The sequence below is a fragment of the Bombina bombina genome, chromosome 6 (assembly GCF_027579735.1).
Source record: "Bombina bombina isolate aBomBom1 chromosome 6, aBomBom1.pri, whole genome shotgun sequence".
NCBI classification, from domain to species: domain Eukaryota; kingdom Metazoa; phylum Chordata; class Amphibia; order Anura; family Bombinatoridae; genus Bombina; species Bombina bombina.
Window position 1 is genome coordinate 456,184,011 of NC_069504.1, and position 72,089 is coordinate 456,256,099.

Below are 72,089 nucleotides of genomic sequence, written 5' to 3' on the forward strand. Positions count from 1 at the left end.
AAAACTGTATTAGGCTCACTCACAGCTTCTGTACAGCATTCCAAAGGACTTCCCTTCTTTCTCCCTCTTTGATATCAGTCAGCAGCGTTACAAGATTCCCCTCCTCCACAGCACCGACAACAGAGTCAGAGACCTCTGCAGCATCGGCAGAGAGAACTTTACACTGACAACTGATACTGAGCAGACATTTCTCAAATTTAACCCCATGCAGAGGGAACCAAGGAAGAGTGCTAATAATTTTAAAATGAGGCAATGGCACCCCAGGCAGTTGCCTAATTTGCCCACTGCTAAAAACAGCCCTGTTCCCAGCCCTGCCAACACAGGGCACACAATGCACTGCAGAAAAGCACAGAACACACTGCACTGCACTGCAGAGAAGCAGGAGCTTCTGTGGGACTTCTGCCTTCCTGCACAGCATGGGAAATACAGCTGCCATCTTGCTGTGCACACAAAGTGTGAAGGAAGCTGTTAATTTATGTATGAATGTGGGGGTAATATAGTTGATATTTGTGGACTGATTGGGGCCCTCTTATGCTACCTGGCCCCTGACAGAAGTAACCCCTGTCACCCCTATGGCGGCCCTGTGCCAGACAAAGAAAGTGCCTGCTGGTGCTGCTCTGTCCTTCCCCCACGCTCTCTGCTCTCCAGCACACAGCACCTGCTGGCTCCTCCCTCTTCCTTTCCAGTCTCCAGTGAGTCTCCAGTCATGTTCCTTGTGCTGAGCGAGCCTGTGAAGGAACGTTACATGACCTGGATGGGGAACTGGTTAGGAGGAGGAGCAAATGGCACCAGCATGAATGGGGTGTATTGGAGTGCTGAACATGTTGAACGAACTTGTGGTGGTTCAAACTTCCAATTGAACACAGGTCGGGAAAGCACGCTGCCGCTGCGCAATAACCTCAGACACAGACAGTCATTCTCCTCTCACTCAAAATAAAAAAAAAACTATCACCGACCTAGAGTAAAAAAAACAAACAACAATTTTAAAAAATACTCACACTCCTCCTCCAGCAATATGCAAGTGCCGGGGCTCAGGGGGCTGGCAGTGGGGGCTGGTGGGGGGCAAGCCCTCTATAGGGGGGGGGGGCAAATGCCCCCTTGCCCCCCTGTAGCGACGCCACTGTATGAGAGTATATAAACAGTGCTGTATACAGCAAATATAAACTAGAAATACACAATTTGTAGAAAAAAACACTTTATTTTACTGACAGATATAACATATACCTATTCACAAAGCAATAGTATTAAATGTTGCTATTGTATATAGTCCTAACACATAGGTTAAAAAAAACTATTTGCACAATGGAGGGCAAATTAAAGTTTTTGAGCTAAAATGGAGCACTATTGTCCCCACTTTCATACAATATACAAATTTACAACATACAAATATGCAGTATTAAAACACTAGGATAAAAACCTTTTAAAAAACTAAAAATCATATAATACTCTGATAAATGAAGAGCGAGAGAAACTGCAAACACTTGCCTGGCCAGACTCTGTGTATACTTTACCACTACTAGTTTCAGGGCCACACCACTTCTTCAGGTTTCCATTGTGAAAATAGCTTTTTAACCTATGTGTTAGGACTATATACAATAGCAACATTTAATACTATTGCTTTGTGAATAGGTATATGTTATATCTTTTTAAATGTTCTAAGACATGGTCTGTCAGTAAACAAAAGTGTTTTTTTCTACACATTGTGTATTTCTAGTTTATAATGTATATATTAAGCTGTGTGATACTGTGCACAACATTTAAACATTTAAAAATATAGGTGTGTGTGTGTGGCGGGGGGCGGGGGTAGGATAAACCAAAATCAAATAAAATACTATAGTAAACCTTGAACAAATAGCAAAATCAAAGTTAATTTAAAAAATGGCAATTAAAAAGGACTTTAATTCGCTAGAAATAAATTAAATAGCATAAACAAAAAAAACGGACAAATAAAGAAGTTCAACCAATAATGCTGTAATTAAGTAATTGTAAAGGGGATGCTACCTGGTGTTCACTATATTACCATACACTAAGAAAAAGAGAGAAAAGGCAGTACCAATATTAGGTGCAGCCCAAAAGACCAGGATAACAAGCAATCACCTAACAAAAAATAAATAAATGAATCAAATACCAATAAATATCAAAAAGTTGCAATTTAATCTAAATGAACAAAAATTTCATAAAGTGCAAAATACATTAATCAAAAAATGAAACACATAACACAAAGACACACATAGAAGACAAACAGACAAATCACATGGGCCCTCATACAGCTCCTAAACTGAAACCTAAGCCGGCAACACAGTCCAATGTCAGATTATTTTCCTTCACAATGATGGAACAATCCACATCTGCATGCAATGGAAATGAAATAGACACATGAAATGTATCAAATGAATGAATTTGATGATAGGTGGCTGAATGCAGTGTCACAGCAGTGATGGTAAGACAATAAACAAATGAAGGTGGTATATAGGATGAAAGATGACACCAATCACTTAGGCCAGTTTTAGGGCATTCAAACATTCACAGCAATCCTGTACGCCTAAAGGTCTAGATGCTCAGTGTGGGGGATTCACATGAGAAAGTTAGAATCGGGGGCGAGTTAACCCAATATTTGCAAATCCATATAGGATACAAGGCAGTTCATACCAAACTCAAAACCCCTAAATGCAGATCACACATGCGACCAATCCAGGATGTACTCACTACCCCTCCACACATCGGCTGTCTGACCGGCAGATATCATACAATTCCACAGGTGTTGCTGCTCCAGAAAACAAAGTGGGGGGATCCCACGGACAAAGCGCTGCTCACCAACACATCCTTTTGCGCGTTTCACTCCTAACTCGCAGCACGGAGCTTCTTCCGGGTTGTGACATAGTAAGTGCAGGCGTCTCATTTATTGGTGGTAGGTAAGTCATCTGACCATTTTGTTATGAATCCTTAAAGCGGCACTTCATTCATACTTAATGCAGCCATTCCTTAAAGGGGTAATGAATGTGCCAGGACAAAAAGGTATATTTTAAACCTACTGAACCTAATAAAAACAATCATGACTAGACAAAAACAAACGGAAGCACAAGGACAAGCAAATACAAAAAAAAAAATACAATATTTACATAATACATACTAATTACAAAGCCTACTTAACTAGAAATTAATCACGTTTTAAACCGTGAATTTAAAGTAACACTAGCTCAGTATATAAATGTATGCTAACATTCTATGTGTGTCAATGCAATAAAATATTTATTCTACATGTAATAGATGCCAAAGTTATACTGCAACAATATCATTAAGTCTTTGAATTCAAAATTGCGCATAAAGAGCTAGATTGGTGCACTGGGAGGATCTCAGCCACTGAGAACAGGGAAGATGAACAAGTGATTAATACATTGTATATGTATTCATTCTTTTCTTTAATTTCAACACTAATTGTTTGGAAGAAATGATGCAAACTCAAGTTTTTCATTTAATCCTATAGGCGACAGTGTTTTTAGGTGGTAAATCCACCTGGTTTCTTTTTGAAAAAGGATGGTATCAATATTTCCACCTCTTCTGTGTTGTTTTACCTTTTCAATTCCTATAAATTCCAAGCCATCCAGCTTGGAATTATGGTATTGGGCAAAATGTCTAGCAATTGGGCTGTCTACATTCACTTGTTTAATGTCATCACGATGTTCATAAATGCGTGTCCTAAATTCCCTATAGGTCTTCCCTATATAGAAACAAGGGCACGCACAGGATAACAAGTAGGTAATGCCCATACTGGAACAGTTTATAAAAGATTTTATGTGGTAACTTCTACCTGTGGTAGTTTCAAAAGTTTTTGTTTGTTTAACAAATGAACAAGCCACACAATGACCACAAGGAGAGCAGCCTACAATACTTTGTGAGTGGTTAGATAACCAATCCCTTTGAGTTACTTTCACAAATTCGCTTTTAACTAGTAAGTCCTTAAGATTGCTGGCTCTCCGTGCAGTCATTGATGGATATTCTTCTATACAACCAGAGAGATCCTCATCCTGAGTCAACAAATACCAATTATTTTTAAGGAACATTCTTAATTTTTGCCAATGTGAGTTATATTTAGTTATGAAGTGTACTTTGTTGTCAACAGTATGCTGATCTCTCTGACCATAGAGTAGATTAGATCTTTCCTGTTTTAATGCTCCATAATTAGCCTTCTTCAAGGCTCTTTTAGTGTATCCTCTTTGCAGAAATCTTTCTGTCATTTCCAAAGCTTGTTTATTAAATGTGTGTATGTCAGAACATTCCCTGTGTAGGCGAAGAAATTGGCCATAAGGAATAACTTTTTTCAAATTTTCAGGATGGTGGCTGGTGCCTAGCAGGATACTGTTAGAAGCAGTGGGTTTTCTATACACTTCTGTATGCAGGGCCGGATTTCCCATTAGGCACAGTAGGCATGTGCCTACAGGCGCCTTGCAGTGAGGGGCGCCTGCCTGTCAATAATAAAAAAAAAAAAAAAAAAAAAAATTTTTTTTTTTTTTTTTTTTTTTTTTATGAGGGCATTTATTTTAGTAAGAATTGTGCTGCCAGGTGCCTACAAAGTCGAGTGTTTCATTGGGAATATGTTACAGCAGTTGAGAGAGCCATGAAGGAGAGAGGGGCAAAGATTAAAACTAAACCCCTCCCATTGAATTTCTAAATTCTAATTTTAAACACATTTGTTGACCCCTGGATTACATATAATCTACAACATTCCATGTTTTCCTTTGAGAGCAACATCATATGATATTTATATTTCAGAACAAAATAAATGTAACATCTGTGTGTGTTTGTACCAAAAATATCAGAGTTTACAAGATTTTTTTCCCTACATTTTATATTTTCTTCCACTGGCTGCACAGGTTGTTGATGGTGATGAGCTTGCATGCTGCTAGTTTTAATATTGCTATTGTTTACACAAAACTGTGTTTGACTCCAACAAAATGTTAAGCACATAGTCAAAGTCATCTCCAGAAAAGCAATACACTAATGGCTTGTCAATAAACATGTCCTATGAGCCCATCTGGGTCTGCACAGATGTGTATTGCTGTCTCAGAACTGACATTGACTATGTGTTTAACTCTTTTGCAAGAGGCTAACACACTTCTCTGCAAGCACTAGTGCAATAATAAAATGCCCAGCAAACTGTCACATTTGATGTCCCTTTAAATAGGGTTTTCTTTAGAATATTTTGCATTAAAAGTTTAACATGATTTGTTTTTGTTATACATAATAGAAATTGTATGGCCATTTGAGTCAAGTGAATATTGATTTTTGGTGTAGCTTCCATTACAACAAATATTGCAATTGGTGTGTGTATTTGTGTATCTCCATAAAAGGGAAAATGTAATTTTACATCTAATATTTATTTTTAGTTGTCCTAAATAATAATAAAAAAAAGTCCTCATTTTTTCCACTTTTTTCTAGGGGGGGTGGGGGGGTGGGGGGGGCGCTTCAGGTTTTTGTGCCTACAGGCACCTGAGATGTAAATCCGGCCCTGTCTGTATGGATTAGATTACCTCTCTTGCTTATAAGCAAATCCAAAAAGCTGATACTTGAGGGGCTGCTTGTACATGTGAGAAAGATATTAAAGCTATTTTTATTTAGGATTGCTACAAATTCTTGTAGTTTGTCATTAGTACCTTCCCACAATATCAATATATCGTCCACATACCACATACTTTAATTAGCTAGAAATAACAACTTTTCTTTTTAAAGAATACAAATTATTAGCATACCCATCACAGATGGAAACTCCTAAATAACCTGTAGATAAAGTAGAGACTATTTAAAAATAAAGATCATAGAAATTTTCATACTTACATTATTTAGTTAATACAGTTTTAAAGTTATTGTTTTTAAAAGTGCTATTAGTACTCTGAATATAAAACTGCAGGAGCTGGTTATTGTATGCAGACTGAAACAATCAACAAAGTTCAAAGCACAGACTACAAAAGCCTGAGGCTCGGTGCTGTGTTGCAGACAAATTCTTCTATTAGTAGTTTTTAGTATCCAAATGAAAAAACAGACATATATTAAGGGCAACAACAGATGTAACTGGCCTGATACAAGTAATTTGTTGCCCCCACTAAAAACAGACATGGAATCCTGGAGCAAATGACGGCAACTTTGAGAATATTTTTCTTCTTTCATCAGGTAATCAATAGAGGAAGGGGGTTACCTTTTTATGAGTAAGCTACTGTGAGAACAATTTTTAGGGAAAATTTGACATTCAACACACCTCACTAAATTTTATAGACTAACGGCTAGATTTAGAGTTCTGCGGCCAAAGGGGTTCGTTAGCTACGCGTGTATTTTTTCCCCCGCACCTTTTAAATACCGCTGGTATTTAGAGTTCACAGAAGGGCTGCGTTAGGCTCCAAAAAGGGAGCGTAGAGCATAATTTACCACCACTGCAACTCTCAATACCAGCAGTGCTTACGGACGTGGCCAGCTTCAAAAACGTGCTCGTGCACGATTCCCCCATAGGAAACAATGGGGCTGTTTGAGCTGAAAAAAAACACCTGCAAAAAAGCAGCGTTCAGCTCCTAACGCAGCCCCATTGTTTCCTATGGGGAAACACTTCCTAAGTCTATACCTAACACCCTAACATGTACCACGAGTCTAAACACCCCTAACCTTACACTTATTAACCCCTAATCTGCCGCCCCCGCTATCGCTGACACCTGCATATTATTATTAACCCCTAATCTGCCGATCCGTACACCGCCGCAACCTACGTTATCCCTATGAACCCCTAATCTGCTGCCCCAACCCCCGCCGACCCCTATATTATATTTATTAACCCCTAATCTGCCCCCTAAATTAAATATCATTTTTATCTAACGAAATAAAATAAATCTTATTAAATAAATTATTCCTATTTAAAGCTAAATACTTACCTGTAAAATAAACCCTAATATAGCTAAAATATAAATAATAATTATATTGTAGCTATTTTAGGATTAATATTTATTTTACAGGCAACTGTATTTATTTTAACCGGGTACAATAGCTATTAAATAGTTAATAACTATTTAATAGCTACCTAGTTAAAATAATTACAAAATTACCTGTAAAATTAATACACTAACTAAAGTACAAAAAATAAAAAAAGTACTAAGTTACAAAAAAATAAAAAAATAATTTACAAACATTATAAAAATATTACAACAATTTTAAGCTAATTATACCTACTCTAAGACCCTTAATAAAATAACAAAACCCCCCAAAATAAAAAAAATGCCCTACCCTATTCTAAAATAAAAATTGCAAAGCTCTTTTACCTTACCAGCCCTTAAAAGGGCTTTTTGCGGGGCATGCCCCAAAGAATTCTGCTCTTTTGCCTGTAAAAAAAAACATACAATACCCCCCCAACATTACAACCCACCACCCACATACCCCTAATCTAACCCAAACCCCCCTTAAATAAACCTAAAACTAAGCCCCTGAAGATCTTCCTACCTTATCTTCACCACGCCGGGTATCACCGATCCGTCCAGAAGAGGGTCCGAAGTCTTCCTCCTATCCGGGCGATGTCTTCATCCAAGCGGGGGCTGAAGAGGTCCATCATCCAGCTGAAGTCTTCATTCAAGCGGGGGCTGAAGAGGTCCATCATCCGGCTGAAGTCTTCATCCAAGTGGGGGCTGAAGAGGTCCATCATCCGGCTTAAGTCTTCTATCAAGCGGCATCTTCAATCTTCTTTCTTCCGGCTCCATCTTCATCCCGCCGATGCGGAACATCCTTCCTCCACGACGAACTCCTGACGAATGAAGGTTCCTTTAAGGGACATCATCCAAGATGACGTCCCTCGAATTACGATTGGCTGATAGGATTCTATCAGCCAATCGGAATTAAGGTAGGAAAATTCTGATTGGCTGATTTGAATCAGCCAATCATATTCAAGTTCAATCCGATTGGCTGATTGGATCAACCAATCAGATTGAGCTCGCATTCTATTGGCTGATCGGAACAGCCAATAGAATGCAAGCTCAATCTGATTGGCTGATTGGATCAGCCAATCGGATTGAACTTGAATCTGATTGGCTGATTCCATCAGCCAATCAGAATTTTCCTACCTTAATTCTAATTGTCTGATAGAATCCTATTAGCCAATCGGAATTCGAGGGACGCCATCTTGGATGACATACCTTAAAGGAACCTTCATTCGTCGGGAGTTCGTCGTGGAGGAAGGATGTTCCGCGTTGGCGGGATGAAGATGGAGCCGGAAGAAAGAAGATTGAAGACTTCAGCCGGATGATGGACCTCTTCAGCCCCCGCTTGGATGAAGACATCGCCCGGATAGGAGGAAGACTTCGGACCCTCTTCTGGACGGATCGGTGATACCCGGCGTGGTGAAGATAAGGTAGGAAGATCTTCAGGGGCTTAGTGTTAGGTTTATTTAAGGGGGGTTTGGGTTAGATTAGGGTTATGTGGGTGGTGGGTTGTAATGTTGGTGGGGTATTGTATGTTTTTTTTTACAGGCAAAAGAGCAGAATTCTTTGGGGCATGCCCCGCAAAAGGCCCTTTTAAGGGCTGGTAAGGTATAAGAGCTTTTCAATTTTTATTTTAGAATAGGGTAGGGCATTTTTTTATTTTGGGGGGCTTTGTTATTTTATTAGGGGCTTAGAGTAGGTGTAATTAGCTTAAAATTGTTGTAATATTTTTATAATGTTTGTAAATTATTTTTTTATTTTTTGTAACAGTTCTTTTTTATTTTTTGTACTTTAGTTAGTGTATTTATTTGTATTTATTTGAAGGTATTTGTATTTAATTTATTTATTTATAGTGTAGTGTTAGGTTTAATTGTAACTTAGGTTAGGATTTATTTTACAGGTAATTTTGTAATTATTTTAACTAGGTAGCTATTAAATAGTTATTAACTATTTAATAGCTATTGTACCTGGTTAAAATAAATACAAAGTTGCCTGTAAAATAAATATTAATCCTAAAATAGCTACAATATAATTATTATTTATATTGTAGCTATATTACGGTTTATTTTACAGGTAAGTATTTAGCTTTAAATAGGAATAATTTATTTAATAAGATTTATTTTATTTAGTTAGATAAAAATTATATTTAACTTAGGGGGTGTTAGGATTAGGGTTAGACTTAGCTTTAGGGGTTAATACATTTATTAGAGTAGCGGTGAGGTCCGGTCGGCAGATTAGGGGTTAATAATTGTAGGTAAGGTAGCGGTGACATTGGGGGGGCAGATTAGGGGTTAATAAATATTATGTAGGTGTCGGCGGTGTTAGGGGCAGCAGATTAGGGGTTCATAGGGATAACGTAGGTGGCGGCGGTGTGCGGTCGGCAGATTAGGGGTTAAAAAAATTTAATAGAGTGGCGGCGATGTGGGGGGGCCTCGGTTTAGGGGTACATAGGTAGTTTATGGGTTTTAGTGTACTTTAGAGCACAGTAGTTAAGAGCTTTATGAACCGGCATTAGCCCATAAAGCTCTTAACTCCTGGCTTTTCTCTGCGACTGGAGTCTTGTCGTTAGATTTCTAATGCTGCCTTCAGCCAAGACTCTAAATACCGGCATTAGAAAGATCCCATTGAAAAGATAGGATACGCAATTGGCGTAGGGGGATCTGCGGTATGGAAAAGTGGCGGCTGGAAAGTGAGCGTTAGACCCTTTCCTGAATGACTCTAAATACCAGCGGGCGGTAAAAACCAGCGTTAGGACCCCCTAACGCTGGTTTTGACGGCTAATGCAGAACTCTAAATCTAGGCGTAAGAGACTTACTGGAACCATATATGAACAATATGGGGATATTTGTGGATATTTATACCAATAATATAATGATAGGAATTATGCAGCTATGTTGAGGACCTTGAATATCATAATAACTAAGGGCCTTATTATGAGTGGTGCATTATTGATAGCGTAAGGAACTTTAATTATTGCAGTGTTTTTTATGCTTGAATCCATATTAGAAGTGGTGTACTGTTTAAATTATCGCAAATTAGTTTGCACAAACAAGGTAATTTATGCTCATTAAATTTTTTTATGGGCGGCGTTGAGCGACATTGTCCGCTTGTAATACAAGTTTAAATTATATGCAATCGCTTAAAGGCAATCGCATTTAAACTTTTTTACGCAATCTGAAAGTTTGCATTAAGAGTTTGGCCAGAGAAAAAAAATTGCTCTAAACTACACTAATAACCCCTAAAATGCAACATAGCCCATCTCAAAGTACCCTTCTACAATATTAACCCCTAAACAAAACCCCCAGATCACAAAGTATCCCTCTACACTATTAACCCCTAAACCGCCACACCCCCACATCACAAAGTACCCGTTACACTATTAACACCTAAACCTCCACACCTCCACATCGTAAAGTACCCGCTACACTATTAACCCCTAACCACCACACCCCCACATTGCAAAGTATCAATTAGACATTGCAAATGACCTCTCTACGCAAGAGTCAAGTCTGGGAACTCACAAAGTCTTCCACACTCTCACAATTCATTTTGCTTTATGCACACACATACACACACACTTACATACACACACTGTATTTATATGTATATAATCTATATACTCTGGTTAATAAAGGAAATTAAAACCAATGAAGGGCTGAATGGTTGTTTTTGGGCCTGAGGATGGACACCCATGATTACATTTTTACATGGTAGGGGTGAATTTTTATTTGTAATTTAGGATTCAACTGATACAGAATACTGAGAAACCAGACACACTTTTTAGAACACATGAAGGGACATTTGTATATAGATGATAGCAATATAGATAGTGGGCATCCTTGATATACCAACAATCAATACAGTATAAAAGGAATTACGATACTAAAACTGAGATTAAGATACAATTGAAAGTATAACAGAAATTGAGATACAATTTGGTAATATAACATGGCAGGTAGCAGTTGCGTGTAGCGCAATATGATACAATATTTATAGTCCCATATAATAGTAAGTGGAACCCCAAAAAAGGATGATAGTCAGGTCCAGGCAGCTGTCTGTGATGGATCGAGGCCACAATCCAGGATCAATAATCTGTATATAAAAAGAGGAGACAGAAGTGCCACATGGCCTAGTACTGTATAGAAAATATGAAATTCACTATGTAAGGTATTACACTCACATTTAAGTGGGCACCCCTAGCGGTACTGGTAAAGCAAGCTGGAATCAGTCACCCAGCAGACTGATCTCCGGTGTGGTAGCAGCAATCTGTAGATCATGTAAAGAAAGCAAGCACATGTTCCAATATGGCCTAGTACTTAATTATTTTACTTAAGGTGCTTGTGCATAGTGCTTTACCTCAGCCTACATTGTTTGCTATAACTTTGCCTTCTATGGCCACAATTACTTATGTTTTTGGGAGTTTATCCTTTTGACATATGTGTTTAGAGCGGATTGCTCAGAGTGGATATCCTAACGCTGTGTGCTGGTCTCAGGATGTACAACCTGCTTCACGCTGTATGGACGACAACATTTCAACTCCAAAGCTAAGTACAAATCTAATCGTACCTTACCACTAACTAATCTTTCTTACTGTAAAGCTGGGACAGATTTAATATCAATACAAGTTACACTCACATATAGTGGAGCACCTCTCTTGGTGCATTAGAAGCAGGCTGGAATCTAACAGTCACCAAGCAGACTGACCTCTGGTGTGTAGTGTGAAGCTCCAATGGGTCAGGATACAAGAAGCAAATGATCCAAAAAAAGGGGTGTGCATCAAACAAGATGCAAATTGGAATAAAAAGTATGGCAGCAAGTAGGTAAGTAAAAACTTACTTTAATAAAAATCATAAGACAAGCAACGCGTTTGTCAGTGACTTATGGCTGTTTCATCAGGCTTAAATACAAAAGTATGTCCGCAGCAAATACATTATCTTGCACAGGTCAGCATTCTGCAGAGAATCTGGCCTGCTGATCATAAATTGATAGACATACAGACATCAACATAGATAAACAGACTGCACATACTATTGGTGTATAAAATAAAGTAGTTAAGCTTATCCTACTATAAGATATTTCACAAACATCTTTAATTGCAAGGACTATTTTCCCTTGTGCGTATACATGTATTTCCATTGCAACCCTCATCCCAGCTATCTCTGGAAGAACAAATCTGAGCACATTTTTTCTTTGGTGAAACACTGAACCATTTTTTAAAACAACTTTAAAATAACTAAACTAGACACACATTAACACCTGTTGTTTAATGTCAAGATCCAGAGTGTCCATACTTCGGTATTTAATCACATGGTGCATACCCAGCTTAGCTTCAGTTCCTCGCACCATCCTTCCTCCTCCCTCCTTCCTTTCTTGGGTGGGCTGAGACCTCCATGTCTGACAACAACTGCAGACTACTCCTCTGTAACATAGACTCACCCACTTAAGGTGCAATAGTCCTATTTCTGCTGAGGGGAGCTTAATATCCCCAGAGTAGGCCACACAGAAATGTAAGCACCATGTGTTCCACACAGTGCAGGGTGATCGCACAGCAGGACTTCTGACAGGCTTGCATTTAGTGTATTGTAGGAAGTGTTACTGTCCATTACTAGAGGATCTCACTATCCCTCTAACCATACTGTGCTCCAGCTCCTCCCACTAGCAGCAGCAGTGTTTATTGAAGTGTTTCTGTTCTCTGTCAAAGGGGAACTTAGTTCCACCTGCAAAATTAGCAGGCTTGACCCCTGCCTCTACACTATTAACTCCTAAACCACTGCATCCCAATTGCAAAGTACTCATTTACCTCTAAACCCCCTAACCAGCTAACACCCCTAACCAAACACCATCTAAGTTACCAAAAAAAACTAACATTACATTAAAAAAATAGTATTAATTTAAAAAAAATAACATTACAGAAAAAAAAACTACCATTATAGAAAAAGAAATCAAATTACCAAAAAAAAAAAAAAATTGCGTAAAGGGTAGGGGAAGAAAAAAGTTGCATAAAACACAACATAAATACATGTAAAAGTACAGTTACAATCATATAAACACTATCTCATAAAAATTACTAAAAAATATCAAAAAAGTTTGAAAAAGTTTAAACATATATGGTATAAGGGATGCAAAGGGCTTTAACATATATATGCATACATACACATCTAAATATGTGTATGTATATGCATATATATATATATATATATGTTTATATGTGTGTACAGATGAATTTATATGTGTATTTACATACATATATACATATATAAACATATAACTTTGAGTGGACTAGTAACCTTTTCCCATATATATATATATATATTTATATATATATACACACACACACACACACAACCATTGGAGCCCTTTCTACTCAAATACCTTTAAACTTAAAAATCCTTTTTATTAATTTTTTATATATTGTAATGTGTTTTACTGTGTTTTCTTTTTACTTTTAAATATATATTCTTAAAAATATATTACTTTTACTTTTAAATATGTATTACTATATATGTCTGTGTGTATATATATATATATATATATATATATATATATATATATATATATATATATATATATATATATATATATATATATATATAAAAAGCACCTGTATTTAGTCTTTTCAGTATAACCACTCATAAATATGTTATCTGTACATATATCCGTGACACACAACTCACTCTGAGTTCCACACTTTGCGGTTGTCACAGTGTTTCAAATATTATAACCCAAAAAGTAATTATGAACATAGTAAGTAGCACCTTGGCTTACCCCTCCTCTGTCATGACTTGCCTGTCCTGTGGCGGTTTTCGTGAGGATTCAACAAACCGTAATGTAATCCTCTGTGCAGTCACAAACACACCAGTCCGGGTTAGCGCTTGGCGCTTGTACTTGCAGAAGGGGGCGTGTAACCTCGATGCAGTGCCGACTCCGTATACCCGGCACAGGCTGCGATGCAGGAATCGCTGGGGCCCTCCACTCCACCCCTACACAAACAAGGTATCCAATATAGAAACAACAAAATAGCAGATTCCAAAGCATCAAACTGGAGATCAATAGAAGTTTAAAACGTCCACTTTATTGTGCAAAGTTTAAAAGAACAAAAGGGCACAGCACACAGTAACTGTAGCTGACGCGTTTCCTGCCTTTGCGGCACTTCCTCAGAGCTCTAATTGTTATTACCATGGAAAGTTACTTGGTGTTGTATTTAATGCAAAAAGCTCACTTTGTTGCATGACCTAATTTCACATGTAATTTCATTGAATGTTGTGTCCTTTTTGAACTTATAATATTTTTAAATAATACAGCCTGGGAGATGTGCTAAATGACATTTGCAGTATATTTTTAGACCTGTGTAATGAGATTTAACATATTGAAGTAAAAATCACTGCAAGTCTTTGTTGGAGTCACCTTGATACACCAATATAAAATTGCACAGATAGCCAGTGAAGTTAAGAACAGAGATAGGAAAATTAAGGCATAGCAGTTTTCTTGTCTTCTAACACATGTCATTAATAGGTTAACATTAAAATTAGTCTAGAGAAATATATAAATAGTTGCTCAGTTAAATATACATGAATATCAAATGTAACATGCATAGCAGCACTTAAAGGGGCATTCCAGACAAAATTGGAATCCATGTGGATGCATTTCAGTTTTGAAGAGAAGCATTTTTGTAACATACATGTATTGGCAAAAATACTTCTAATAAAGGCTATAGCTGTATCAAAAGTGTATTTAAGTATGCACAGTGCACCAGCATTTTAAACACAGCACTTACTCAGAGAGCCTAAGGTCCTTGGACCATCTGGTAATTACTAAATTTGTTAATTGCTGACAAGATACAAGCCCCACTGGTGCTCTGAGTAGCTGCACTGAGAATATCTAGCTATGCTTTACATGCACGTGCAGAGAAATATACTAAGACTAAAACTTTTCCTATAAGCATTTTTGCCAATACATATATATTGCAAATATATTTCTATTCAAAGATGTAATTCACCTATGTCCATTTAAATTTTGACTGGAATGTCCCTTTAATATATTGTCATTATTTTTTTCTATTTAATTGCTCATGCCACCAGGTGGTTAATAAGGACATTAAAACAACTAACTACAAAAACATCAACATAAATAAAAATGAATCAGTCTTCATTTCATCTTTAAAATGTTTCCTTTTTTAAAGATTAAAGGTACATTAAAGTCATAATCAGACATTCATTAAGACAGCGCAAACACTTTTAAACAACTTTCCAATTTACTTCTAATATTTAATTTGCTTCCTTCTCTTGTTATCCATTGCTGAAAGGTTTATCTAGGAAAGCTCAGGAGCAGCAAAGAACCTAGGTTCTAGCTGCTGATTGGTGGCTGCCAAGTGCACAATTGTCATTAGCTCACCCATGTGTTCAGTTAGAAACCAGTAGTGCATTGCTACTCCTTCAACAAATGAAACCAAGAGAATGAAGCAAATTTGATAATAGAAGTAAACTGGAAAGTTGTTTAAAGCTGTCAGCTAGATTCCGAGTTTGGCGTTATGAGTGAAAAAGCATTTTTATGCTTCATAACGCAGCTTTTTCCCTAACGCTGCTATTACAAGTCTTGTAGGTATAGGTGTAACGCACACTTTTTTGGCCGTCATGCAACGTCAGTACCGTACTTTTAAAAAAGTCCTTTTTCAATGGGACTCCCATAGCGCCGGTATTACGAGTTTTGCTGTGAGGCCAAAAAGTGAGAGGTACACTCTATAACCACAAGATCCGTACCGCCATCTAAAGTCAGTAGTTATGAGTTTTACTTTACAAAGCTGTAGCATAAAACTCATAACTAAACTGTCACAAAGTTCACTAACACCCATAAACTACCTATTAACCCCTAAACCGAGGCCCTCCTGCATCGCAAATAATAAAATAAAATTATTAACTCCTAATCTGTCGCTCTGGACATTGCCACCACTTAAAAAATGTATTAACCCCTATTCCACCGCTCCCCGACATCGTCGCCACTATAATAAAATTATTAACCCCTAAACCTCCGCCCTCCTGAATTGCAAACACTATTTAAATATTATTAACCCCTAATCTGCCGTCAGCCCACTCCACCGCTATAATAAACCTATTAACCCCTAAACCTAACCCTAACGTAACCCTAACCCTAAAACCCCCTAACTTAAATATAATTCAATTAAATCTAAATAAAACCTACTATTAATAACTAATTCATATTTAAAACTAAATACTTACTTACCTGTAAAAGCGGGCAGAAGTCCTCATCGAAGCTGGCAGAAGTCTTCATCCAAGTGGGCAGAAGTCTTTATCCATACGGCATCTTCTATCTTCATCCATCAGGCACGGAGCCTGTCCATCCATGAAGACTTCTGCTGCCTGGATGAGGATGGATGTCCGGTCTTCAAAAACTGTAAGTGGATTTCGGGGGTTAGTGTTAGGTTTTTTTAAGGGTTTATTGGGTGGGTTTAATTTTTAGCTTAGGGTTTGGGCAATGTAAAAGAGCTAAATGCCATTTTCAGGGCAATGCCCATCCAAATGCCCTTTTCAGGGCAATGGGGAGCTTAGGTTTATTTAGCTAGGATTTTATTTGGGGGGTTTGGTTGTGTGGGTGATGGGTTTTACTGTTGGGGGGTTGCTTGTAGTTTTTTCCAGGTAAAAGAGCTGATTTCTTTGGAGCAATGCCCCGCCAAAGGCCCTTTTAAGGGCCATTGGCAGTTTACTGTAGGCTAGGGTTTTTTTTTATTTTGGGGGGGCTTTTTTATTTTGATAAGGCTATTAGATTTGGAGTAATTCATTTTTATTTTTGATAATTTCTTTTTTATTTTGTTTAATTTAATGTTTATTTTTTTGTAATTTAGATAAATGTATTTTGTTAATTTATTTATTTAATTTTATTGTAATGTTAGGTGTTAGTGTATCTCAGGTAAGGTTTTATTTTTCAGGTAACTTTGTATTTATTTTAAGTAGGTAGTTAATAACTACCTAGTTAAAATAAATACAAACTTAGCTGTGAAATAAAAATAAGACCTAAGATAGCTACAATATAACTATTAGTTATATTGTAGCTACCTTAGGTTTTATTTTACAGTATTTAGTAATAAAAAGGAATTATTTAGTTATTAATTGTAAGATATATTTAGAATTACTTTAATTATATTAAAGTTAGGGGGTGTTATTGTTACATTAGGGTTAGGGTTAGATTTAGGGTTACGTAAGGTGTTAATATATTTATTTAGTGTTAGTGATGTGGGAGGCCAGAGGTTTAGGGGTTAATAACTTTAGTATAGTGGTGGCGGCAACGTTGGGGGAGGCAGTTTAGGGGTTAATAAATGTATGTAGGTGGCGGCGACATTGGGGGCGGCAGATTAGGAGTTAATAAGTGTAATGTAGGTGTCGGCGATGTCGAGGACGGCAGATTAGAGGTGTTTAGACTCTTAGTTTATGTTAGGGTGTTAGGTTTAAACATACATTTTATACCCCATAGACATCAATGGGGCTGCGTTATGGAGCTTTCTGCTCCGCGATTGCAGGTGTTAGGCATTTTTTTAGCCGCCTCTCCCCATTGATGTCTATGGGGAAATCGTGCACAAGCACGTCAAAACACCACTTGTATTTGGGTGTGGTATGGAGCTCAATGCAACCATATCGCCCGCACAAGCCAGGTTTTTGCAAAACTGTAATAGCAGCGCTATGAAAGGTGAGCGGTGAAAATAACTTGCAAGTTATTAGTGAGCCAGCCATAACGCAAAACTGTCTGTGTATGTTCTAACTAAGTCATGAACATTTTGGGTTTCATGTCCCATTAAGTATACTAGGATACAGAAAACTTTATCTCTCAGCCAAATTAATTGTTGCTAATAGAACAATATACTGACAAATGTGAAGCACCTTAGGATGCATATAAAGTAGTTATTTTATAATACAATTTATTTAATAATTTTTTTTTAAAATAATCACCAATTAAAATGCATATACGAAACAATTAAAATCAATATTTATTCCTAAGTTCTTTAAGATAAGTTAAAGAGACAGTCAATTTAAAAAAAAACTTTCATGATTCAGAAAGAGAATGTAATTTTAAACAACTTTTCAATTTATCACCAATTTTGATTTGTTCTCTTGGTATTCTTAGTTAAAAGCTAAACCTAGGAGGTTCATATGCTAATTTCTTAGACCTTGAAGGCTGCCTCTAACATAAATGCATTTTGAAAACATTTCACCATGTGTTTCATATAGATAACATTGAGCTCATGCAATGCAAGTCTGTCAAAGGAACTGAAATAAGGGGGCAGTCTGCTGAGGCTTAGATACAAGGTAATTACAGAGGTAAAACGTATATAATTAAAACTGTGTTGGTTATGCAAAACTGGGGAATTGGTAATTAAGGGATTATCTATCGTTTAAAACAACAAAAATGTTGGTGTTGACTGTCCCTTTAAAGTTATAGACACATTGAATTATATTTATAGAAACCAGATTATGAATCAAATGATACACACTTATTCTGTTATAATAGTTTTACAAAGATCATAAAAATATACCTTTACAATTGACCTTATTCACAATAATCGCATTAAAATACCACAATAAAATACTAGAATCTTCTGTTATTAACCAATAACTCTAGTTCAGTGCCCAATATGGATTACTAACTTACTATGCTCAATTAATAACTACCAGGGATTTAATCACAATAACCAGTTTATGACAGTTCTGAAAGAGTTCACTATAATGACTGACTTATAAATCTGGAGTGTAAAACCCTATCTAGCAAATAAATTATTTTTCTCTACAATAAGGCAAATTCTAAAATATATCTATATAGCTGCAATTATAAATTAATAGCACTAAATATGACTAGTTAAACTATACAGGACTATAAACATGAGCTTTTTTAAAATTACTAACTGCAATCTGGTTGTAGTTTCCAAATATCTTTGATTTAAATATTATATATATATATATATATATATATATATATATATATATATATATATATATATATATATATATATATATATATATATATATATATATATATATATATATATATATATATATATATATATCAATTGTGTATACTTTACCCAAATAACCATATCAATTCTTCAGCTTCAGTTTCTTGTGGGTCATCAATGGAGGGTTCACTCACAATGTGCAAAGGTATACACCTCAAGAATTGTTCATTTTTCTTTGTTCAAGAAAGTGTCCCCAAAATGGCAGAGAATATACTTGGCACCAAAGCCTATGTATTTTCCTCTCCAAAAGTTGATGCTTATTTTAGTCTGTCTGTATCCCCTCTTAGCCGTGAGTTGTATGGGCCTTTACTGCAAAAATCTTCTCCAACAGAATTTTGATAGGCCCTCAGAGCTTGTCTTTCCATTGGCCCTAACAGAGCTGTCTCTGATTGGCCCAAACGGAGCTGAGCATTGATTGGTTATTTGGATTTGCATGTGTTCTAATAGTCAATTCATTTGGCTGTCATACCATTTTTAATCCCCTAGGGGGGCAGCAGACAACCAGAAATGCAGTCTCATTTTCAATATTGCTAACAGCTTACTATATCATTTTAAAGTGTTTATTTAATATACTTTAATGTCTTGTATTAGTAAACTTCTCCAGTCAGCATATATATCCCATTTAATACAATTGAAAATATACAATTTGAGATCAAACACTAGTATTTTATCAATTCTATGTTAAAATAGAACATATTTATATAGACTTCCTATACATTCAGCTTATAATATTTTAAGAGATGTATTTAAAGTTACATAAGCATTTGGTGCATAACCATATGATATGACTTAGGTCACCCCATGCAGGCAATCCTGTATCAGCATCTATTAGCCCCATCTGGAAGATAGAAAAGCAAATAATAGGTTATATATTTTAAAATTGGATTATTACAATTGTTATTTAATCTATTACAAATCTGAATTTCATTTCCCCAGACCCATGTATACGTAGATATTTATACAGTCTGAGGTATATATTTAATGTTTGAAAACTATATATATGCTTTTCCAAACATCAAATCCTTAAGACTTCTATGTTTTTTTTTAAAAAAAAATACATAGGTTAAGACATGTTAAAATCTTAACTATCAGGCTTTCAACTTCCCATACTACCCTTCCTAGGCATAGATAATCTCCCAGAATTTTATGTTCAAATTTAATTTGTGTCTGAATATACATGTTCATTTGAGTATCTTAAACTTACATGAAAATTAGGCACAATTCCTTTATCTGAAATCTAGTTTCCCATGTCATACAGAGACTTAAAATGTCAGGTTTTCTGGGAGCTCGGCAGATGAGATACATCCTTTTTTTTAAAACTGTTTCTTTTACTGAATATATTTAAGCTTCAAAGGAAATCCAGTGAGCCATGGTGTTAAATTATCACATGTGTCTGTTAGTGAAGGTTGGCATATGCTTCTCCCAGATCAGAATGTATATTGAGAATTTTCAAAGGGCTGTTTGTGATTGAACAATTGTATAATTTAGCATATTGAGTGTGAGGAGAGGAAAGGTTCCAGATGAATCCTGATGAAATTAGCAAGATATCTCATGTCTGAACCTCAGATTTGCAATATACAGAATGCATTCAGCAAATGGCATTAAGCATGCTCAACCTTAATATTTGATCAATTGCATACCGATTATATTGTATTATATAGATATGTATTATCCACTTAAATTTACAGATACCTTGACATAATTCCCCCTTCCAATTGTCAATGGATGTAGGACACATGTATTGGAATTGGCTTACAGTCAGTGGTATTTGGTGAGTATGTTGACAGTATGCATTATAGACAGCCTTCTATGAAGAGAGTCCGTTATTTTTGAGCACTTATGCTCATTAGCTAGGCATCTTTAAACTACAATATTTCTTTAGTGAATTTGGGGATATGACACTTCATTCTCCCTCTATGACTTGTAGTTGGGATCTAGGATGGCACGCTTGCAACTGATTAATATGGACCCATTTATCCATAAAAGTATAATTTTTAGGTATACTAATTTTATAGGCAACTGGAGATATTTTTTCCGTAACGACAAAAGGACCCATCCACGATTTAAGAAATTTCTTCTCCTTACCCTGATCTCTTCCAAAGTTATAAAGATAAACTTTATCATTTATTTTATATTCCTTTTTGGACGTTTTGAGATCATAATAGGTTTTAGTGGCAGTTGCAGCTTTCTCTAAATTCCTTTGAGCAAATGCAAAGGCATATTGCAGGTGCTTCCTTAGGTTTTCCACATATCGATGCATATTGGCAGCGTTTATCAAGTTCTGGTCTGATGTACAGTACAGTAGATGCTGAGGTAGAACCATCCTTCTACCAGTCATCAACTCAAAAGGTGACATCTTATTAGCACTACTTGGGGTTGCTCTTAATGCCATTAGGACTAGAGGTAATTTTAAATCGAGTCTATACCTGTTTTACCCACAAGTTTTTGAGGATTTTCACAATGGACTGGTTGTAATGCTCTACACCACCACTTGAGGCAGCTCTATATGCAATATGGAGCTTTCTTTTAACCCCTAGTATTTTCCACATTTTGGTCATCACTTCGCTAGTGAAGTGGTTCCCAGATCGGATTCGATTCTCTGGGGTAAACCAAATCTGGAAAACACATGGTTGATGAGCAATGTTGCGCATGTTTCAGCACTATTGTTAGGTGCATTGATGCATTCTACCCATTTAGTGAACAAGCATGTCACTGTTAACATGTATTTGTTACCTCTTGATGACCTAGTTACTGGACCAATAAAATCAATTTGGATATCTGACCATGGCATTACCATCCCACTTTTCTGCAATCGCACTCTATGCGTGGGTTGGAATTGTGGACATTAAACAACCTTGACAGTAGGTTTAAACATCCTTCAACATATGCAGCCAAAATGTGTAGTCACGCAATATTTCATATGTTATGTTAGGTACCACCCATTGCCGGATGCCAGTTTTGGAGGTTCTAATTAACAAACCATCCTGTAACTTGAATTGTGATTTGGGTTTCATTAAGATTCTAAGATACCATCCTCTTTTGAGATGGGGTTGCTTTCAGGATCTTCTATGTGTTTATAGAAGATGCCTAAAATGGGGTTTTCTTTTTGACTAGTGATCAGGTCCTTACTGGGAGAATCCTGACTCCATTGTACCAGGTTAGGCACACTCTGTTGTTTAGCCTGGTTTCTGGTTATGGCTTCTACCTGAATTGCACCCATTAAGTGGTCAATATTAAGGATTTCTCCAGTTATGGCTCCTTGTTTGGCTAATGAATCTGTAAGATCATTGCCTTCCTTATCAGGACCTTGAACCCTGGAATGACCCTTGCTCTTTTTCTAGTGTATGGTTAAATCATTGGATACCACTAGATTATCAATCTCGCAGAACAACTTGCCATGTTTGACTGGTTTGTTGTTAGTTTTCTGCATGCCATTTCTTTTCCAAGTTGGCAGATATTCAACAAAACTTTCATGCACATAATTTGAGTCAGTAATGATCACAAATTCATGAATACCCTGTTCAATAGCCATTTCAGTGGTTTTAAGAATAGCAGTTAGTTCCACAACTTGGCTGGATCTTGGTCCAATCTTGAAATCTAAAGAAATATTTGGGAATCCATTTGCCCAGGTTATACCAATGCCGGCAACTAATCTGTGCTCATTATCAAAAGTGACATGGTAAGAACAACCATCAACATATACCCAAGGTAATGTTTGACAATGTTCCTCATTGTATATCTTATACGGGGAAAGCAATTGTTCTTCCAGGAAATCATTTTCTAATAACTCTTCCCCATGATCCTTAGCAGTACAGTCATGGAGCTCAGCAAGCTCCTGTGCGACTGGATTTTTTTTATTTTGCTTGTAGCAAATTTCTAAAAGCCAGCCTTGTAAGGAAAGAGTCCAAGCTGTTATGCGGCTATTAGACAAATTCCCATCTCTTATTCTCTCACTCTGCAGATATAGCAAAGGCTGGTGGGCCGTTTTTACAATATTTTTTTCACCCTGTATATAGCTGCAGAAATTTTGTAGAGCCCATACAGTAGATAAGAGGACTTTTTCACAATTGTTAATATTTATTTCTACTGGGAATAGAGCTTTGCTCGCATAAGCAATGACTTTGCTTAAAGGGATACTAAACCCAATTTTTTTCTTTCATGATTCAGATAGAGCATGAGATTTTAAGCACCTTTCTAATTTACTCCTATTATCAATTTATCTTTGTTCTCATGCTATCTTGATTTGAAAAAACAGTACTGTAAGCTTTAGAGCCAGACCATTTTTTGTTCAGCACATGGGTAGCACTTGCTGATTTGTGGCTAAATCTAGCAAACCATTCAGCAGCTCTACCAAGGTGCTGAACTAAAAAATGGGCCAGCTCCTAACCTTTTATTACTGCTTTTTCAAATCAAGATAACATGAGAACAAAGAAAAATTGATAATAGGAGTAAATTAGAAAGTTGCTGAAAATTGCATGCTCTATCTGAATCATGAAAGAAAAAACGTGGGGTTAGTATCCCTTTAAATTATCATGCTTGTGGTATAAAACAGCACTCATGCTTATATCTGTGTAACTTGTTTCTAAGTAGAAAGGTTTACCACCCTCAGGGTATGCTAAGCAAGGTGCTTGAGTGAGTTTTCTCTTTAGCTCTCTGATGGCTGTCTCTTGAGTCTTACTCCAGTGCCATTTCACGTCCTTCTTTACAAGAAGTAACAGTGGTTTAGCTAATTCTGCATAATTATCAATACATTTGCTAGAATAATTCGTCATACCCAGGAATGATCTCAATTCCTTTTAGTTGAGTTATTAGAATTTATTATAGCTTCCACTTTTTTTTCAGAGGATTTAACTCTTCAGAAGTAACTTCATGTCCCAAGAAGTTTACACGAGTGTGGCACCATTGTGTTTTTTGTAGGGATAATTTGACACCTGCCCTTTTAAGTTGGCTGAGGACGTGTTTAAGCTCTGTGATGTGTTTTTCAAAGTCTGTGCTTTTGATTAAAACAGCCTTATGCATGAATACAGCAAATTCATGTCCAGAATTAATGTATCCAAACAGGAGTCTTTGGAATGCATACTGGACCTTTTGGAATGAGAATGCAAGCTTATATTGGTCCCCTTCATGTACCTTTGTGGTCCAATAACCCTGTGCACAATCAATGGCAGTGAATATTTTGGATCCCTGAATCTGTGCTAGGCACTGGTCATTATATGGCACAGGCCAGCCAGACATGTACACTCGTTTGTTTAGCTGTCTTAAGTCAGCACACAAACGCCATTGTCCATTGGGCTTAAGAACACCTAGAATAGGATTTTTATAAGAGCTATGCACCTGTCTGATAATACCTCTTTCTTCCAAGTTCCTTATGATTTCTGTGAGAGAATCATATGAGGCTAAAGGAAGTCTGTATTGTTTAACAAAGACAGGTGGTGCATTGGGATCTGTTTGGATTCTTGCAATGTGCAAGTCTGTAGTCCCACAGTCATAAGAATCCATAGAAAAGATATCCTTGTACTCCATTCAGTTCTCATAGCTGTTGTCGTTCATCATCAATGGAACAGCCATTAGCTAAGGAGATTTGCTCTTCAACTATTTGCTGAAACCCTGGAAAGATTTCAGGCTGTCCTATTTCATAGGCTTCTTCCAACTTAGAGGTGAGATCCCCTTGATTATAATTTACATTGCCCTATGATTCTGGGTATTGGGGTATTCATGCAGTTTGATCGGCTGATCAAATACTAGAGAGGTTTCTTCAATTTTACAGATGCCTTCCTCTGAGCTGAAGGGATAAATAGACTGAACTGTAAAAGGTCCCTCTGGCATAGATGTAAAGGATTGCTCTATTGATTGTTCTTCAGTTAAGTATCCTTCAGGTATTAGCCCAATTACATTATTCTAGAATCCAAAAGTGTAATAACTTGATTCCAGCGCATATCCTATGGTAGTTCCCTTGGATAAGGTTATATCCTGTGGGGTCATGTTATGCACAAAAACATGTATTGGAATAGTTCCAATATTTACCATAGAAGTATGGGTCATTGTTATACCCAGATCTTGCATTCTATGGGAGATGCATATTAGTGGTTCAGAAGTTTTTTAATTTCTGACCTCTTTTACTTGTAAGGGTAAGAGGAATTTATCAGCCCCAGCAGGGATTACAACGTCGTTAGACACCTGCATGTTCACAGCATATGGCAATTGCTGGTTAGATTTCAGGGCTGCATTTTCATCCTGAAATTCTTCAGGTTTCCCCTTTAACCTGCTCCAGAGGCAAAGGTTAATAGAATCTATTTGTATGGCATATCTATGTAAGAGATCATTGCCAATGTATATTTAATTATGGGGAGTATTTAAACTAAAAACAGATGCTTTGCTGATTTATTACCCATAGAGATAGATAATAAACATTTAGCTGTGACATTATAGCTTTCAGACTTGTCATCCAGGCCATCAACACAGTGGTCTTGGTGAGAAAGATATTTAATCACCTTCGGTTCAGTGATCTGTGCTAATAATCCTTTGCTTATATAGCTAGCTTCCTGTTTTAAGTTCAATTGGCATACTTGGTTTTCCCAAGGTCATGCACTTGCATAGGGATAAATAGATCATCCTTAACTCTCTCAATTCCTGAGAGGTATTGAGCGTGGCCTCCCCCTTTAGGGAACTTTGCATCTCCCTTGTGGATAAATATGGTTAATACATCGCCGTCTAAGGAAATATTGGCTATCTTTCCAGGCGAAATTTTAAAAGTATTACCATCAGAGCCACTTAAAGGAGTCTGATCATCTATTTGTAAAATAGTGATTTCAGGTATAGAGTCATTCCTGAAAGGAATCTCCACAGCATCTTGTTTCTCTTCCACCATGTGACAGTTATGTCAGGTGCGAGATATACCGGACCGTTCATAATTAATAGGCCTTTTTACTTGTGGCCAAATTACATTATTTATGCAATCAATTATGGTGCTTAATCGCTTCAGGAGATCACTTCCAATAATTAAATGATCAGTTGGCAGATCCACTATAATGACCGGGTGTCTTATTACCCTGTTTCCCAGCCTTAGTTTTAACCATGTCATACCGTAGACTTTGATAAAGTCAACCCCAACACCTATTAGTGAACCATCAAATTCTTTTATCTTAGCTTTGTGGGGTGTCAGCTAATTTAGCTTTGTGTAGTACCTGTGGGATAAAATAGTTGCCTGAGATCCAGTATCAATTAATCCCATGATAGGGTTAGCACCTAAATCCTGGAGCTCAGCTAATATATAATATCTCCCTGAAGTTTCTACCATTTTACACATAAAATTTTACCTGAAACCGCCATGTTACCTGATGCAGAAGAACTCTCAGTCTTACGGGTCCCCTCCTCTATAATAGGGCTGGCCGGGTTCCTGTGTACTGCATCTGTTTAAATAAGGTTAAGAGAATACTGCAAAGGAACAGATTTGTTAGAGCTTCCAGGCTGAGGTTGTTCGTCATCACAGCTAAATCGCCCGTTTCGGGTCTGTAGAGAGAGAACATGATTAGTACCATTATTGACATTTATCATTTTATTTGGTATATCTCTCACCTCTCTTGCAGGTAATACTGCAGTATTTATGACAGTGCCTGTGGCCCACTGCTGACCCCTGGCTGTACCCCTAAAAAGGATTATTAGGGTGCTGAGCCGTAAAAGATTGGCTTATATTAGTAAATAGCGTACATAATTGATTTACTTGGGTACTGAGTTGGCCCACTTGAATGAACAAGCTATCTTTACCCATGGACCGATTTTTTGATGTCCCAGGTTGCTGATTCCTGGATCCTTGGGATCCCTCAGAATCATAGCTATTTTTCCTATTTTGACGCGGTTGTCTTTGGGGTTCAACTTGTTCAGCGTTAATATTTTGGGGAGCACTATTTACTTGGGGTATCTGATTGCCCTGAGCGTATTTTTGCCACTTTTGGTATTTACTTTTATGGGGATACCGATAACCTTGTGGGTTTTCATCTCTTTGGGGATAATTATTTACCTGGGTATGCCCCCCATTTTGAGTATATTCTCTCTGTGCCTCAGCCCCTGTTGAGGGAGTGGCAGAGTTAAAACTTTGTGGGGATGGCCTGTTTTCTTGAGCCACCTCCGCATAGGTTTTCTTGTTAGACTCCAAATTGAGGAGGCTAGGTGACACCCTAGTTTCTGCCACAATTTGGGGTTTGGGCCTTGGTTCCTTTATAACCCCCTGTTCCAACGGACTGCTGAATAGAGTATAAATTTTTACTCTATTTGATCAGCCAGTCCAATGAGCAGTTCTCATCAAAATCTCTAGCTAAGTTAAGTTTGATGTGTGTGGGCAATGCTTAGTAAAATAAATTTACAAATTCTGAGCTTTCAAATATGGGGTAGTCTTCGGCCATACTGTATGCACTTTTCAGTACAGAAAGGAATTCTATAGGGCTTTGATTGGCACTACATTTTACACCGTATACAGCTATTTCCACATCAGTTTTAGTGCGATATTGCCCAAATTCTTTTTTGCACTGAATTTGCATTTCACCCCAAGAATGAATATTCATATCCTATAGTGAAGCAAAGAATTTGTGATGTTTACCCTCAAATACCCAGCGCAGAAATTAAATTTTTGACTGCTCACTAGTAACATTCATTATGGATAAAGCATTTTCATAGTTCTCTAAGTGGTCAATTATAGAAATGGTTCAGTTTTTGGAAATTTTAGGTACTGCATCCTTTAAGAAAGTAATTATTTTAGGGGTGTCATATACCTTATTAGATGTATCTTGGGCTTTCCTAGGGACCTTATTTTTGGGGCTGGAGTGCCCCCTATCTGCCCTATATTTACTATGGGGGGGACCCCCTACGTACATTAGTACTACGTGGGCTATTTGGGTAGATGGCTCCGCCCTCTGACTCACTACAAAAGCTTCCCTCCCCCTCCTCTGAGGTATAGCAGTTCCCTGAATTTAAAACATGAGGTGACTGTCTATTCGGGAAGTGTATTTCTGACCCAATAGGGGTCCTTTGTTTAAATTCTTCCCTAAATTTCTGCAGTTCATTTCTGATGTATCTTTTAATGGATTTAGAATTATCTGCATTATCCTCATTGCTAATAGAGGGGTTTTCATTATGATGATACAGCCTTTTTAAACCACTTAACTTTCTTTGGCTTTGTGTGAGTTGCTTATGAAAAATACGCTTATAATTTTTGGTTATGTTTATCTAAGGTGGCCATGTCTTGTTTAAATGTAACAGTTTCATTTTTGGCTATATTTAAATTCTCTTCGCATCTGCGTGAGGAGCGAATATTATCTTCTAGCCCCTGTATTTGCAATTCCTTTTCTTTAAAAAGGGGAGAGACATTTTGTCAATAATGAATATTACAAGGGGCCTAGATTTTAGTATTAACTCATCTCGCTTGATAGAATTTTTGCATTTATTAATTTTGAATAAGTCTTGGAACAATTCACTTTTTTTCATTCCACTTTCCATCATCAATAGCAATATTTTTAGCCTTAATTGCAAGCATATCCATTTAATCATTTAAATCACCCGCAATCTTACACCACTTTTTAATGTGGCCTATAATGTCCTTTTCTTTAATCACTCCCACAGAATTTTAATAGGCCCTCGGAGCTTCCATTGGCCCTAACGGAGCTGTCTCTGATTGGCCTTAACGGAGCTGAGCATTGATTGGTTATTTGTATTTGCATGTGTTCTAATAGTCAATTCATTTGGCTGTCATACCATTTTTAATCCCCTAGGGGGCAGCAGACAACCATAAATGCAGTCTCATTTTCAATATTGCTAACAGCTTACTATATCATTTTAAAGTGTTTATTTAATATACTTTAATTTCTTGTATTAATAAACTTCTCCAGTCAGCATATATATCCTATTTAATACAATTGAAAATGTACAATTTGAGATCAAACACTAGTATTTTATCAATTCTATGTTAAAATAGAACATATTTATATAGACTTCCTATACATTCAGCTTATAATATTTTAAGAGATGTATTTAAAGTTACATAAACATTTAGTGCATAACCATATGATATGACTTAGGTCACCCCATGCAGGCAATCCTGTATCAGCATCTATTAGCCCCATCTGCAAGATAGAAAAACAAAAATATGTTATATATTTTAAAATGGGATTATTATAATTGTTATTTAATCTATTACAAATCTGAATTGCATTTCCCCAGATCCATATATAGATATCGATACAGTCTGAGGTATATATTTAATGTCTGAAATCTATATATATGCTTTTCCAAACTTCAAATCCTTAAGACTTCTATGTTTTTTAAAAAACATATATAGGTTAAGACATGTTAAAATCTTAACTCTCAGGCTTTCAACTTCCCATATTACCCTTCCTAGGCATAGATAATCTCCCAGATTTTTATGTTCATATTTAATATGTCACAGGAAAAGAAGAAGCGGTCTTGCTATAATAAAAAGTCCCTTTATTAAGACATCAAAGTTAAAAAAAAATGCAGGTTCAAAGTGCAAAGTGAGGGTGGAGGCACTAGACAGTTGACATGTTTTGGTCTGGGCTGTAATCATAACCTGTAGTGCTCCACCTTTCAGGTGAATATTAGGGGTAAGACTGGTTCTAATTGGTTAAAAATAATTGATTGAAACACCCTCAAATGCAATGCAGTTAAAGTAATTAACCCAAAATGCTGCATGAGCAAAATAAGCACAGGTAAGTACATATATATATATAACACATAAACAAAAGCACAACAGTTATTTTAAAATGTTACAAGAGGCAATATATAATATAGATAAATAATTGCAAACATCGTATTAAGCACTCTGTTATTAATGTAAAAAGACCAAAAACGGTATATATATATATATATATATATATATATATATATATATATATATATATATGCTGAAATATTATAAATAGTGCTAAAATACATATTGCATGATAGAAAAATAGTAGTACTATAATGTACTATATAAGAGAACAATTTTAATAATAACCATAGGTGCTCAAAGAAATAGGTAAAAAAGTAAAATACTAAACGTAGAATAGAATAGAATGATACAGGAGTATAAGAAGATGCAAGGCACTAAATACATAATAGTCTATCACTAAAGTAGTGTGGAACAATATGTGCACAGTAATCTAACATAATAGATAGCTTTATATGGCTAAATTTAATAATGTAGATTAATTCATTATAACATCATAAGGACAAACGTCCAAAAAGTACACAGCATAAGTGCCAAGTAGGAAAATATTAATATATGATTACTACCTGTATAGAAGAATACCTATGCAAAGAAAAGGAACTCCAATAAAGACAGGTAGCAAATATGACACCTGGCTATATAGGAAGGAAAAGAAATGCCAAGGGCCACACGAAGAAAGAACAGATGTAAAGTTATGTACAAGGGGGAACCAAGATGGTTACCACTATCAAAGACATATTTAAGTAATAGACATAGGCTATTACTCCCAAAAGTTTATGAGATCATATTTAGAGTTTAGGCCATGGGGTGTTCTGGTCCTCAAAGTGAAGATCCAGAATATCTTACGTTTGGCTAGAAGGATGTCAATGTCATCACCTCTCTTAGGTACCATAATCTTTTTAATAGCTGTCCATCTAAATGTATTTAGTTCACAATTATTCATGGTTGCAAAATGTTGTACTAGGGGGCAGTAGATGTCCCCCTAGACAGAGTGGACATATGTTCTTGTATACGTGAATTTATGTCTCTTGATGTAAGACCTACATATTGTATTTTATATAGAGAACAGGTGATAAGGTAAATAACATTAGTACAAGTACAGTTTAAGCAGGACTTAATAGGATACGTAATACTATTGGCAGTAGACATAAAGGTGTCGCTGACTTGTACATAGTCACAGGGTTTACACTTTCTGTGACCACAGCGAAACATACCTAAATGTCTCAGCCAAGAGCTTTGTGATCTGGTTTGCTGTTTGAGTTGTGTGGGGGAGAGGAGAGATGCCAAGGTTGGACATTTCTTGTAGGAGCATCTTACACCCTGACAATAAGGGAAAATGTTGTTTAATTATTCCACAAATAATATTGGGCACTGTAGGTGGTGACAAAATAAATTCCTTTGAAAGTGTTATCCCTATCCTTGGGTCTATCAAGGAGGAGAGTATCCCTGGATATTAGATCAACTTGTTTTTTGGCCTCTTGAATGTGACTAGGGGCATATTTCCTTTGAAAGAATCTCTTCTATAGAAGCCTAGCTTCCTGCACATAATCCTGCTGTCTACTGCAGTTTCTTTTGAGCCTAGAGAATTGACCCTTGGCTACTACATATGACACATTTTTTAGGGTGACAGCTGGAAGCGTGCAGAAAGGTATTTCCAGAGATGGGCTTAAGGTATACTTTGGTATTTACTTTGTCCTCCTGATTACCTGATAAACAAATATTCAGGTAATTTATTTTTTCAGGGTCAGATGTAAAGGGGAAATTGAGTTCAATGTCATTGTCATTTACCCATTCCAAAAAAGAGGGTATCATAACAGAAGGACCTGACCAAATAAAAAGCAGGTCATCTATGTAGCGCTTATAGAAGTGCACCTAGGACCTAAAACAATTGTTAGCTCCAAAGATTTGGCACAATTCCCATTTGCCAAGATAAAGATTCGCATAAGAGGGATGACACATCTTTGGAGGTAGTATTTACCTTCAAAATGAAAAAAATTGTGAGTCAGGAGAAATGTAAGTATAATAATAATGTAAGACGGATTTCTATCCAAAACTTTATAGTCATGTGTGTTGTTTAACTGACGTAAAGCCTCAGAGATGTAATCCGCCCTGTCTTATACCACAATACTACCTCCCTTATCTGCAGGACGTATTACTATTTTGTAATTTTGTTTTAACAGCCTCAAAGCCTCTTTCTGTTTAACAGAGAGGTTGTATGTAATAGGACCTGGATTATCCTTAAGATTTTGTAAATCAGCCTCAACTCTGTTATAGAAAGTTTCTATTATGGGCCCCCTAGTGTGTATAGGATAAAATTTGGATTTTTCCTTTAGAGATGTTCCACTGTTCATCTGTCATTGACAATTGTTTGTCTCTTGTGCTAAACTTTGGGGTGTTACAACGTCACAGACTTCATGAAAAGTCTGGAAATCAGGCAGACGAGTAGTTGAACGTGTCTGTATATTCATAGGTTGCTCATTACTAGAGAAAAAGTATTTCTTTAGTGTCACATTTATAATAAACCGGTTGATATCCAGCATAGTCTGGAAAAGATTGTAGTGAGAGGTAGGAGCAAAACCAATGCACCAATGCCCAGTTCCAACAATTTAATTTGATCTTGTGTTAGATTTTATGAGGATAAGTTTATAACATTATTCACTTGTATTTGCTCTGAGTTTTGTTGCCCCTCAGTTGGTACCTCTCTTGTGTTCCGTGTATACTTTGTATGGTCCCTCCCACTCCCTGTGGATCTATGCCCATGGGAAAAATCTGATTCAAAAGAATTTGTTGGGACGCATTTGTGTCAGGTTTATGTGAGACAGCTGTATTGCTAGTGATGTTGCTAGGAACATACTTAGATCCATTGCTCACAAGAGCTGGTTTCTCTTTTGGTCTAGCTCCCAGACCGGTATCTGGGATAGGGTTAACAGAGACTGGAAGAGGGGTTGGTGCTGTTCTCAGGATGCCCTGCTGTTGGTTGATATTAGAAATAATATTAGTGTTAGTCTGCAATAGAATATCTTGATTCTCTTCGCTGTTTTGCGTCAGACGACCAATCAGTGTCACTATCTGAAAAACTTACAGATTTAGACTGATTATGTGTGTGATTATGATTGCCTCTTTTGTTTTTATTTTTATTTTTGTTGTTATTTTATGAATTGGGGTTGACTGAGCCTATAATTGTAGCGCTGCTTTCTATTCCAAATATATACAGTATTCTTGAGTCAGTATTATCTCTAATAAACTTAACATTTTTATTTTCCATTATTTGCTATTTACCTCTAGCCAAAGAATCCTTTCATGATTCAGATAGGGCATGTAATTTTAAACAATTTTCCAATTTACTTTTATCACCAATTTTTCTTTGTTCTCTTTGTATTCTTAGTTGAAAGCTTAACCTAGGTGGTTCATATGCTAATTTCTTAGACCTTGAAGGCCGCCTTTTAAGAATGCATTTTAACAGGTTTTTCACCACTAGAGGGTGTTAGTTCATGTGTTTGATATAGATAACACTGTGCTTATGCACGTGAAGTTACCTGGGAGCCATCACTGATTGGCTAAACTGCAAGTCTGTCAAAGGAACTGAAATAAAGGGGCAGTTTGCAGAGGCTTAGATACGAGATAATCACAGAGGTAAAAAAATATAGAAATATAACTGTGTTGGTTATGCAAAACTGGGGAAAAGTAATAAAGGGATTATCTATCTTTTAAAACAATAACAATTCTGGTGTAGACTGTCCCTTTAATATAAGACTCAAAAGTCCAAATGTCCCATTGTGCCTTGGTTTCTTTAAACAAAAGGTCCTCCAAAGAATCAAAAAGGGCACTAAGAGAAATAGTTATTTTATCATCAGAGAAGATTTTAGTACAGTCTTGTCCGGTGTGTATATGTGCGGCATGAGGGAAAAGAACTGTGATATTGAACCCTCCATAATAGGAAATGCAGGTAATGTTAATGTAAAATTCAACAGAATTTATAACAAATATTTTTTTCAAGTAATTCTCTTGAGGCAGTCCATAAATGTATGCAGGAGATATAAGATATCACCTCAGATATCCATGTATATGTGAAATGGAAGATGAAGTATCCCACAGCATACACAATGGAAATCAGTAAAAAAGTGTGAGTACCTGTAGAAATGCAAACCTGCACATACACTTGTTAGGTATCCAGGTCTTACTGTAGCCTACTTACCCCTGGGAGATCCAGAGACTCCAAAACAGGATATCAAGCAAGCAAGTTATCACTTCTCCTATCATACAGCTCTTGGTAGCCATCAGAGGAAGCAGGGTATCCAGGTATCCGTATGCCTTACAGGGCTGAGAAATTGCTCAGCACAGAAAAACCACTTCTGCCCTTCAGTTAAAGCCTCTGTCTGAAATTCAGTGAGCGGCACTGAGCTGTAAGGAGGTGACGTCAAGGTAGGTGTATCAGCGTGTCAGCATGAGAAGAGGGGTGGAGGCTTTCTTTGCCTGCTTCAGGTTTAGATACTCACAGCAAGAGAAATGAAGCAAGTACCAAGTGGCTGGTAGTGGTCACAGGAAAAGAAGAAGCGGTCTTGCTATCATAAAAAGTTCCTTTATTAAGACATCAAAGTTTAAAAATCCATGCAGGTTCAAAGTGTAAAGTGAGGGTGGAAGCACTAGACGGTTGACATGTTTTGGTCGGGGCCGTAATTATAACCTGTAGTGCTCCACCTTTCAGGTGAATATTAGGGGTAAGACTGGAGCTAATTGGTTAAAAATAATTGATTGAAACACCCTCAAATGCAATGCAGTTAAAGTAATTAACCCAAAATGCTGCATGAGCAAAATAAGCACAGGTAAGTACATATATATAACACATAAACAAAAGCACAACAGTTATTTTAAAATGTTACAAGAGGCAATATATAATATAGATAAATAATTGCAAACATTGTATTAAGCACGCTGTTGTTAATGTAAAAAGACCAAAAACGATATATATGCTGAAATATTATAAATAGTGCTAAATACATATTGCATGATAGAAAAATAGTAGTACTATAATGTACTATATAAGAGAACAATTATAATAATAACCATAAGGCACTCAAAGAAATAGGTAAAAAAAGTAGAATACTAAAAGTAGAATAGAATAGAATGATACAGGAGTATAAGAAGATGCAAGGCACTAAATACATAATAGTCCATCACTAAAGTAGTGTGGAACAATATGTGCACAGTAATCTAACATAATAGATAGATATATCTATATATGATCCCCAGGGGTTTAAGAATTTTTAAATTTCCTACCTTTGAGGTTAATGCTAATGACATTGAATTTGTTAACACTTGGAACAATGCTTTATCTAAATGCTCTGTGCAATTAATGACACTACTTATACATTATAAGACACATTATTTAAGTAGTATTAAAATTGAGATAGATGCCCTACAGCTGGAGCTTAACACACATAGCCTCGACCCAGATTTTGTTAAATTTGACAAAATATTACAGGATTCTTTGGCTAGAGGCAAACAGCAAATAATGGAAAATAAACATGTTAAGTTTATTAGAGATAAAACTGACTATCTCAAGAATTCTGTATATATTTGGAATAGAAAGCAGCGCTATAATTATAGGCGCAGTCAACCCCAATTAAAAAATAACAACAAAAATAAAAACAAAAGAGGCAATCATGGTCGCAGACATAATCAGTCTAAATCTGTAAGTTTTTCAAATAGTGACACTGATTGGTCGTCAGTCAGCGAAGAGAATCAGGATATTCTATTGCAGACTAGCACTAATATTAATTCTAATATCAGCCAACAGCAGGGCATCCTGAGAACAGCACCAACCCCTCTTCCAGTCTCTGTTAACCCTATCCCAGATACTGGTCTGGGAGCTAGACCAAAAGAGAAACCAGCTCTTGTGAGCAATGGATCTAAGTATGTTCCTAGCAACATCACTAGCAATACAGCTGTCTCACATAAACCTGACACTAATTTGTCCCAACAAATTCTTTTGAATCAGATTTTTCCCATGGGCATAGATCCAGAGGGAGTGGAAGGGACCATACCAAGTATACACGGAACACAAGAGAGATACCAATTGAGGGGCAACAAACTCAGAGCAAATACAAGTGTGTAATGTTATAAACCTATCTTCAGAAAATCTAACACAAGATCAAATTAAATTGTTGGAACTTGGCCTTGGTTTTGCTTCTACCTCTCGCTTCAATCTTTTCCAGACTATGCTGGATATCAACCGGTTTATTAGAAATGCGACACTAAAGAAATACTTTTTCTCTAGTAATGAGCAACCTATGGATATTCAGACACGTTCCACTACTCGTCTGCCTTATTTCCAGTCTTCTGTGATGTTGTAACACTAACTCCAAAGTTTAGCACAAGAGACAAACAACTGTCAAGCACAGATGAACAGTGGAACGCCTCTAAAGGAGAAATCCAAATTTTATCCTATACACACTAGGGGGCCCATAATAGAAACTTTCTATAACAGAGTTGAGGCTAATTTACAAAATCTTAAGGTTACTCCAGATCCTATTACATACAACCTCTCTGTTAAACAGAAAGAGGCTTTGAGGCTGTTAAAACAAAATGACAAAATAGTCATACGTCCTGCCGATAAGGGAGGTAGTATTGTGGTATTATACAGGGCGGATTACATCTCTGAGGCTTTACGTCAGTCAAACAACACACATGACTATAAAGTTTTGGATAGAAATCCTACTCCTGACTTTGGTATGGCTCTTACCCAAATTTTGGATGACGGGTTGGAACATGGGTATATTGATGCACAGACGGGGGTTTATCTGAATGTTAAATTTCCCAAAATACCCATGTTCCACCTGTTTCCCAAAGTTCATAAATCCCTTATTAATGTTCAGGGGCGGCCCATAGTCAGTGGAATAGACTCTCTTCTGGAGAGGCTCTCCCAATGTTAGGAATCAATTTGAATGGAACGCAACTGTAGACCTATAATGTGGTTTGTATCACTGTGGTCTCTGTATTCCCTGAATTTGCTGGAGATACAGAATATGGCGGTGAGTGAAATTATTGGAAAAGATCCTGAGAGTATACTACTGATCAATTATAAGCTGAGTAGTATGCAGAGATCAAATATAAGGCTTTAGATTTGTAGGTGTATAATTCATACATTAGTTGAGAAAGTATTTAGTAAGGTCATGTCCCCTTTAAGAGATGTAAGATGAGCGTGTCTATTTGAGAGTTCACCTTTGAGTGATTTGACTGAGAACTTGTCCCTTTAAGAGTAGAGAGATGAGTAATGTTGTGGTTAATTTGAGCTGTTTGCAGCTGACAGATAGAAGGAGCAACTAAATCGTTAAGACTTTGGCAGCTCTGACTCAACTCCAAGTTAGTGTAGAGGGAGGAGCGGTACTTCTGTACTCACGCTGCAAGCAGTTCGCCTGGAGATAGTTCATGTGACAAAACAGCTGATCGCCTGATGTGCTGTGGAGAGCCGCGGTCATGTGAACCCTCTTGGTGTCGGTTGAGGATCTCCGGTTGTGGTGGACAGAGAGGAAGAGGAGCGGTACACGCTCCGAGAATCAGCCCAGGTTAGAGGAATTTGTTATGCTGGTTGAAAGGCAGACAGGCTACACGCTGTTCAAATATTGCCATAATGCAAAAGGAAAGTAAATCCCGGTTAAGCTCAGGAAGGTTTTCACTTAAGATGCAAAGTTTCTCAGTTCCAACTTATTGTTACTTCTCAGGTAGAGGAAAGGTAGCAATAATAATCCCAAATATGAAGTAATAAGATCCTTGGGAATCAAGTATTGAAAGAGACAGTGTGCTTGATAAGCAGAAATAATAATCCTGCTCCGGCTCAGCTCACAGATAGCCAAACTATACAAATTACTAAGCACTTGTCTGCAGCTGAGGAATAGCTCTTAAAGGTGAAGGGGGAAGGGCCAAATGGAAATCCTGACATGACCCCCCTTTCAAGCAAGCTGTCCCACAGCTTGAGGTCAGGGACGATCCGGATTCTGTCTATGGAACATAGCGACAAGCCTTGGTGCATGGATGTTCGTAGAGGGTTCCCAGGAGTCTTCCTGGCTGGAATAGCCCTTTCACCGAATGAGATATTGCAGTTGACCTTTGTGGTATCTGGAGTCCAACAAAGAGTGAACCTCGTATTCATCAGGCAGGTCAGCAAGAGGAGTCAGTGGTAGAACCAAGATAGAGTCCCTCATGTCTCTTGCTGGCTTGAGTAAAGAGACATGGAATGTCGGGTGAATGCGTAGGTTAGGTGGTAAATCCAATTTAACTGCATTATCATTGATTATTCTATAAATAGCAAAGGGTCCGATGAATTTCATTAATAACTTTTTGGTTGGAATGTGTAACCTAAGGTTTTTAGTGGAAATCCAAACCTTTTGACCTACGGTATATTTCGGGGGCTCTCTTCTTCTTAGATCGTAATGCCTCTTTTGATTGGCATATGCATCTCTGATGTTCTCCTGGAGTACCTTGAAATTTTCTAATAATAAATTGGTCATTGATTTGACCTGGGGAGAAGTAGTGACAACCCCTTGAGCAAAGGTTATCGCTGGTTGGTATCCATAGTTTGCGAATAACGGTGACATGTTAGTGGTAGAATTCATGGCATCATTAAAAGCGAATTCAACCATGGGTAAGTACCGTACCCAATCTGTTTGGTGATGAGAGCAATAACAGTGGATGTACTGTTCCAACCACTGATTTATGCGTTCCACTTGCCCGTTAGTTTGGGGGTGGTATGATGTTGAGAAGCGATGATCGATTTGTAGCATCCTACAAAGTTGTCTCCAAAAGTGTGATGTGAATTGGGATCCCCTGTCGGAGACGAGGATATGTGGGAGTCCATGCAGCCTGGCAATATGTTTCATAAAGAGATCTGCTGTCTCAGAGGATGTTGGGAGCTTGTGATACGGAACGAAGTGTGCCATCTTTGTGAAGTGGTCTACGACAACTAATATGGTATTCTGATGTTGTGATTCGGGGAGTTCTACAATGAAATCCATGCTGACCTGTTGCCAAGGTTGATTGGGAACTTCCAGAGGCATCAGAAGTCCGTAAGGATGTTGAGTCTCAGACTTACAGGTGGTGCAGACAGTGCAGGTTTGGATATACTCTTTCACTGAAGAATGTAGTCCTGGCCACCAGTAACCCCTTGAAATCTTCTCAGAGGTACGTTTTACCACCTGATGTCCAGATATCTACATAGTTCCCATATGCGCCGGAATCTACAATGGCATCAGTCTTCAGTTTGTTTCGATCCCACTGTAAAGTTAAAGGGAGACGACAGTAAGTGACTTTATTTTGTAAGTTGTAAGAAGTATGTATATATATATGCACTTACTTCTCCTGTTCTTTAGTAGTAGTGGGCAGTCCTTCACACTATGATTCGGGTTGGCACAGTACATACACAGCATCCGTGTCTTTCTGCAGTTGCGTTCTTCCATAGTGAGTGGTCTTCGGATTATACCTATATCCATAGGTTCAGGGGGAGTTTTAAGTACCAGATTCACTCTGTTTGTAGAGGGTGCTCGGTGAGGAATTTCCTGGATTCCCCGTTCTGTTCTTCTTTTGCGGAGTCGTCGATCGATTTGGATTGTGAGCCTCATAAGACTTTCTAGGTTATCAGGTAAGTCGATTCGGGCCAGTTCATTTTTAATTGCGTCCGATAACCCAATCCTAAACTGATTTTTAAATGCAACTGTGTTCCATAGCGAGTCTGTGGAGTATTGTTTGAACTCTGTAATGTAGTCCTCTACTTGTCGTCTTCCTTGTTTAAGGCTTCTCATGTTTGTCTCAGCCATTAATTGTAGGTTGGTGTGCTGGTAGAGTTCATCCATTGATAGGAGGAATCGGTCTAAAGATGAAATAATGGGGTCATTCGTCTCATACAGAGTATCCGCCCATGCCCTGGGTTCACCTCTCAGGAAGGAGATCATTGTTAAGACTTTGATTTTGTCAGTGTTATAGGTCTTAGATTTTAACTGAAATAGTAAATTACAGGAGTTTTTGAACTGTCTGTACAGTCTGCGGTTTCCTGAGAAAGTATCAGGTAGAGAGACCTGAGGTTCTGGCTGTTTTTCAGGTACAGTGGTTTTAGTCAACAAGGTATCCTTTATGATGTCACGTAAAGTTTGGTTCTCGAGTTGAAGTTCCCTAAGGCCTTGTCCCAGTTGATTGACCCTTTGGGAGAGGCTATATACCACTTGGGGTAGGTCTACTGGTTCCATAGTTGGGGCTTAGTAATATGTTAGGAATCAAATTGAAAAGGTCATGTCCCCTTTAAGAGATGTAAGATGAGCGTGTCTATTTGAGAGTTCACCTTAGAGTGATTTGACTGAGAGTTTGTCCCTTTAAGAGTAGAAAGATGAGTAATGTTGTGGTTAATTTGAGCTGTTTGCAGCTGACAGATAGAAGGAACAACTAAATCGTTAAGACTTTGGCAGCTCTGACTCAACTCCAAGTTAGTGTAGAGGGAGGAGCGGTACTTCTGTACTCACACTGCAAGCAGTTCGCCTGGAGATAGTTCATGCGGCAAAACAGCTGATCGCCTGATGTGCTGTGGAGAGCCGCGGTCATGTGACCCCTCTTGGTGTCGGTTGAGGATCTCCGGTTGTGACGGACAGAGAGGAAGAGGAGCGGTACACGCTCCGAGAATTAGCTCAGGTTAGAGGAATTTGTTATGCTGGTTGAAAGGCAGACAGGCTACACGCTGTTCAGATATTGCTGTGATGCAAAAGGAAAGTAAATCCCGGTTAAGCTCAGGAAGGTTTTCACTTAAGATGCAAAGTTTCTCAGTTCCAAATTATTGTTACTTCTCAGGTAGAGGAAAGGTAGCAATAATAAGCCCAAATATGAAGTAATAAGATCCTTGGGAACCAAGTATTGAAGGAGACAGTGTGCTTGATAAGCAGAAATAACAATCCTGCTCCAACTTAGCTCACAGAAAGCCAAACTATACAAAATACTAAGCACTTGTCTGCAGGTGAGGGATAGCTTTTAAAGGTGAAGGGGGAAGGGCCAAATGGAAATCCTGACACCAAGTGGCTTGACTCCATCCTCCAACCCATAGTCATTTCCCTTCCATCATACACTAGGGATTCTAAACACATTTTAAACCTTGTCAAAGAACTGAAATGGGACAAGTCTTTTACCTGGGTAGCAGTGGATGTAGTCTCGCTATACTCTCTATACCACACTCAAAGGGTATAGAGGCAGTAGCTTATTTTTTAAGTACACATACTGACTACACCACCGACTTTCAGTCTTAAATTATCTGTATACTTACGTTTCTCCTGACTCACATTTTTTTTCATTTTGAAGGTAAATATTACCTCCAAAGATGTGGCACTGCCATGGGGGCAAAATTTGCCCCCTCTTATGCGAATCTTTATCTTGGCAAGTTGCAATTGTGCCACATCTTTGGAGTTAACAATCCTTTTAGGTCCTATGTGCACTTCTATAAGCGTTACATAGATGACCTCCTGCTTTTTATTTGGTCAGGTCCTTCTGATATGATACCCTCTTTTTTGGAATGGGTAAATGACAATGACATTGAACTCAATTTCACCTTTACAGCTGACCCTGAAAAAATAAATGATCTGGATATTTGTTTATCAGGTAATCAGGAGGACAACGTAAATACCAAAGTATACAGTAAGTCCATCTCTGGAAATACCTTTCTGCATGCTTTCAGCTGTCACCCTAAAAATGTGTCATATGTAGTAGCCAAGGGTCAATTCTCTAGGCTCAAAAGAAACTGCAGTAGACAGCAGGATTATGTGCAGGAAGCTAGGCTACTGTAGAAAAAAACTCTTTCAAAGGAAATATGCCTCTAGTCACATTTAAGAAGCCAAAAAACAAGTTGATCTAATATACAGGGATACTCTCCTCCTTGATAAACCCAAGGATAGGGACAACACTTTCAAAGGAGTTTATTTTGTCACCACCTACAGTGCCCAATACTCTAAAATTTGTGAAATAATTAAACGATATTTTCCCTTATTGGCAGCTGATGATAAATTGACTGATCTAGTACGTCAGGGTGTAAGATGCTCCTATAAGAAATTTCCAACCTTGGCATCTCTCCTCTCTCCCACACAACTCAAACAGCAAATCAGATCACAAAGTTCTTGGCTTAGACATTGTCGTCACAGAAAGTGTAAACCCTGTGACTATGTACAAGTCAGTGACACCTTTATGTCTACTGCCAATGGTCTTACGTATCCTATTAAGTCCTGTTAAAACTGTACCTGTACTAATGTTATTTACCTTATCACCTGTTCTCTATGTAAAATACAATATGTAGGTCTTACATCAAGAGACATCAATTCATGTATACGAGAACATATGTCCACCCTGTCTAGGGGGACAGCTACCACCCCCGTAGTACAACATTTTGCAACCATGCATAATTGTGAACTAAATACATTTAGATGGACAGATATTGAAAAAGTTATGGTACATAAGAGAGGTGGTGACATCCTTCTAGCCAAACGTGAGGTGTTCTGGATCTTTATTTTGAGGACCAGAACACCCCATGGCCTAAACTCTAAATATGACCTCATAAACTTTTGGGAGTAATAGCCTTTGTCTATTACCTTAATATGTCTTTGATAGTGGTTACCATCTTGGTTCCCCCTTGTTCATAACTTTACATTTGTTCTTTCTTCGCGTGGCCCTTCGCATTTCTTTTTCCTCCTATATAGCCAGGTGTCATATTTGCTACCGGCCTTTATTAGAGTTCCTTTTCTTTGCATATGTAGTCTTCTATACAGGTAGTAATCATATATTAATATTTTCCTACTTGGCGCTTATACTGTGCACTTCTTGGACGTTTGTCCTTATGATGTTATAATGAATCAATCTACATTATTAAATTTAGCCATATAAAGCTATCTATTATGTTAGATTACTGTGCACATATTGTTCCACACTACTTTAGTGATGGACTATTATGTATTTAGTGCCTTGCATCTTCTTATACTCCTGTATCATTCTATTCTATTCTACTTTTAGCATTTTACTTTTTTACCTATTTCTTTGAGTACCTTATGGTTATTATTAAAATTGTTCTCTTATATAGTACATTATAGTACTACTATTTTTCTATCATGCAATATGTATTTTAGCACTATTTATAATATTTCAGCATATATATACAATTTTTGGTATTTTTACATTAATGACAGTGTGCTTAATACGATGTTTGCAATTATTTATGTATATTATATATTGCCTCTTGTAACATTTTATAATAAATTGTGCTCTTGTTTATATGTTTTATATATGTACTTAAAAATCCAAAGGCGAAGAAGTAGATGACGAGTAGTTAGGAGATTAAAAAGTCAATACTTTATTGCAAATCCATTAAAAATATTCCAGGGAGGAACAAAAAGTAGAAAATGACAAAGTGCATGGGTACACACAAACCAGTATACACGTTTCGGCGTGAGCCGTAATCACTACTGACATACAATTTCATTCACAGGTGAATTTAAAAAGGGTATAATACAATCCCATTGGCTAAAACTAAACAATGTTCAACCAATAACCATGCTGCAAGTTGTGTAATTAAGAGAAAAGTAATCAACTACACACACATGCCTGTCTTTAAACAAAAGTTTTAAATTAAACAAATAGTTAGAAGTTGTTACATTTCATACAATTCTACCAATTAGAAACACAGAAAATAAACTCTCTATATGTGTTAGCCATCTGGTTCATGATACACATACTTTAAATTAAACCTGAGCATAGTTAATTTTACAGTGCTTGTCAAACAATGCAGGAAAAAAGTAAATGTATCGTCATATTATTAGTTAAAACTAAAATAAGTGACAAGTCTGTATAGTAATGATGGGGGGATGAAAACCTAGCAAAAATACTGTTCTAAAATATTAATAATAATAAGAGATTTGATACAGAAGGTTGAAAGATAAATACAACAAATGTATAATATATACACATAGTGCATGTTAAATTACAAATGTACATATTGTGTTAAGTGCCTGAATCAGATGTACAAGTAGATAGAAGGTACAGATGAAATTAACCACAGGCTACACGGACCAGTATAAGACTAAAGATAGATAGATAACAAGGGAAAAGGGGCATACAAAGGTCCAAAAAGTTATGTTAAACATATCAATTACTCCCAATAGTTAATGAGATCAAATTCTGCATTCAGACCAGAAGGAATTTTTGTACATAGTTTAAAAATCCACAACATCTCTCGTCTCTCTAGTAGTCTCTGTCTGTCACCACCTCTCTTAGGTTGCATGACTTTGTCTATGGCCAACCATTTGAAACTACTGACACTTTTTTGATGACAATTGGAGAAGTGTTGTACTATAGGGGATGTAGATTTACCTATAGTGATTTTTGATATATGCTCTCTTATCCTAGTTCGGACATCACGGGTCGTGAGTCCTACATATTGCAAGTTGCAAAGTGTGCATGTGATAAGATAAATCACAAAGGTGGACGTGCAATTTAAACAAAAGTTAATCTCAAAAGAGCGACCGGTGACGGCCGATGTAAAGGTGTCAGAGACATCAATATGGTCACACGCCTTACACCTACTGCTTCCACATCTGTACATGCCCTTGCTAGTAAGCCAAGAGCTAGGGGGAACGTTAATTTTGGGTAACACTGTGGGTGAGAGATAGTTACCTAGGGACTTGTTTTTCCTATACGAGCACCTTATGCCATTGTTCACACATTCCACTAGTCTATCATCAGCTACCAATAGTCTAAAGTGTTTTTTCACTATACTACAAATATCGTGATATTCGGTGCTGTATTCGGTCACAAAGTTTACTTGATTAGAAACTGTTTGTGGGGTCTCAGATTTGTCAACCAGTAGACTCGACCTGTCCATGGTATCAACCTCCCTAACTGCCCTGTTAATCATCTTTTTGGGATATCCTCTGCTTTTTAACCGGTCGACTAATTCCTTTTGGTGACACTCAAAAGTTTCTTTTTTGGAACAATTTCGTTTTGTTCTCACCAACTGTCCCTTTGCTATAGAATATGAGACGTTTTTAGGGTGGCAGCTATTTGCGTGCAGCACAGAATTACCTGAAATTGGTTTTCTATATATGCTGCTCTCAATGCTGCCATCCCTATTGCCTTTTAGTGTCACATCAAGGAAATGAACTGATACAGTGGAAGTCTCAAAGGTGAATTTGAGATTGCAGGTGTTGGCGTTTATGAGTTCAATGAACTGCAACATATCTTCATGTGTTCCACGCCAGACCAGCAGGAGGTCGTCAATGAAGCGACCATAATACACAATGTAGTCCCGAAGGAGGTTCAGATCGCCAAAGATGTGGGAAAGCTCCCACCAACCCATGTATAGGTTGGCATAGGAGGGGGCAAATTTTGCCCCCATAGCTGTCCCACATCTCTGGAGATAGATCACCCCCTCGAACTCAAAGTAATTATGGTTGAGTAAAAACTTTGTGACCCCAACTACAAAGGAGCTAAAGTCCTCTCCCAAGTTGGAATACAGTCTCAGCATAAGTCTCAATGCCTCCAGCCCCTTGTCATGTGGGATGGAGGAATAGAGGGCAGTAACATCAACTGTGAGCCAGGAAAACGATGGATCCCAGCCGAGATTACTGAGGTCTCTAAGTACATGTTTAGTGTCCCATATGTAGCTGGGTAGGGACTGAACCAGTGGATAGAGTATGGCATCAAGCCATTCGGATACATGTTCCGTTAGTGACCCGATGCCACTAACAATCGGTCGCCCTTGAACAGAGATCAAGGACTTGTGCACCTTCGGAAGGTGATGAAACACAGGGGTCACAGGATGATGAACGCATAAATAATCAAAAGTACTGAGATCTAAAAAACCCTGTTCAAGACCATCATCTAGGAGGTGCACAAGTTCTCTCTCAAACTTTCGGACCGGGTCTCCCAGTAGCACTGAATACTGGGTGTTATCGCTTAGTTGGCGCAAGGCTTCATCTCTATAGGATACCTTATCCATGACCACCACTGAGCCACCTTTATCGGCCGCTCTGATCACAATATTAGTATTAGACTGTAAATCATTCAAAGATTGCCTTTCCAATTTGGTCAAATTATCTTTAGTTTTGTGGGTTCTTTTTAGGGAAAGTTCTCTAAGATCTTTCTCAATCCTATTATAGAACTTTTCCACCAAAGGACCCCGACTGTGGATAGGGTAAAACGTTGAAGCTGTTTTAAAACCTCCACATTTCTCTATTTTATTAGACTCCTGTTCACTGGGTATACCCTCTGCAATTGAGTCTAGTAAAATAACATCACAAGTGTCTTGAAAATTAGAATTAGTGTTAAGGTTAATCCTTGCCACCCCATCACAGGTCTTCCTTTTGTTCAGAACCATGTCAGGAGTGGGTGTACTCCCTGAGAAATGTTTCTTGAGGGTTATGTTCCGCACCAGACGGTTCACATCTAGCATAGTCCTGAACAAGTTAAAGCCAGTCGAGGGTACAAACCACATTCCTAGACTAAGTAATCTAATCTGTACTGGTCTTAGTGTCACTTGGGATAGATTAATTACACTGATGGTTTGTATTTCTTCACTTGCTTGGCCCCTCTCAGTTGATACCTGTTGTACTGTTCTGGTGGATTTGATCCCCCTCCCCCTGTCTGGGTCCTCGGGGTAACAGAAAAAACCTGTTCAATCTGACTGATACCAGGTTGTGAACCTATCACTGCCCAATTTTCTGGGTTCTGTGATTGTACCTGTTGTTGTGGTACATTAGTGGAGGGATTAAATTTATTTTTCTCTTTAGCTCTCGTAGATGGTGTGTTATCCCTTCCTAGTGGTTGGTTACTAGACTTAAGTATGCCTGGTTTCCCTTGAGGAATAGATTGTGTTGTAGGGGGAGCTGGATCTTCACCAGAGTCTCCATCACTGTCAGAAAAAGTGACCCTGCTACCACTGGAGGATCTAGACCCCTGGTTTCTATTTTGTGATCTCCCTCTACGTCTATTCCTATTGGAAAATCTTCTATTCTGGAACCTCTGTGTTCTATTCCATACATGTACAGTATTAGAGTCATAGTCAGCCTGATCTCTTATATACTTAGTATGCTTTCTCTGCATGACTATGGCTCTAATACTGGTAACTGATTTCTTGAGAATGTCATCGAATCTGGGATAGTCAATTTCATGTTTACGTTTGTTGAGTTCTGTCTGTATGTTCTGAATGTCGTCCCTGACAGCAGTCAGTTGTTTAGTTTTATAAGTCACTAACATAGCCATTAGTCTAGTGGAACATTCATTCAGTATATCATTCCAAGCATTTGTAAACTCAACATCATCAACAACATCAAAGGTGGGGTATTTGGTGATGCGTAACCCCCTAGGTACCAAACCCAATTCAATATATTTGTTCAATGTCCACATATCCCATTGTAATTTTGTGGATTTAATGTATAATTTGTCCAAATCTTCAAACAAATCACTTAAGTCAAAGTAATTTTTGCTGGTAGAAAAGACCTTAGCTAGTTCAAGGTCAGGATCATCCCGGGAGATGGCAGGTATAAGTGAATAAAACTGTGTGTCCTCCATGGAATCAAAATCCCCCAGTAATGAAACACTCAGGCCCACAGTTTTCTAATTTTCTGAAAATTAGAAAGAGTTCCCATGCAACAGCAATGTAAAAACATATATACTTGTATAGAAGTTGCATAAATACACTATGATGTGTTTCGAATAATAATATTATCGGACTGCACCAGATCTGTTATTCACACGCTCAGGAATAATTATATGTGTACAGCTGAACTTCAGGACCAAAACGCTCCAATCACAGGACTATATTCCCTGGCGTGTCCGTGTACAGAACCCAGTGCTAAAAGAGCTGAAAACTAGGCAGCTCTAAGACCATACAATGTACCTCCCAGCCTCAGGATAAAGAAAAATCTTCAGGTGGTGTTTAATCGGTACTAACCGTGTAGGTGCTTGTGTGCAGTGTGGCCGCTCAGAATTGAAGTGGGGTGCAAGAGGGAGAGGGAACAGAGTGAAGACTTGCACTCACTTACCATCTCTCCCCATTCGGAACACACCACCACGTTGTGGCGAAAACACCGGCTTCTTGGTTCTTTCTTTCAGGGAGCTCCCGTTGACGTGTACGTTAAAAGTATCTTCTCTCCAAACGTAGCTGCAACACACACCCCTTTGTTAGGAACCAATCCGATGAGAGGCTGGGCCGGTACTTGTCGTGGACAATCCAATAGGGAACCAACACTGCTTCAAAGGGGCACTACTGTCATCGTAAACAGGCTTAAAGCATAAAAATCCAAAGGCGAAGAAGTAGATGACGAGTAGTTAGAAGATTAAAAAGTCAATACTTTATTGCAAATCCATTAAAAATATTCCAGGGAGCAACAAAAAGTAGAAAATGACAAAGTGCATGGGTACACACAAACCAGTATACGCGTTTCGGCGTGAGCCGTAATCACTACTGACATACATACTTTTACTTTTTTCCTGCATTGTTTGACAAGCACTGTAAAATTAACTATGCTCAGGTTTAATTTAAAGTATGTGTATCATGAACCAGATGGCTAACACATATAGAGAGTTTATTTTCTGTGTTTCTAATTGGTAGAATTGTATGAAATGTAACAACTTCTAACTATTTGTTTAATTTAAAACTTTTTTTAAAGACAGACATGCGTGTGTAGTTGATTACTTTTCTCTTAATTACACACCTTGCAGCACGAGTATTGGTTGAACATTGTTTAGTTTTAGTTTTAATTAACTATGCTCAGGTTTAATTTAAAGTATGTGTATCATGAACCAGATGGCTAACACATACAGAGAGTTTATTTTCTGTGTTTCTAATTGGTAGAATTGTATGAAATTTAACCACTTCTAACTATTTGTTTAATTTAAAACTTTTTTTAAAGACAGGCATGCGTGTGTAGTTGATTACTTTTCTCTTAATTACACACCTTGCAGCAAGGGTATTGGCTGAACATTGTTTAGTTTTAGCCAATGGGATTGTATTATACCCTTTTTAAATTCACCTGTGAATGAAATTGTACGTCAGTAGTGATTACGGCTAACGCCGAAACGCGTATACTGGTTTGTGTGTACCCATGCACTTTGTCATTTTCTACTTTTTGTTCCTCCCTGGAATATTTTTAATGGATTTGCAATAAAGTATTGACTTTTTAATCTTCTAACTACTCATCATCTACTTCTTCGCCTTTGGATTTTTATGCTTTAAGCCTGTTTACGATGACAGTAGTTCCCCTTTGAAGCAGTGTTGGTTCCCTATTGGACTGTCCACGACAAGTACCGGCCCAGCCTCTCATCGGATTGGTTCCTAACAAAGGGGTGTGTGTTTTGGCTATGCTTGGAGACAAGATGCGTGTAACGTACATGTCAACGGGAGCTCCCTGAAAGAAAGAACCAAGAAGCCGGTGTTTCCGCCACAACGTGGTGGTGTGTTCCGAATGGGGAGAGATGGTAAGTGAGTGCAAGTCTTCACTCTGTTCCCTCTCTCTCTCGCACCCCGCTTCAATTCTGAGCGGCCACACTGCACACAAGCACCTACACGGTTAGTACCGCTTAAACACCACCTGAAGATTTTTCTTTATCCTAAGGCTGGGAGGTACATTGTAATTTACATAAGGATCTCCAGAAAGAGGAGGTAAACTGAGTACCTCTGTCGGTGATTATGACAGTAGGGAGTCCGTGTAATTTTACTATAAAAGTTAAGAATGCCTTGGCTGTAGTCAATGCTGTCGGGAGTCCTTTTAATGGAATAAAATGTGCTAGCCAGTTAAGTGGTCTATAACGACTAGTATTGTGTTAAACTGTTGTGAGTTCGGTAAATCCACTATGAAATCCATAGAAATTGTGGACCAAGGCTTATCCGGAATTGAAAGTGGAATTAACAACCCTATGGGTTTTTTGTGATCCAATTTATTTTGTGCACAGATATCACACGAGGTAACATAGTCATATACTGTTTTTTCTAAATGTGGCCACCAGAAATCTCTTCTAGTTAATTCAATTTTTGAATGCCCATATGCCCTGACATAGTGCTATCATGTGTATGAGATAGAACAATATTTCTTATTTTTTCTGGGATGTATAATTTTCCGTTTTGATATAGCAATCCTGTGTTGGAATCTTCTGTGCAGTTCTTTGGATGGAGAACCTCTAGAATTTCTTCTTCTAATGTTGTGAGGTTTCCAATTAACTTTTCAGGTGGGATTATAAATTCTTGTGATTCTTGAGAAGAATCTGTTTCATGCAGTCTGGATAAAGCGTTTGCTTTTGTGTTCTGGGTACCAGCTTTGTAAGTTATACAAAAGTCGAATCGGTCCATAAATAAGGACCATCGTACTTGTTGTGACGTCAAAGTTTTATCTTTCTTAAGGTATTCCAAGTTTTTATGATCAGTGTATATTATGAATTTTTCCTTGGAGCCCTCCAAAAGGTGTCCCCAATGTTCCAGTGAACATTTTATTGCTAATAATTCTTTGTCCCCAACACAGTAATTTTTTTCTGCTGGGGTAAGTGCCCTAGAGAAGAATTCTATAGGATGTAATTAAGCCGTGTCTTTATGATAATGCGATAGTACAGCACTGATTCCTGTGTTGGATGCATCAACCTCTAAAATAAATTGGAGATTGTAATTAGGGATAGATAATACAGGTGCAGTTGTGAAATGGTGTTTTAAATTATTAAAGGCTTTTTGTGCCTCCTCTGTCCAGTTGAATTTTTGTTTAACACTTGTAAGTTGTGTTAAGGGTTTCACAATTGAAGAAAAAATTTGAATAAACTTTCTATTAGAGTTTGCGAACCCAATGAACCTTTGTAATTTTTTTACGGTGGTAGGTATTAGCCATTGGTTTATAGCTGTTGTTTTTTCTGGATCCATTTGAATCTTATTTGGGGTTATGATATAGCCTAAAAATTTTATTCGGTTCACATGGAAACAACATTTTTCTAATTTGGCAAACAACTTATGTTCCTTTAGCCTTTAGCACCCAACGTACGTGTTTTTCATGCTCTGCTTGGTTTTTAGAATATATTAATATGTCATCTAAATAAACTATGACACATGTATCCATGAGATCGTGAAATATTTAATTAATGAAATATTGAAAACTTGCTGGGGCATTCGTTAGTCCGAATGGCATCACGTTATACTGAAACAGGCCTATTTTGTCCTGAAAGCAGTTTTCCATTCGTCCCCATTTTTAATACGTATCAAATTATACGCTCCTTTCAAGTTCAGTTTTGTATATATTGTCACACCTGATAGCCTTTCTAATAACTCCGGTATTAAGGGTAGTGGGTATCTGTTTTTAATTGTGACAGAGTTTAAAGCTCTATAGTCTATGATGGGGCGTAATGTCCCATCCTTATTCTTTGCCAAAAACATGCCAGCTGCAGCTGGTGACATGGAGTGTGATATGAATCCTTTTTTAAAGTGTCGTCTAAATATGTTTTTAAGTATGTTAACTCTTTTTGAGACACAGGATACATTTTCCCATGAGGAATTTGTGCACCTGGTATAGTATCTATTGGGCAGTCAAAACTTCTGTGAGGAGGAAGGCTCTCAGCTTCCTTTAAATCAAACACTTCCACCAAATCCTGATAAGACTCAGGTATACCTGGTGTTATATGTGATATGATAGCGTGTGGGTAGCATGTCTTTGCACAGTATGAAGATGCCAGTGTGACATCATTAAGTGTCCAATTTATGGAGGGATTGTGTCTGGCTAACCAAGTGTAACCCAAAATAATTGGATGTATTGATATGGGTATGATGTAAAAAGTGAGATATTCTGTATGTCCTGTGGATGTAGTAGTCAAGAGTGGTACAGTTTGGTGTGTTATAGGTCCTTTCTGTAACAATGTCCCGTCAATTAATTTAACAAATACAGGGTTATGCTTACACACAAAAGGTATTTTATTGTTCTTAACAAAAGTTGCATCAATGTAGTTCCCAGAAGCCCCTGAGTCAATCAAAGCGTTAACCTGGATGTGTTTCTGATCCCACTGTAAGAAGAGAGAAAATGCCAAATGAGTTAGTTTTACTATATTGTATATGTGATTTATGTCTGATGGCTTACCCTTTTTCTGTTTGGCTAAGAGAGGACAAGTAGAAACAGTGTGTTCCTTATGTCCACAACCACAATACAAGCACAGATTGCCAAGCCTCCTTCTAGGTTTTTCCTCCTGTATGAGTGGTCCCTTAATGGCTCCTATCTCCATGGGAATGGGGTTACTGGTAACCTTTTCTGAACCAGATGGATATGGACGTCTAAGGGAATATTCCTGTGATGCTTTTTCAGACTGTCTTTTGCGTAGTCTTCTATCAAGTGTTGTACTTAACTTAATGAGTGCTGGTAAAGTTTCAGGTAATTCCAATCTTGATAATTCATCTTTTAGAGCCTCTGATAGTCCCAGATGATACTGGTTTCTTAAACTAATCTCATTCCATAATGAGTCTGTTGCCCACAATTGAAAATCTGTAGTGTACTCTTCTACAGTACGTTTGCCTTGTTTTAGCATGCGTAATTTTGTCTCAGCATGTATCTGAGTGTTAACATCTTCATAAAGATTAGACATAGCTGTAAAAAAGTCTTGCAATTAATCTAATATGGTGTTATTGTTCTCAAAGAATCTATTAGCCCATGACCTGGGTTCACCTTGTAGATATGATATCACAGTACATACCTTGATTCTTTCTGAATGATAGGTACGTGGTTTTAATGTAAATAATAAATTACATGCATTTTTAAAATCACGAAATTAATTGCGTTTACCAGAAAATGGTAATGGGTGTTGTATGTGTGATTCTGGTTTTTCAGGTGCTTTAGGAGCCATACATTCTTTAATTATCCCTTTTAGAGCAATGGTTTCAGCCTGAACCTCAGTGAGGCCACGGGCCAAATAATCAAGCTTTTGATATATGTCACTGAACTCATTTTTTATCTCTTCTGGGTTCATTTTGTGTAATTATTCATGCTTTCAGGCGAGTATATATTTTAGCCCTGAAAATTATGTGGTATCTTAATTTATATTATATATGATACCTTTTGTTTACTTTTAAAGTGTTTTTGTTGCTCTTGGTTAATGCAATCCATGTAACAAATATACTATGATACACAGAGAGTTAACAGGGAGTCAGTTGCTTATAGTGGTGAAAACACATACTGAAAGATATATATATATATATCTATATCCAACAAATGTGTTTAAATAAAGACAAGCCAAGTTGTTATTAAAATCCTGTAGGGTCACAGATAGTTATATTCCTTTAGTTGATTATAGAAGGTTAAAGTCACAGTTTCCAATGATATGAAATCTTCACACACTCAGACATTCACGCAAAAGGATATATGTACAAAGTTCAGACATACAACATTTGCCTCCCTGTAAATATATGTCATTCAGGTATATAAGCAAAATGGTGTCTAGTATGCAAACAGGAAATTTAAGAAACAATTCCCCTTGACGTGATCGTTTATCCAAATGATCCAGATAAGAGCCCTTAGTTGTATACTAAAGAGACTTATTGGCTTGCAAATGGAAAACACAGTGGTTTGGTACTTTACGTGTTCCAGAAAACCTTGAAGCATCCGGTTAAACTGCAGGTTCAGTCCAGTGTGAGTGTGGCTGACATCCGGGAACAGAATGGAAGTAGATCCGGCAAGCGAAGTGATATACGGTATGTTTCCAATACCGGGCTGTAAAGATAATCCTCCAATACGAAGTAAAGAGCAGGTAACTAGTCTAAGTTTAACCAACGAGTAGAAATAAGAGATATAAACAATGAACAAAATCTAATGTAAAACAAGTAGCGACCAGAAGGCTAAGAGTAATGACACTTAGCAAATCAAAGTTAGACTAAACTTACATTTTCAGGCAAAGCTAAGGTACCTTAATGCCTGTTATATAGGGTAGTCGTAGAATGGGTGGGGATATACCTTAAAGGTATATCACACTTTCACACACAAATTCTTATTGTTTAGAGTGATACTTGTCATGGCATAAAAGCAACAAGTAAGCTTATTCCTGCACAGCATTGCCCCTTAACTGATTTATGAAATATTTGCAGCTTTACATACTAAGAGGGATAGCGCGACATCGACCCACAGACTCACTTTTTAATCCACAATAAATTGTCCATTTGACCAGCAAACTTTTTTAACATAAAAGGCACCCACTTTCCTAGTGGCCAAAGCAGCTAAAGTCACCTATTCCACAAGGCTAAAATGGAGAGAAACAGCCCAGGAACAGATTTCAGTTGTTAGCCTGTGGCTCATTGCCTCTCTCCCTCCCAGATTACATTAGTTGGAATGGCTTATTGGAAAGTGTGACTTATTGGCCCTTCTTTTGCAGAATACTTTTTTAATGGAATTGAACATGGACATGGATTCCATTGCAGGTCTTTGGTTCCTTGTATTTCTCTTTCCTAGAAATGGGGAGCTGGTGAATTTGATTGGGAAGTGGGCCTTCAACAAATTAACATTTGGACATAGATTCTGTGGTGAGTATTTGGCTCTTGCATTTCTCCCTCTTTGTCTTGTGGAACTGGTGAATTGTGCTGGTGTTGCTACTTGAGAATCTTTAGTTCCAGGCTCTTTTTTTTATTTTTTGCAAAAAACATGTATGGCTCAGAAGGGACACAAGGACCTGTATTCTATAGTATGTCTATAGCTTGTTGTCTCTATCCATCCTATCTTTCCGTAATGGGTGAATTTAGTTGTGCTTTTCTGAATTTTTCTGCATAAATATTTTTGTTTTGTTTTAGGGTTTTTTTACTGGAAAAAAACAACAACATGTATTTTTTAAAGAGTCTGTAGCTTATATTCTCTCTCCCTCCTACCCTTGTGGGAAAGGTGACTGGTTGGTTTGTGGCTACTTGTTAAGTGAGTATCCCTGGTTATTTTTTAATTAAATCATTTTGATAAGAAAGGACACTTGGATGTGGATCCCATGGTGGGTTTGTGATTCATTAACTCTTTTCCTCCTAGCCTTGGGGAACAAGTGAATTTGGTTGTTGTGGCTACTTGTAAAATTCAGGGCCTTTTTTGAGAAAAATATTTTTTTTGCCATGAATATACACTCTGATATGGTAGATTTGTTGCTTATTGCCTATCTCCCTTCCTAGCTTCGTGGAACAAGTGGATCTGGTTGGCCTGAAAGTGTTTTTGTTGAGGTCTTTTTTTATTGGACTTTACTGGACTGGACAATTGCATGTGGATTATGTTGCATGTCTGGGGCTCATTAGCCTAGATTTTATAAAACGTATTGGCGAAACTAATATCTCGCTAAAAAAACTTGTCACTGGAACAAGGAGAGTTTTACATAGATTTGTCTTTGCCCCTCCTCAGAGCAGTAAGTGATATTAGTGTCATTGAAATCAACAAAGCTGTTTCTATTTTGCAACTGTTAACTTCCTACAGCATTGAACCACTTCTACTGTCAAGGACACTGGCATTACAAACATTTTATAAGCAATTTAAAAAGAACATCCTCTATAAACAGTCCACTCTAAAATGTGCAAAAGAGAAAACCTGAAAAGGTTTAAGAAAATAAAAATAAAAATGAGGCAACCTCATTAGCTTTGATATGGTGACATATGAACAAGAGATAAGAAACTCGTCACAGCCAGTTTAATTTTTTTCTAACATAACAAACATCTATCAATCTAGATCATCTTACTCCCTCCTAGCCTTAAGAGGAACAGGAAAATTTGTTTGGTGTGGCTACTTGGGAGGTGGGTAAACTGGGTCATATTAATTTTAGATGAGAAAGGTTTAATACAAATATATTATTTAAAGGTTTTCACTTCTAAATTATTGTTTTGAAAACTCTTTAATATATCCCACTGTTTTTCAAAAATGTTACTATATGTGGTTGTTCAGTTCGGGGTTTTACCCTGTCCTTATTTTTTATTCTGTAATTTGTCTGAAAAGGAACAATTATGTAATTCCCAGTTTATATTTTATTAAGATTTTACCACAACTAATAAATGTCATGAGATCTGGAGCTGTCATTTGTTTAACTTGACAGCAAGCAAAAGTTGACATTTTAATGAGTTGAGAAAATACTGTAAAGCAGTTTGATTCAGTGTGCGCAACAATTAATAATGATTTCATCCTAACACAAAAACACATTGTAAAATATTTTTGGCATGGATTAATCCTACTTATTTTGCTGCTGCAGGTATTTATAATGGAATATGAAATGTGGTTTATGAAATAAATTTGGGACTAAATATTATGCTTGTCACAAATCTGGCTAGCAATTAGTTATCAGAAAGCTGCAATAGCCAGTGTAATAGAACCAGCTATTAATTTTATTGGAACTACTAAACAATAAAAGTGACAATATTCTATGCCTGTCACAATTTCATGTGGCTGATCACAATAAGATTACAAAACCCTTTTTTCATTACAGCTGCTTTGACCAGCTGCAAGTGATCCTAAAACTCAATGTGTATGGATCAAAAGCAAGTTTTCTGCCAAAAATAAATTATCTGCTAAAGTGTTAATGCATTGAAGGACATTATTAAAGATACATGATACCCAAATGTTGAAGCACTTCAAAGTGATTCAGCATAGTTGTAAAAAGCTAGAAAATATCACCTGAACATCTCTATATAAAAGAGTAAGATATTTTCCCTCAAAAAAATTTCAGAAGCCACACATTATAAAGGGATATTCAGCAGTCAATTAGAATACTTGCCCTAGGACTTGCAAGGGAGCATGCATATGGCATGTACAGGCCCAGTCATGTAATTTCCCTATTCAGTTTAAGAGAGTTTACTGTGAAACTTGTGAGATTTCTCTAAAATCTCATGAGATCCCAGTAAAGCAAAGCATGAGCTAAGCACTGCTGATGCTGATTAGCTATTGTTATTATTATTTTTTCAACCTGCAGCTGGACTGTAGCAGAAGAATAGATTAAGATAATTTTAGGTAAAATCTTTCTTTTTTACATAGTTCAGATAATATATTCTTGTCAGTTTTTTACAGTTATACTGAATCACTTTCAAGTGTTTTAGCATGTGAGATTATGTCCCTTTAACTGAAGAGGAGGAAGGTACATTTTTGTGACAGTGAGCATCCAACAGCAATCCTAATTTGTTAGTTTGAGAAACAAGCAAGATTGATTAAAACAGAATATAAATAACAGCACATTTTTATCCAAAGCCAAGATAAACTGGGAAAGAGGACTGTGAGGGATCTGGTTTCTACTAGCCAGAAGAGGCAGAGGATAGGCAATGCTATAAGAATGGTTAAGGCATTGAGGCCCATTTATCAAGCTCTGAACGGAGCTTGAAGGTCCATGTTTCTGGCGAGCCCTCAGACTCACCAGAAACAGCAAAGATTACTGCTGCTCCATAACCCTGTCTGCCTGCTCTGAGCAGGCGGACAGAGATTGCCACAATTCAATTGAAGTCTTGCCACAATTGCCACGATTCAATTGATTGACACCCTCTGCTGGCGGCCGATTGGCAGGGGGCAGCGTTGCACCAGCAGCTCACAATGCTGAATACTGAGAGCGTATTGCTCTCCGCATTCAGCGATGTCTGTCAGATCAGGTCCGACAGACATTTGATAAATAGGCCTCATTGTGACAAGCCACCCCAGCCCTCTACCTTATGGCTGCTTTTTAAGCAGCAGAAAATGAAAATGAAGACCACTATAGTACACTGTGTTTGAAGATTTAGTTCCCTAAAATGGATTCTTGTGTCTTTACATGACACTTTAAGCCATGCTAGTTTCTGTCTGCTTCTTCACTCCAACTACCTCTAGCACCAGACTCTCTGTCATGGTATAACCCCAAACACTTGCAGAAAGAGAATAATTGTATCATCCTATTACCAAAGGATCTATATTTTGTATTGAATCTCATCCTGCTGAACCACTCCCAAAGGAGGAGACATCCCCTATGAAACCAAGCAACTCACTTTAATTATTGCTTGGACATTGCTGCACTTTGTTTCTATGTTTCCTAGCATGCTGTGTTTGCTGATTGGACTTATTACTGGCATTAACCCCTGTCTTGACTATCTGGAGTGCTCTATTGACTTGTTCTTACCTGCTGTGTTTGCCTTTTGGACTGATTTCTGGCATTGACATCTGGCTTGGCTATCTGGACAGCTCTACTCCATTGTCCTTACTTGTTCTGTTGCGTATTGCTCAGACTTCTGTTTTGATCCTGACCTGCTTTGTCTTGCTACCTGCAAAAAAACTCGCTTTGCTATCTCTGCACATTGGGTCCCAGCATAACTAGAACAACAAGGTACATTTATCCCTGACACTCTCACTTGTACCTGGGTCACAACTTACTGACAGCCTATTCCCTACAGCTATCCTTGGAACCAAGCTTCCTGTTCAATCCTTGGTTCTATTTAGGATCATAGCGAAACTGAATTCCTTGTTCCTCTAGCCATATAAGACAACCCCCAGCCAAGAACAATATTAAAATAAATAGATTAACAACATAAGAATTATAATTTAAACAACCTATAATTAATAAATAAGATAACAAAAATGAATAATGTTAAATGTAAGATATTTCTATATCATGTTTATTTTTAAAACATTGCTTGAAATAACTAAATATGGCATAGTAAATTATTATGAAACCACTTAAATGTTATATTTTTATATTTAAAGCTGTGCAATTCTTATTTGGTTGAGAACTATTTTCTAAAAAAAAACACAGAATAGTTTGTCAGGTCTCAAACTATAGATTTTTGGTTCAATAAAAGACTCACCTATTTGCTGTTGCTATTTCACATACTTAAAAACTTCCTTTTTGACACTTCTAACATTTTGTTTGCTTACATGAACCATTGTAAATAGTAACAAAAATCTAGGTCATATCTGTTTGTTTAACTATTTCTTTAAAATGTATTATGAGTGAGGGAGTTGGGGGATCACGAATCACAGTCTGTAGTAGTGATCAGTGGCTATATGTATTGTTAAAGGGACACTGAACCCAAATTTTTTCTTTCGTGATTCAGATAGAGCATGACATTTTAAGCAACTTTCTAATTTACTCCTATTATCAAATTTTCTTCATTCTCTTGGTATCTTTATTTGAAATGCAAGAATGTAAGTTTAGATGCAGGCCCATTTTTGGTGAGCAACCTGGGTTGTCCTTGCTGATTAGTGGATAAATTCATCCACCAATAAAAAAGCGCTGTTCAGAGTTCTGAAAAAAAAAGCTTAGATGCCTTCTTTTTCAAATAAAGATAGCAAGAGAACGAAGAACATTTGATAATAGGAGTAAATTAGAAAGTTGCTTAAAATTGTATGCTCTATCTGAATCACGGAATAATTTTTTTTGGGTTAAGTGTCCCTTTAAGCCTACTTACTTTATATCATATAACATTCACTAATAGTCTAAGGTGAAATGTATATGGGATATATTAGTGGAATTTTTATATATATACCATATATGTAGACAAACCTCTCTCCTATGCCTCCATTTAAGATACTTCTGTGAAGTCTTGTAAAGCTAATTTTTAGTGCATTTAAGCCCTCTAAGTGTGAAATATCATTTAGCTGCTAAATTATAGAGAACATAAATATGGTGCTCTAGTGTCAAATTTAAAAGTTGGTGACATTACTCACTGAGTAAAACAATAAACATGCATCTCCAGATTTTGCTCCTACAATGTACAAAATGTTCCTATCTAGTTAAGTAACACCATGGCAAGCTTTTCTGTACAGCTCTTGAATCGGTCAGGAGTAGGCTAAACATAAAATCCTCACATAAATTAATGTTTCTGGACTATACAATTTCGGGACACTTTCCTTTATTTAAAATTTCATACTTAGGTGTGTTAAAGTTGTTCCTAAGTTTAAAAGGTTTATAGTTGAGTAAGTCAGGATTTGCTCTTCAACATACTCTTAGATTTATAATATAGAATTAGGTGTTACAACAGCTTGTTTCAACTTAAGGGCTCGGGCTTAAATATTCGATAGCCAGATGTGTTTGTCTTACTGTTTTTCCAAGAAGCTATGGGATCAGTATTGTAATGATATTGTTATATGCTGTAGAAGTGAACCACTACCAATATGTTTTGTATATAGGTTTATCCATTTCAATTTAACTCAATGTTTCTACCGGTCTATTTTACATGACTCTCAAGATTGAAGTGATGTTGCCATGTTGTCAGTTGCCGAGATGACATGGCTAGTGCTACTGGAATCACAAACTGAAAATGTCTACTATATTCCAAAGAGCTATAATACCATCTCATTCTAGTCTCATATACGTACTAATCATTCTATGGAAACTACCCTGTGGGCGCCATTAGCTATTCTACACTTAGATAGACATACCGCTTAGCTATTCGTATTATTAGCCAATTAAGCATATTGATTAGCACATACCCAACTCTGACCCTATTATGCAGAGCCCAAGAGAAACCTGCCTACCACTATCACTCCTACTTTATCACAGTTCTTGTTCTCTCAATAGTAACCCACCTCCAAGATTGTTTATCTGATAAACTGAGGAAAATATATCCTACACCTTGAAAGACTGCATTTTTCGCTATTCTCCCTCCTTCCCCCCCATTGACTAAGACTTCTTTTAAAACTTATATATTGTCCTCTTTCAATTAGTCTACATTCACCCAATTCTGAGATTTTTTTAGCAGAATAAATATCCTGCTTTGTCTTCACTGATACAAGTTGTCATAATGCAGACACTTTTTATAGACTCAACTAACATATTTTGGCAAATAATTAATAACATATAAGGTTGATTATAAAGTATATGCAAACGCCCTACTACAAATAGAGACATCATTCCATCGTAATATAAGAACTCACCTTACCTAACGCCTATCTCATTATACGTTGCCTTCTACTTTTTTAATTCTCCCCAATACTCTAATTTGATGCTTCGCTTAGAAGTCAAGGTAATGGTGTCTCGAATCTAGTACAATTAGTTTTGAGAAGCTCCACACTAATGACTAATGACTCCTTTAATTGCAATATTTTAATAGTCACAACTTGCTTCTATTCCCCTCTTTTAGAGATAATTTATACTCCTCATTCGTCATAATTTTCTGGTATCACACTATAAGGCGATCTACTTCATCAAGGAGTACCGCTTAACTTAATAATCTTAAAAATCGAGGTGTCATATTATTTTATGCACTTTAAGATACACATGGATTCTAGTGACAATCTGGTTGATAATATATTTTGAGAACTTAATAAGTTGTTTTTAGTTTTGATGTGAGATATATGCTTCATTTCCTGTTCTTTTTTGTTTGACTTGGTCTTTGGGGCATTTTCTCGAAAACCTGTATCTGCTTATTGCAATCCATGTATACGCTAAAATAATGTGAATGTTGTATTACTTAATATCTCAATAAAAAAAGGTTGATTTGAAAAAAATATATTTATTATGGGATTCCAGTAATTAAACTTAAAGGGACAGTCAACACCAGAATTTTGTTGTTTAAAAAGAAAGATAATCCCTTTATTACCCATTCCCCAGTTTTGCATAACTAACAATGTTACAGAAATACATTTTTTACCTCTATGATTACCTTGTATCTATGCCTCTGCAAACTGCCCCCTTATTTCAGTTTTTTCGACAGACTTGCATTTTAGCCAATCAGTGCTATCTCCAGGGTAACTTCACGTGCATGAGCTCAATGTTATGTATATGAAACACATGAACTAATGCCCTCTAGTGGTCAAAATGCATTTAGATTAGAGGCAGTCTTCAAGGTCTAAGAATTTAGCATATGAACCTCCTAGGTTTAGCTTTCAACTAAGAATACCAAGAGAACTAAGCAAAATTTGTGATAAAAATAAAAGGGAAAGTTGTTTAAAATTACATTCCCTATTTAAATCATGAAAGTTTTTTTTGGACTTGACTGTCCCTTTAATTTGGAGTACAATCGTTTGTTGCTCACCTAAAATGATAAAAAAACATGTTTCATTTTAAACCAAATATTACACAACTTGCAATTCCAAGCAAGCAGATATAATAACACAGACATCCTTAAATCCAACCTAAATCTCATTTCCAAATTATTATTTTTTCCTGTTAAAGTTAATGTAGAAACATTTTGGCCTAGATTATACGTAGATAGCTATTGGTAGAGCAAGGGGCACTATCAATATCATAGGCCCGTACTAAGATTATTATTATTAGTATCAGTTATTTGTAGAGTGCCAACATATTCCACAGTGCTAAATACATGGTTCTAATATGCCAAGAGTTTCACTGTTGTAAATCATCTCTCTACAAAGCAGCTAGGCTCATAGGCTTACATGCTAAGGGGGTTCAAGGGGTAGCTAAAAGAGGAGAGGAAATAAGATAGAAAAATATTAGTGTATATTGTATGCATCCCTGAACAGTAGAGTCTTTAAGGAGAGCTTGAAAACTAGGGGAGAGTCTTGTAGAGTTCCACAAAATAAATCAAAATATTATGAGCTCAAAATAGGGTAAAAATATTAAAACTAATAATGCTGCGGTACCGGTACAGAGTCTAAGGGTATCACACTGCAGGGGATTGAAGATGAAAGAACCTTGTTTGAGGCAAAAAGGGTCCGACAATAGAAAACTTGTGTATGTGATGATCCTCGTGTGGGGAATAAACAAACTGTATAGTGATTATAGAATTTAACGTATCCTTACGTGTTTCCGGGTCATGTGACTCAGATCGAGTGTGTGATTGGTTGGATGCCATCTGTATCTCCTCAATGGTATGCATTTCAGCCTGGATGGCCTTTATCAAGATGCCAATCAAGATGCATTTATCAAGACGCATCTTGATAAAGGCCATCCAGGCTGAAACGCGTGGATAGACCCCTCTAAAGAGCTACAAAGTGGGGAGAAACTCACTGTGGAGCTGATAGGTTTGAGCATACAGTATTCCATATATCAGCAGAACGACCCCATTGGAGAGCTACCAAGATGGGAGAAATTTGCTACGGAGCTAATTGAACCCACTGACCTGCAATCACACACAGGAATCCCCATAATAGCACGAAACCCTATACGGGATCTATTAGATTGCCTGGTGGTGTTCGTTATCATAATGAAGTCCGTGTTTTACCTAAAGAAATTCACAGCCATAGAGGAGATACAGACGGCATCCAACCAATCACACACTCGATCTGAGTCACGCGACCCAGATGCACATAAGGATATGTTAAACTTGATAATCACTACACGATTTGTTTAGTCACCACACGAAGATCATTACATACACAAGTTTTGTATTGTCGGACCCTGTTTGCCCAAACAAGGTACTTTAATCTTCAATCCACTGCAGTGTGATACCCTTAGACTCTGTACCGGTACCGCAGCATTATTGATTTTATTATTTTTACCCTATTTTGAGCTCATAATATTTATTTTTATTTTGCTATTTTATCTGTTATTTTATCTGCATTTTCTAGTATACTAGTGTTTTGGCTTTCTATTTTACATCTCATTCTGCCATTTATGTAGCTTACTGCTATTTTGTAGTATATTGTAGTGCTCCCCTGTATTGTTCTTTTTACCAGGAGGAGATATGGAGATCATGAGCAGAGTGAAGGGGACGGGATGGAGAGTTTCTGGAGACTAGTTTGGAGATATAGGGTGAATCAGTGTTATTGAACACTTTAAAAGTTAGAGGCAGGATTTTATGTTTTATTCTGGAGGTTAGAGGATGCCAGTGAAGGGACTGGAAGAGAGGTGCAGCAGATGACGAGCGACGTGTAGGGAAGATTAGCCCGACAAAGGCATTTATTATGGATTGTAAGGGATATAGACGTCAACTAGGAAAGCTGGAGAGGATAGAGTTGCAATAGTCAAAGTGGAAAATGATGAGAGAGTGGATTAAAGTCTTACTTGTGTCTTGTGAGAGGAAGTGGCAATATTTGGAGATGTTTTTAAGGTAGAAGTGGCAGGAATTGACCAAAGACTGGATGTGGGGAGTGAAAGAGAGATCTGAGTCAAGTGTGACCCAAAGACATTGGGCATGCGGGGTTGGGGTAACGATGTTATTATCAATGGTTAGAGAAAGTTATGGGGTAGGGATTTTGGAAGAAGGGAGGAAAATAAGAAGCTCAGTTTTGGAGATATTTAGCTTAAAGGGACAGTATACACCAATTTTCATATAACTGCATGTAATAGACACTACTGTAAAGAATAATATGCACAGATACTGATATTAAAATCCAGTATAAAATTGTTTAAAAACTTATTTAGAAGCTCCAAGTTTAGCTCTGTTGAAAAGGTTAACTGTAAAACCCACTAAAAGTGGGTGTATAGCAAAAAAAACAGACACTCCCCCTTCCTCTGCATATGAAAAGACTCTTTACACAAACAGGAGCAAGCTGGGGTAGTTATCCATCTGTATACTTTAAAGCTTTGGGGCTTGGTTAGGAGTCTGAAAATCAGGGCAATGTTATTTAAAAATAAGCAAAACAATACATTTTTTTTTTTTAAAAAAACAAAACCTGTATTGGCTATATAAATGGATCATCTACAAAACATTTATGCAAAGAAAAATCTAGTGTACAAGGTCCCTTTAAGGTAGTGAGAGGACATCCAGAATGAAGTATTAGAAAGGCAGTTAGTGACACAAGTTAGTAAGGAAGGGCATAGGTCTAGGGCAGAGATGTAAATTTGGGTATCATCAGCATTCAAATGGTATTGAAAACCATGGGACTGTATTAAGGAACCTAAGGATGTATAAATTGAGAAGAAAAGGGGACCAAGGACAGAGCCTTGTGGTACCCCAACAGAGAGTGGTAAAGGGTCAGAGGATGTGCCAGAGAAGGTAACACTAAAAATCAGGTTAGACAGGTAAGAGGAGAACCACGTGAGAGCTGTATCACAAATGCTGAAGGATTCAAGGGTTTGTAGAAAGAGAGTGTGGTCAACAGTTTCCCAGGCTGCAGACAGATCAAGAAGGATTAACAAAGGAAAGTGGCCTTTTGATTTTGCTGTAATTATGTTATTAGTAATCCTAATGATTGCATTTTCTGTGGAGTGCTGTGGGCGAAATCCAGATTGCAATAGATCGAGGAGGGAGTTTAATGTGAGGAAATGAGATAAACGTGTATATACAAGCCTTTCCAGAAGTTTTAGGGTGAGGGGGAGTAGGGAAATAGGGTGATAGTTTGATGGGGATGAAGGATCAAGAGAAGATTTTTTGAGGATAGGTGTAATTAGTGCACGTTTAAGGGATGAGGGAAATATACCAGTACTTAGGGAGAGATTAGTGATCTTATTGATATGACAAGTCCATGGTAAAACAGAATTACCAGAGAATGTTTTCCATGCCCAGCATCCCTTTAGCACACCCTATACTTTCAATGGATAGTGCTGCCTCGCTAAACATCACTTATATTTCATATTATGTGTTGTGCTCGATTACAACATATAACAACACTAAAAAAGTTAGCATGACTTGACATCTCAAGTAAAGTGTTAGGGCTAGAAATAAAGTATAACAAAACATGTAACAAAACAAAATATGTAATTTATATTAAAATAAAGTATTACACTCATATATGTATATATTAAATTTAAAAATAAATGTTGATTATTTAAACAAATGTATAAAAAGTGTTTAAAAGGAATATGGCATATGACAAGGTGTTTGAAAGGGAGGGGCAAAAGTGTGTGTATATATATATATATATATATATATATACATATATGTGTGTGTGTCTTTAGTTGTATGTGTGTACATATGTATCTATATACTCAAATACACACACACACACACATACACACAAACACAAAAAATGTTTTAATTTCAAGTACAAGAATAGGAGCACTATTGATTTATCTTGAGCAATGTTAGCACTCAATAGCGATAATATTTTTGTGCTCCACTTATGTTATGTTAAATAAATCTATTTAGCTATAAACTTTTACAATATTGTAAACAGGGCCAATATTAAGTTGGCAACTGGACATGTGGAAAGAGTAATGGGGTTACCTTTAACCCCAGGGAGCAAGGGAAGCCCTCAGTTTGGATTATGCTTGGGGGTTGGTTTAAAAGTGAGGTATTTAAAGAGCTGAGAAGAAAAACTGCAAGTCACTTTGATTGAAATTGGACAGCATCTATTTTGTGACAGCACCTGGTGGATTTGGACTTATTTTGAGGCCAGGTCAAGACTTCAGTGGAAAAAAAGGACTTTATCTGGATGGTGTATCAGCTCAAGCATATCCTGTGGTCTATTGATGGTGGCAGGGAGAAAGCTGCTGCAGTATCCAGGCTGCAGCCCATGTGGTCCTCATGGCCCCCAGAGTGGTTCATTCCAAGATGAGCCAGGAGTTTCATAGAAGGAGGCACAATCTAAGTGGAGAGAAGAGGAGGTCCAGGAAATGAGGGGCCCAAGTAGTTAAAGGGAAGCCATAGGTGGTGCTTTCTGGGTTGCAGAGTGAAGCATAGGAGGCAAGTGACATAACTGTGGCTGTGAAGAGTTCTGGAGGCCACAAACACAATTTTGCTGTTTAGAGGAAGGTGCATGGCCTTTCAAGGACTGAGAAGGATGAGGAAATCTACAGAATCTGGAGCATTGTCGATGGGAGGCCTAAAGAGGGGGGCATGATAGATGATGAGCCCTGTATGTAAAAGGTTAGGCATAGCAGTGAATTAAAGCCCAGATGGGCCTGAGTTTGCTGGGGTAAGTAGAGAGAGTGAGAGCTCTAGAAAATGGAATGAGGCTGTTGGCTGATATAAGAAGACCCTTTTTAGATACAGGGAGCAGTAGGAGGGCCAAGGAAAAGGTTGCTGGTTCTGGTGATTAGAAACAGGGAGTGAGGTTATAGGAAGACACAACAAAGGGGGCCAGGACACATTGAAACCTGGGAGGTCAGGTGGGTGAGAGGCCAACCTTTAGGTATAGGAAGGCTAGGGGGAAGACCTGGAGTAAGGAATGTGATATTTGAGTATGCATGTAGGGTATGTTTTGCAGCGCCCAAAAGAATAAATAATTCTTATGTGAGGTGTTAGTTTGTCTTCAGGTTTATCAAGGAGGGGAAGGAAGGAGAGAGAACTGGTAGGTCTTTGGATCACTCAGGAGGTTGAGGAGCATTTTTAAGCAGAACCAGGTTTAGATGTTACAGTTGCCCTGATATGTAGGGGTCTATCAAAGTTATATTTGTTGCCTATTGGTGAATTTTCAGAACAGCCCAGGTTGCTTGAGTAGATGTATGCAAATTCTTAGGAGGGAGACAGTGGGGGAGGACTTCCACCTGTTATATTCATGGACAGAGAGAATAAGCTTGGCCTTTTGTTTGGCGAGGCTTGCATCATCAGTATGTTATATGGGTGCAGGAGTGAGAGCAGTGAGGGATCGGGTGTTGGCTAGAGGGGTCACAGTGAATATGGGGAGTATGTCCAGATCCTTAAAGGGGCAGAACCAGATGGGGTTCCTGTGGGATAATCAGTGGGCCCTGTGGCTGCAGTAAAGAATCACATACATAGACAGAGAAGAAGAAGGCGGTCAGAAGAAGTAAACCCGACACGTAAAACCCCTATATACGCCATCACCCCAAATCGGAACTAATAATAAATGTATTAACCCCTAATCCGCCATTCACCCACAATGCCAACTACCAAATTACACTATTAACCCCTACTCCACTAAAACCCACATTGCAAACTACCTAATAAAACTATTAACCCCTAATCTGCCATTCACCCACATCGCAATCTACCTAATAAAACTATTAACCCCTAATCCACCAACCCCCCACAATGCAAAGTACCTATAAACACTATAAACCCCAAAATCGCCAACCCCCTACAATGCATTAAACCTAATTAACCTATTAACCCTTAAACCACCAACCCACCACAACTAATATAAACTAAATTACCAATAGCCCTTAAAAGGGCCTTTTGTAGAGCATTGCCTAGGTTAAACAGCTCTTTTACCTATAAAAAACAGTAAAAGCCCCCACCCCCCAAACCCCCAAAATAAAATAAACCTAACACTAAAAAAAACTGAAATACTCATTTCACCTAAAGGGGCATTTGTATGGGCATTTCCCTTAGGTCATTCAGCTCTTTTACTGCCCTTAATAAATAAAAAAAAAAGCCTAAGTCTAACCCCCAAATAGGTACTCATCGTTCCTGAAGTCCGGCGGAGAAAGTCTTCTTCCAAGCGGTGAAGTCTTCTTCAAAGCAGTGATATCTTCTTCCATCGTGGGAACCTCTTCTTTCTTCATCCAGAACCAAGCCGGCACGGAGCGGAGGTGACCGCGGAACAGAAGACCGGTGACCGCAGAGCAATCGAGCGTGGAGATCCTCTTCGTATGATCACTGCAGCACACTGAGGATTGAATTCAAGGTACCCATTTAAATATGGGGTACCTTGCATTCCTATTGGCTGACATTTTCTAATCAGCCAATAGGATGAGAGCTACTGAAATCCTATTGGCGGATTTGCAGGGTTTTTTTAGATTCATTTAAACTTGTAATGTTAGGTTTTTTTATTTTAATTGTAATTTAGTTTTTCTTTATTTTAGGTAATAGGGGTTAATTTAGGGGGTGTTAGGGGGCTTAGTAATTTAATTAGTTATTTGCGTTGTGGGGGTTTGGCGGTTTAGGAGTTAATAGATTTATTAGGTTTATTGCGTTGTGGGGGTTTGGTGGTTTAGGGGTTAATAGAGTTATTAGATTTATTGGGTTGTAGGGGTTTGGCGGATTAGGGGTTAATAGATTTATTAGGTTTATTGCGTTGTGGGGGTTTGGCGGATTAGGGGTTAATAAATTTATTAGGTGTATTGCGTTGTGGGGGTTTGGCGGATAAGGGATTAATTGTTTAATTAGGCATATTGCAATGTGGGGGTGGGCGGATTAGGGGTTAATATACTTTATTAGTTATTGCGGTGGGGGATTGCGGTTGACAGGTAGCGCATGCGTTAGGTGTTAGTTAATATTTTCAGGGAGTTACGAGAGTTACGGTGCTCACATTTTCAGTGTAAGGCTTGCTGCGCCTGACTATGTGTTGCGAGGTGAAAATGGAGTAAAATTTCTCCATGTTCACAGCGTAAGTCCTTGTGCTGAATATGTGATACTGATTTGCAACGTGGTTCTATGTTAGCTTACGGGAGTAAAATTTGCGGGCATCAGGTGAAACATACGCACCGCATTTATAAGCAGCGTCGTATATGTGATAGCAATAACCAACTAAAATATGGTGACGCCGGCTTTTGCGGGCGACGCCACATATGTAATCTTGCCCTAGTAGTGTAATCATTGTCATGAAATATGGATACACAGGGTACTCACAAATTGTGGCAGCACTCTCTTGTGCTCTTGGAAGCATTCTGGAGACTCACAGTGCTCCAGCTCACTGGATCCCGGATTACAGCTCCCTCAGAGGATGGTAATGCAAAATAATGCACCAGGTTTTATAAAGATTTAAAAACCAAAAGACTGGGTCTCTGATTGACCATTTTGACCCATTGTCCCTGTTGTACTTTTAAAAGATTTTAATTAAATACATGCGCCTAGATTTGGAGTTCTGCGTTAGCCGTCAAAACCAGCGTTAGGGGGTCCTAACGCTGGTTTTGGCCGCCCGCTGGTATTTGGAGTCAGTCAGGAAAGGGTCTAACGCTCACTTTCCAGCCGCGACTTTTCCATACCGCAGATCCCCCTACGCCATTTGCGGATCCTATCTTTTCAATGGGATCTTTCTAACGCCGGTATTTAGAGTCTTGGCTGAAGTGAGCGTTAGAAATCTAACGACAAGACTCCAGCCACAGAGAAAAGCCAGGCGTTAAGAGCTTTATGGGCTAACGCTGGGTTCATAAAGCTCTTAACTACTGTGCTCTAAAGTACACTAACACCCATAAACTACCTATGCACCCCTAAACCGAGGTCCCCCCACATCGCCGCCACTCTATTACATTTTTTTAACCCCTAATCTGCCGACCGCACACCGCCGCAACCTACATTATCCCTATGTACCCCTAATCTGCTGCCCCTAACACCGCCGACACCTACATAATATTTATTAACCCCTAATCTGCCCCCCCCCCAACGTCGCCGCTACCTTACCTACACTTATTAACCCCTAATCTGCCGACCGGACCTCACTGCTACACTAATAAATGTATTAACCCCTAAAGTCTAACCCTAACACCCCCCTAAGTTAAATATAATTTTTATCTAACGAAATAAAATACATCTTATTAAATAAATTATTCCTATTTAAAGCTAAATACTTACCTGTAAAATAAACCCTAATATAGCTACAATATAACGAATAATTATATTGTAGCTATTTTAGGATTAATATTTATTTTACAGGCAACTTTGTATTTATTTTAACCAGGTACAATAGCTATTAAATAGTTAATAACTATTTAATAGCTACCTAGTTAAAATAATTACAAAATTACCTGTAAAATAAATCCTAACCTAAGTTACAATTAAACCTAACACTACACTATCAATAAATAAATTAAAACACAATTTATGCTTACCTGATAAATTTATTTCTCTTGTGGTGTATCCAGTCCACGGATCATCCATTACTTGTGGGATATTCTCATTCCCAACAGGAAGTTGCAAGAGGACACCCACAGCAGAGCTGTAATATAGCTCCTCCCCTAACTGTCATAGCCAGTCATTCGACCGAAAACAAGCCGAGAAAGGAGGAACCATAGGGTGTAGTGGTTACTGTAGTTTAAATTTAAAAATTACCTGCCTTAAAATGACAGGGCGGGCCGTGGACTGGATACACCACAAGAGAAATAAATTTATCAGGTAAGCATAAATTGTGTTTTCTCTTGTAAGGTGTATCCAGTCCACGGATCATCCATTACTTGTGGGATACCAATACCAAAGCTAAAGTACACGGATGAAGGGAGGGACAAGGCAGGAACTTAAATGGAAGGAACCACTGCCTGTAAAACCTTTCTCCCAAATATAGCCTCCGAAGAAGCAAAAGTATCAAATTTGTAAAATTTTGAAAAAGTATGAAGCGAAGACCAAGTCGCCGCCTTGCAAATCTGTTCAACAGAAGCCTCATTTTTAAAGGCCCAAGTGGAAGCCACAGCTCTAGTGGAATGAGCTGTAATCCTTTCAGGAGGCTGCTGTCCAGCAGTCTCATAGGCTAAGCGGATTAAGCTTCTTAGCCAAAAAGAAAAAGAGGTTGCCAAAGCCTTTTGACCTCTCCTCTGTCCAGAGTAGACAACAAACAAAGCAGATGTTTGACGAAAATCTTTAGTAGCTTGTAAGTAAAACTTTAAAGCACAGACCACGTCCAGATTGTGTAACACAAGGATGGAACCACAATCTCTTGATTGATATTCTTGTTAGATACCACCTTAGGTAAGAACCCAGGTTTGGTACGCAGGACTACCTTATCCGTATGAAAAATCAGATAAGGAGAATCACATTGTAAGGCAGATAGCTCAGAGACTCTACGAGCCGAGGAAATAGCTACCAAAAAAAAAAAAAAAAGAACTTTCCAAGATAAAAGTTTGATATCTATGGAATGAAGAGGTTCAAACGGAACTCCTTGAAGAACCTTAAGAACCAAGTTTAAGCTCCATGGTGGAGCAACAGGTTTAAACACAGGCTTGATTCAAACTAAAGCCTGACAAAATGCCTGAACGTCTGGAAGATCGGCCAGACGCTAGTGCAAAAGAATAGACAGAGCAAAAATCTGTCCCTTTAAGAAACTAGCTGACAATCCTTTTTCCAAACCTTCTTGGAGAAAAGATAAAATCCTAGGAATCCTGACCTTACTCCATGAGTAACCCTTGGATTCACACCAATAAAGATATCTACGCCATACCTTATGGTAAATTTTCCTGGTGACAGGCTTTCGTGCCTTTATTAAGGTATCAATAACTGACTCGGAGAAGCCACACTTTGATAAAATCAAGCATTCAATCTCCAGGCAGTCAGCCTCAGAGAAATTAGATTTGGATGGTTGAAAGGACCCTGAAGTAGAAGGTCCTGTCTCAGAGGCAGAGACCATGGTGGAAAGGATGACATGTCCACTAGATCTGCATACCAGGTCCTGCGTGGCCACGCAGGTGCTATCAGAATCACCGATACTCTCTCCTGCTTGATCTTGGCAATCAGTCGAGGGAGCAGAGGAAACGGTGGAAACACATAAGCCAGGTTGAAAGACCAGGGCGCTGCTAGAGTATCTATCAGTGTCGCCTTGGGATCCCTGGACCTGGATCCGTAACACGGAAGCTTGGCGTTCTGGCGAGATGCCATGAGATCCAGTTCTGGTTTGCCCCAATGGAGAATCAGTTGTGCAAATACCTCCGGATGGAGTTCCCACTCTCCCGGATGAAAAGTCTGACGACTTAGAAAATCCACCTCCCAGTGCTCTACACCTGGGATATGGATAGCTGATAGGTGGCAAGAGTGAATCTCTGCCCAGTGAAT